Here is a 64530-nt window from a genome sequence, read left to right on the forward strand (position 1 = left end):
TTTCTGTTGTAAGAACTTTCTATTCTGCAAACTCAATAGAAGTCTTTCCAGGATCAAGCATAGAGGCCTCATCAAAAGTAACATCTCTACTGATTACAAATTTAAAAGGATCTAAACTCCATATTCAATATCCTTTTACCCCTTCAGCATATCCCATAAATAAACCTTTTCTAGCCCTAGGTTTTAGTTTTCCATCACTTACATGATAATATGCGAGACATTCAAAGATTCTTAAGTACGAGTAATCAGACGGTTTACCTGACCATACATCATTTAGAGTTTTGAAGTCAATCGCCGACGCTGGAGAACGATTAACAACATAACAAGTAGTATTTACTGCTTTCGCCCAGAACTCCTTAGGCACCTTGGCATTAGAGAGCATACATCGTGCTTTCTCAAGAAGAGTACGGTTTATTCTTTCAGCTACTCTATTCTGTTATGGTGTATGCCTAACAGTTCTATGTCTCAATACACCATGAATCTTGTAGAAATTATCAAACTCTTCAATGCAAAACTCCAAGCCATTATCTGTTCGAAGACACTTAATTTTTATGTCATATTAATTTTCAATTAATGTCTTCCAGTTTTTGAAATTCTCAAAGATATCACTTTTAGCCTTCAAGAAATATACCAAAACTTGCGTGAAAAATCATTAATGAAAGTAAGAAGATACCTCTTTCCACCCTTTGATGGAACCTGAGATGGACCCCATAAATCTGAATGAATTTAGTCAAGTACCCCTTTGGTTTTGTGCTTGTCCATGTTAAAGCTGACCCGTTTCTGCTTTCCAAGGACACAATGCTCACAAAAATCAAGTGTAGTAATCTTCTCACCTTTCAAAAGGTTTCGGTTGCTCAAAACTGCCAACCCCGTCTTGCTCATATGACCTAATCTCATATGCAATATCTTAGCCTTGTCATCATCTGATAACTGTGAGGTTGCAGCATTTGCAATACCTAGAATGGTGCTGCGCATAAGTACATAAAGACCACCCTCCAGTTTGGCCTTTAACATGACCAAATATCCCTTGGTCACCTAACAGATTCCACCTTCACCCGTATGCTTATATCCGAGCTTATCAAGAGTACCAACAGAGATCAAATTCTTTTTCGTATCAGGAACATGTTGAACATTAGACAATATTCTTATGATGCTGTCATGACACCGTATACGGGCTGAACCAATGCCTGTTATTTCACATACTGCATCGTTACTCATAAGTACAGTCCCACTCGTAGCTAGTACACCAATCTTTTCTGAAGCACATATGAAAGGTACAAGCTGAATCTAAAATCCACTTGTATGTCTGAATGTCATCTGTTGAAGCAGTTAGCACATAATCTTCTCCGTATGTCCGAGCTACCCGAACCATAAATGCACTGGCTGTTGTTTTATCAATCTTCTTATTCGGGCAATCCCTCTCAAAGTGACCATTTTGATGACAACCCCAACATTCAACATCCTTCCTACTCACCCTTTTCCTAGACTTTGACCTAGCTACTGATTTGCCTCTCCCTCTTTGGCTCGAGCGACCTCTAACCGTCAAACCCTCACCATGGTCCTCTTTCTCACCATTGTTGATATAGTTTCTTAATTCATCCGAAAACAATGCATGTCTTACCATCGGTAACGTGACCACCTCCTTACTGTACATCATTGAATTGACTACTTCTTTGTACACTGGTGATAATGAAAATAGTAGAGTGCACGCTAGTTCTTCATCTCCCACTTTAATATCAGCATGAGCAAGATCCATAGCCAATTTATTAAAAGCATTAAGATGATCCTGTAAAGTTGTACTTGTCTTCATCTTGAAGGTGTGTAAACGCTGCCTTAATAACATTCTAGTTGTTACCGATTTCTTCTGCTAGAGATCTTCAATTTTCTTACATAAACTAGCAATTGTTTTCAAGGTACTAGCTTCAAATAACAAGCTGCCTGATGAGGATAATTGAATTGCGCTAAACACATCCATCTCAATCTTCTGCTTCTTGGCCTCTTTCGTATTTTTGGGGTACGAGTCGTTTAAAGCATAGACTGATCCTTCTCTTCATAACAACTCTATGATCTTGATCTTCCAGATGTTGAAGTTATTACTTCGCCCATCAAAATTCGCTACCTCAAACTTCATAGATGCCATGGTATCCTTGTCTCCTAGATATCACGACCTGTAGGCTATGATACTACTTGTTAGCGCGGAAATGATAAAAACACCGTAATTAACGTGGTTTGGATCGATGTGATCCTAGTCCACAAAGAACGACCGACACTTTTATTAATATCAACGGAGAAAGTAAGTTACAAGATTGAATACTCTTAGGTTTTATGTTTTGTCCTAATCCTAGTTGGCATGTATTTATACTACTAGGTCTCATACTTTCCTAGAAAGGATCTAAATCCCAATCACACTCGAAAACCAACAAAGAAAAAAGTTTCCTTTTTATTTCTTTCCGCATTTGAGAAAGAATTGGCTTGAATATCTTCTCAACTTCAAAGAAACAATAAGATAGTAATAGGTGTATAGATAGTCATTCTGTAGATTCCTATAGTCAGCTATTTATTCAAGTATTGTACAGCATATACGATTTTGTCAGAAATATAAAGGGCAATTTTTGTTCATCTCAATCTTTATTTCTGTCAAAACACCATCAGAATCATCACAGTTAACATATACGAAGAGCCTCACATAAGAATAAGTTTGAAAATAAATGATCGATGCTTCATTCTATTTTGAACTTGAGTCTTGCTCTAAGGAAATTTTCATACATCAAGTTAAAGTGAGTTCTCCGTCCACTTTAGTTAGTTGCATTTATGTTAGTTTGGTTGTTTGTGGTGTCAGCTTAATTACCCACTATTCAAATACTGCTAATTTTTAGTTCTTTCATTTCATCTATCGGCATGTTTCGATAATATTCTTATGTTATGTAAGTGTTCACTGTCTTGAATCTCCATCCCTTTTATGGTCCTTTGACTCGTACATCTTTAACAAAATAATGTCTGTCTCTAGTATTATCTTTCTTTTTCTGTTTTTAATAAAGAATCTGTTAGTTTCAAGGATGAAAACCACACATTTACATTAATTAAAGGTTAAAAGTGCTTAGCTGAATAACATAAGGATCAAAATAAAAATAACCCAATAACTCAAGGACCAAAATAGCTATTTTCCCTTCTTATTTTTATTATGATCTTCTTCTTGTAAATGACTTAATTAATTACGAAAACACTAATATCAGGACATTAACTAGTCTTTTCATTGTGTCTTGTCGTGCTATTTAAATTAGTACAAGTAAATGGCTTCTGCAAACAAACTAAATTACTATTTAGTAGGAAGTTTATGAGGTTTACGCTGGTCTGTGAAAAGAGATGGAAAAGTTCAAACGAGTAATGCTGACATGGTTTAAATATGCACTTGCGTGGCGGAGTGTGGCTATATCATGCGACATGGGTGTCACAATTCTAAAGGTGGAAGTTATCATTGTCTGCCAGTTACGGTGGTCCATACGTGAAAAGAGACAGGAAAAATCTTGTTTTTATTTTACAACATCCTTTTGCACTAATGCTGGAAAAATCTTGGCATTTTTATTTTACCCGTCAACATCACATTTCGCCGCCTTTTGCTATTGTCTCCCTGCGCGGTCTTAGTGTAGCATCTTGGCATAAAACATCACATATTTTGGGTCTGCCTGCGTGGTCTTAATATAATTTCAACTTTTTTTAAATATAAAATTAATACATTAATTTTTTTAAATATAAAATTTAATACATAAATTTATATCTTATAAAAAAATTCATAAGTTGATAAATATTTTTAATAATTACCCCATCAATTATTTACCAATCTCATTAACTTCTATCGAATTTTATTTATGTCCACCAACCTTTTAATTTTGTAAAAAAAGACCCATAGTTTAATTTTATTTATTGAATTAAAATTGATGTTGTATTTTTAGAAAAGTCTTCTAGTATTAATTTTGAGCCGGTTATTATGAATTAGAGTATTAATTTTCTTATGAACTATGACTTGCTCATTTAGTAAGATTGTATAAGAATTGAAAATGTTTTGATAGTTTTCACAACTTGTGGAATTTTTATGTCTATAAGAGAAAATACTCCTTAAAATATTCAAATTGCATGTAGAATTGTGTTATCCTTAATCAATTGTGTTTAAGAAAAAGAAAAATAACTGTGGTTGAATGTGAAATCTTCTTTTGTCTTTTAGTTTCTTTTGCTAGGCTGGAACTGTAAAGACTTTTTGTGCGACTCTTTTTTTCTTTTTTTTCCAGTCCCAAGAAACGAATCACTACTGTGGAGACTTTTTGTCGAAGAAACCACTTATAAAACTTTTTGTCCAGATAACACATTCCCATAGAACCATCTTCCCAACTAGACTTCATGCTCTATAAAAAGGAATCATGCTCTCCTATATATATATCTCCACAAACTTCTCCCTTCACTCCAGATAAGCACTTCCACTGTTCCCACATTTCTTCCATAGTAGAACCTAAAGACGCTTATATTAATTCATCAGATGGATAAGATGAGCTTCCATGTTAAAATAAGCCTTGCCTTATCTGTTAGTGCACTAATGGGATGGAGGTTGTGGTGCTGGTGGTGCAAGACCTTTTGTTGTGACTCAGAGCTACCAGTTCAAGCTCCTGAGGCACCAGCAGCATCTACAAACATCCATATCGCCCATCTTTCAATTCCGCAATATCCACTACATCATGAATATACGGCTCAAGCTCATTCAACACCTGCAACAACCAACACAAACATACCGGCCCAGAACTACAATATTCAACTTCCGACTCTTTCATTCTCATCTGGGGACGTTTGATCTATGGTCTCTCTTTCAAGGTTGGTCTCTCTTTCGTGTAAGAGTCTATTTTACGTTCAAAATAACTTGTCTTTGAGTCCAGGGACGGATGTAAACAAATAAATTTTGAGTCTAACTCAACCTCAAAAGCTAACTAAAAAATGAGGATTGTCAAAGTTATGCATATTATAAAGAGACCACCCATCCAATTTGTTGGCCACTTGACAAAATGTACTTTACATAGAAAATTCAGATTTAGGCTAAAGGTTGAACTCGTAACTATTATACGCCCCTATTTGAGTCCTTAATTAATTTATTCATCATTGTTCGTAATCTAGTGTTTTCTTGGATCTGCAAAACTTTTTCCGGCAAACTTTGGTCCATTTTCCTATATGCTTATGACTGCTAGATTAATTAATATTATGATGTGTTAATTGATCTCTGCATGGAACTGTATTTGTGAAAGAAGAAGAAGGAAATTGTAGAATTGGTTTTTGAGTCCTTTTAAGGCCCGTTTGGCCATGAATAATTTTCACTTTTTTCAAATTTCACATTTTTTATGTCCAAACCTTCAGTTATAGAGCCATCAATATGGGCTAAGGCCCGTGGGCCGACCCAACTCAACCCGTGATTTGATTGGTTGGGCTTAAAATTTTGGAGCCTATTTAAGAACAAAGCTTTTTAGCCCGGTCTGAGTAAGCCCGCTGGCCTGTGGGCTTCAACGTGCGTGGGTTGGGTCGGCCTGTGGGCCAAATAAAAAATTTAATAAAAAAATGGAAAAATAGAAAGAAAATGAGATGTTAAGACAATCTCGTCACAAATAGATTCATATGTGCTGGTGTTGGATACGCCATAAGTGCCATGAAAGTTTCTTTGAGGAGTTTATTTTTACTTTAAATGGATGAAATATTGTCATTTTCTTTTGTGTTTTATTGAGATCTATTGGAACAAAGCTTGGTTAATATTTCAATTTAGCTACGTTCTATTGCTACTCATTAACTGTTTAGTTTGATTATAAAAATCTCTACTTGGTTCGAGTGATATTTCAGTTATTAACATGTTAAGTGTTAACAACGTCAAAAATTATTCGGTTTCACAGAAGTTTTGGTCCTACAGGATCGTTTCTTGTGCAATTGTACCCAAAATATTTGCATAGAATGGTAGAGATTTCATATTTGAAGCCATACAATTAAATCTTTAGTTGAAGCCAAAATTAATAAGCATTATTAGAATCATTTTATTTGTGAATTTGAGACTTGATTAGCAAGTAGTAACACCATGTAATATTGCCTTGTATATATATATATATATATATATATATATATATATATATGTTAGCTTTTTTAAAGTACAATTTAAGTTAAAGAATTATGAAAAATATATTTTTTTAAAAAGACGGGCTGGCTTGGCCAAGCCGACAACCCACATAGTGATGGGTTGGGCTTGTTGTTTTAAGCCCCATCAAAATGGTGAGCCTATCTGGCCTGACCCGTCAAAATTCCAAAGTTAGTCTTAGGATCGGGACGCGCCACGTTTTGAAAGCTCTATGATCATAATTTGCAATCCAAAACTGATCATTGGGATTTTTATTAGTGAGATCCAATTATAATCCTATTGATAAGTAGTATTTTTTCGGTGCTTAAATTAATTTTATAAGTAAAATAATTAGTATTTGTTTTGATAAAAGTATTGAAACTGATAATAAATAGGCTGACAAGCTATTCTTTCAAGAAATGACTAAAATACCATTATTTGTTTTACAATATATTAAAATTTTAAAAATATCTTTGTATCAGAAAGGATGAATAATGAAAGACATGAAATGGAGAGGTTAGGGATTTTGTTTTGCAGGTATTTTATTTTGTATAAACACCAATTGGCTTTTTCTACACGTGTACAGTGTATGCATGGTTATTGCGCATAATATTTTTACTACTTGTGTATAGACATATATCCCTTGCTGAATTTATTTTTCTTATTGGTCCTCACGTTCTTCTTCTTCTTCTTCTTCCTTTTTTTTTTTTTTTTTTTTGACACAGGGACAAGGAAACATCTATGAAGGCATCTTCTTTGGGCTTTATGTATTACTATTAAAAAACATTTGGGTTTTTTAAGTAGATGATGATTGTAGTTTTAATGCAACAGGACAGGTATTTTTCCGGTCCCTTTTGAGCGTTGATATGGTTTCACGCAACAACAATTATCTATGAATAAAACACGTATCTTATACTTATTGCTCAGTGTAATTATATATCTGATACGGTAAGTATTTTCATTATATATACCGGCACTAAAATTTCCTTTCCCTTACTACTTTTCTTGAACTAGCCAAATTGTCCGCGCTCTCTACGGTGACCAAAGTATTAGAACACAATTGCTATTTTAATTACGTGTTTACGTGTTCGACAATAAATAGTAAAATGTACAAAAACATATATTATCGCATATCTCTAAGACCTTCAATTGGTGATGCAAGTAGTGATACGTTTTGACAAACTTTATGGCACACTCTTCCATCGCAACACTTTCAATTACGCTTTGAAATAAACGTTTTCTCAAAGTTGATTGTTCTTTATCACATATTTAAACCTTATTTTTTGGAGTTTAATGTATAGTATTGTAAGCACAAAACCTTCACAATCCTATGATACATTTGTATGGAAGTAATATGCATTTATAATGCTTTTCAAAAGATAGGAGGATCCTAACAAAATTGCTTCGTTAAACTCGAGCAAATCATCAAATTTGAAATCATTTTAATCAACTTCATACTTCTTGCAACGCAATTAATAGTATTTATTGATTTATTTCCAATTGGTCATTCTTAGAATCTTTATTTAACAATTACTTCCAGTTTTGTTCATTTAGCACGTATACAGAGAACTAACATGTTGAAAAACTGAAGCAGCTTCGTGGTTATGCTAACATTCTACAACAAATAATATTTTAAAAAAAAAAAAAACAAAAAAAAAAAAAAACTAACATGTTAATAAGCATAGAAATTGTAAACCTATTAAAAGAAATAAAGAAAAAAATATGGAGGAAAAGAAAAAGAAAAAGGATAATAAGAACATAACAAGTGTTTCTTTACCTTAAACCTCTCACTGAGAGAACCGATTTGATCACAAATAAAGAAAATTAAGATTTTAAAAGAGTTAAAACCCCAAACCCCAAAATAAAAAAATTTAAGAAAAAATATAAAAATTATATGCCGATTAACAAAAAAAAAAAATACGCACTAAAGACTAAAGAATGATTAAAAATATGTTATAAATTCTTGAAATTTCTTATGATAATTAATACATATCATTGAATAAAACGCCAACAAGAGTGCATGTGTAAAGGAAAAAGCAAGGGAAAATAAAAACATACGTATTACTTATTTGGTCAAGGTTAACCATTCTCTAAGAGTATGGACCCGAAACAAAATTACAAAGAAATTTAAATCACAAAAGTTACAGCCCCTTTAGCCCACGAAAAATGAAAATTACATTCCGATTAACAACAAAAATGAAAAAAAATAAAGGCACACTATAAGAATAATCATCCTCTTAATAATGACTAAAGCTTACTTTGATGTCTTTCATAATTTTCTCATGATGTTCAAATCACAAAAATTCCAATTACAAGATTTCTTAAAACAAAATTCACAACGTCTGTGGAGAATAATCATACTTTTTCCCGTGATAGTCAAGAGGAGGGGAAAAAAAAAATAACGCTCACTTTCTCTTTCATGATGTCGCCTTCGAAGTAAATGGGGGTGTCTAGCCAAAAACACAAAAAAAAATGCTATACAATTCTGACTCAAGGTTGATTCCTTCTGTATTGACATTTTTCCTCATATTTATTTTGGCGTTTCTCCACTTATTTGCTTAATATGTTAGCATCATCGTAAGGTCTTTATTACCCAAGGAAAGGATAATAAATTATCAGGCAAATCAGTTCAATTCAGTGATAGAGAAGAATGGGGGGCAATGGGGCATACTCGTCTGAACCAAAGTCTCCTCTCCCCAGCTCGGTCCTCTCTCTCATATTTTGACTCCTCTTTCTTTTCTTTTCTTTTTCATGCCATACAAAAATAAAAGCAAATCTTTTTTTTTTCCCCTCATAATATTCTTCTCTGCATATGTCAATTTGATTTTCTTATGTATTTGAGCAGCATGGCCAAATAATAGCTGGATGAAGGCGTTTTCGTTTATGTTTTTCTTTTGTTTAGGGGGATTCATTGTAACTACAAAAAATGAATTAATTGAGTGCTTTCAAGGTTAATGACGCTCCTTTTTTTGCTTTCTTGAGCTCATTTGGTGGATTTAAAAGTACCTTTGAAGGTTAAGGGTGCATTCGTTTCTTCTTTAGATTACGTTTGCCATACATTTGTTTTTGTTGCTTCCATATCTGCAGTACTAGTTTTTTCTCAGAAATTTTTATAATAGACTTCAAGTGAAAAATGACAGACAATTTTATCCAATAATAATCTCAAAGATGAAGATTTACAATGCCAAAACCTTTGCATGTACAATACTATGAGAAATTTTATTTTGTGTCTCACATAACTAACACTATTTATGTGAGATTAACTCATTGCTTGACAAGTGGATGTTTACTTCATTTAAGTTAAAACAAATAAGGCAACATTAAATTCAACCATAATTAGTGCTTAATTAGACAGCAAAAATAAAAAGTAAAAATAGAAAACCTTAATATTCCCAAGAACATCGAACTTCTTCACTTTCGTTAAAATTCAGATCTTCCATCCTTCAAAATTGTTAATTTCAGTGGTCAAGAGAATTAATGTTTGAAACTTAACTTGCAATTGAGTTTAGAATGATTTAATCCACTATTTATAAGAAATAATCAACTCTAGACTTCGTCTTTTTGAAATTATCAAAGTCGTCATCAATTTGTTCATTTTTATATATTGCATAATGTTTATTATTCTCTCATTTATGTGAAAGTATTTAATTGGGCAAGGAGTTTAAAAGAAAAAGAAAGACTTGAAACTTGTAGTAAAAAACAAGCAATGAAAACTTTTGTGGCTATAAATCATCTCATTAAGGTAAAATGAAAAGTTTAAAAATTAGATTTTTATTAAATATGAAAAAATATTATTTTTTTAAAAATGACTAAAAAGAAAAGAATGTCACATAAATATGGACGGAAAGAGTATAAACTTTGAATTATTTCTTTCAATAACCTCTATCACATTTCAAAAAATAAATATAAAATCTAATTTCTCTTACTCATAATTTTATAATTTACAAATAATACATGATAAAAATTTTGGGGCCTAAAGCAATTGCTTTAGAGGCTCCCCCCTCGAGCCAGCGTTGGTACAGAGTAGCATATATCATTATATTTAGAGGCACAGAGATGCAGAAGATTTTAAAGGAAACTACGAGGTTGGTACTCTCTCGGAAACGAAAAATAATACGTAGAAGTATTTGGGAGAGGACGAATGAAACCAATCAGCGTTAAATTGCTAGAAATTGATAGAATTTTTCTCTTTTTGACATTTCCTGAGTTTAGTTTTCCAGGGACACTATATAGTCTGTTCCATTTATGTCGGTTGGTCAACTTTTTGACCTTTTTTCGGTAAATTCTGTCCTTTAATGAAAATGCTCCCCTCATTCATATGGAGAAACATTTGAAAAAAAAATAAAATTGTATAAGACTCTTATGTCTTCTGGAAATTTTGGTTTGGTGATTTTCTTTTACTTAGCTCTTGTTTCTATCAACGGAAAAGGGTCAGATTTGTCTACTACAAATAATTGCTATTTAACTTGTTTATCTAAAACGTTATACTTTTTCGATATATTTATCCTCAAGAATCTAACTTTGCGCCATATTTACACTCACAGTACTTTCACAAATAAATTTATATTCGACCATATTTGATATATTTATCCCTCCCTCTGTTAAATCTCCTTGCTTTCACCTTTATTTTCCTACGTAGCGCCTACGTGAAATTTTTTTCTCCCAATTTAAATTAAAAATAAACCCAAATACAGATTGAATGATAAGACTTCGTGGCTTTACAGATTAGAATGCTCAGAGGTTGAAGAGAAAATAGGAAGTACGAAGGAAACCCAGGCTTTGGATCCTTGATAAATTTAACAAGAGAGACACTACCAATATTTTGTCTGTTGGATGTTTCTATATGTACTATAGGACTAACAGAGACACTACCAATATTTTGTCTGTTGGATGTTTCTATATGTACTATAGGACTAACAAACAGAGTTCACAATCAAATTCAAAAACAAACCACGAGTAGACTTGTGCACAACTCTCTAATTCCTTTGATTGGATAATAATCTGGGAACTAAAATGCACCTTAAAATGTAAATGGGCTTCTCATTTTCCGAAAATATGATTATTTTACGGTTCTGGAGAAGAACCATCCAACATTGTCTTATAGGGGTGCTTATCGATCGATTCGGTTCGATTTTGAAGAAGTCCTGCATGCCATCACCACCAGCTCTAATTAAAATAAACGTATAGCTAGTGTGTTGAGCTGTAAATTAATTTTAATCTAAAATTGACATATAAGCTTTAAAATGAGAACTCACATAAACATGTACACAATCCTCTCGGAGGAAATCAAGTGATTGTGAAACATCAATAACATACCTGTGACCCTGTTAAGTGTGAAACAAATAAACAAGTTAGTGCCTACAACTATAAGTATAAATATAAATATAGGGATAAAGGCTTACCTCGAAATATAGGATATTATACTCACTTAAGTCACCATGCACTAGCTTGCATTTCTGATATAGAGCTGTCATTGCCATAATGATTTGGCATATAGCAAGTAGATAATTTATCAAAGTTAGGTAGAATCACATAGAACAGTGCCCATTCTAAGAGCTTTGCTAAAATGCATCTAACATCATTAAGCAGTTGTATTTGCAGTATGTATAAAGTTCCTTAATCATGTCAACATGAATACCATGTGGTCCAGAACTTATATCTAAAAAATAGAAGTCCAAATCATACAAGTACTTTTGGTTCAGTCTATCTTTTCATCTCCCTCCAGTATTTTAAAAAATGGCCCACCACGTCGAAAGAAACTACTTCAAATTCCATTGTCTAAAAAATGGACCACAACATTGTAAAATTTTCGACAAGGTGGTCAATATAATATGTTGAAGATCGCTCACGTGAAACTGATCAAGTGATCTTAGCAAGATTATGAGATGTCTGGGCCCATGTTCTATCTACTTGCATGTAGAATTATTAGTGGCTGTCGGATGTTTCTAAGGTATAAAAGTAATGGGGAGGAATATAATCTTCAATAATTGTCTAATGGCCAGAATACAAGGTGGTCAATAATTTAATAAACTGATCAAGTGATCTTAGCAAGATTATGAGATGCCTGGGCCCATGTTCTATCTACTTGCATGTAGAATTATTAGTGGCTGTCGGATGTTTCTAAGGTATAAAAGTAATGGGGAGGAATATAATCAATAACTAATGGCCAGAATACAGCATAATTTAATAAGCAGACTACAAAGATGAAGAAAAGAATTTCAATTTAATAACAATCATCTAAACACCACTTTACACCATGAGCACAAAGATGTAGGGGGGAGTAAAGGGATAGTTGAAAAGGCTGAATAATTAATGAATAAATGTGCCTACTGACACTTGGTCAACACTACCCACCAAATAGCAGTCAGCCAAAGATCTTTACCTCGATAACATCTTCGGAAGCGCAACTATTTATAGACTTAGCCTATTCAATTATTATTTCTCAATAGATCAAAGAAGTTGCCAGTCCCAAGTTTCATGTTAAAGCTAATAATCTTAATATTAAGAGAAGAAAACAAACCTCCACATAACATTCACGTAACTTGTCAAGAGATAAAGCAGCATCCTTTAGTCGAGGTGCTGCCCAGCCTCCTTTCCCTATCAAACAAAAACTTGACCACTTTAACAGAGAGTAATGAATGGAAAATGGAAGCACAAAGCAAGAAAAAGTTCAGTAACATAATATTTATTTGTTAACTCATAAGTGACTCAAGATATATATTGTCCCACTGTAAGGATACGATTTAGGGCTTCAACGTTTATGGAAAGGAAATCTTAATGACTTGGTTATTTAGTCTGACTACTTTCTATGGATTGTACACAGAATATGCAACAACACAAATAACTAACTAAAATCATGTTTTCTTGGTACTTAGTAGCATAATTGTAAGAACTCAAAAGCTCCTTATATTTTTCTTAAATCCAGAGGAAAGTTGGTCACTAGAGCAGCAGCTGCTGCTGCTCACTCTCTAAGAATGCACTTTCTTTTTTTAAACAAAATATATCCAGATAGGCAGCAAGTTCAACTACGGAATTACAGTGATATTTACTATTTTGCTAATAAAACTTTCACGTATCAGAAACAACAGGAATCTTTCCCCTGAAACTGCTTTGTGCATTATAGTTGGACACAACAACGAATTCCCAGTTGACTTTATGTCACTCATGCTATGGTTTCAGCAGCTTAACTTGATTTTCCTCACTAAATGCCATGGATTCCGTCCAGGGCCTAGACCTAATACTCAATTGGTTTGAACTTGTTGGGAGGCACTGCCAGGGCTATTTGTAGCAGGTCTACCAAAACAAAAGACCTTTGGATGGCAATTCTACAAGAGGTACTTTGTACCTTTACTTGTTGCATTCTGGGCATAAGGACACCATCCATCTGTGACTAATAACAAAGCAATCCTCCAGGAAAATGTTGACACTTCGACACTAAACCTTTTTTGTTAGGATTTTATGTTTGCGACCCATCGAATAATACATCGACAAGTTGAAGAGCATATACAGTAAGTACTTATTTTATCTTTATATACTAAGAATATACGGTACTTCTCAAAAGAAAAATGTCAAGAAACACATGTCGTGCATATTACCTATGAATTCCATAACAAGAACATGAAGCCTCAAGAGAATTGGAGCTGGACACCTGATTTCAGCTGCTCTCAGCCTGCAGTTCCAGAACGACTTTGGAATATGAATAACGAAATAACCATACGTTGCTCAGCGCAAATGATGTTTTTCTGTACAACCCCAGTTTTCACACATGAGATAAACTAGAAGGTCAACCGCAACCGGAAATGAAAACTCTCTGTATTAATGCTCTCCTGAACAAACATAAGCATGCAACTTCGAAAGTTTAACACATGTTTAGACACAAAGACAAGCATCGAGCCGAATTCGACGACAAATTGCACTCCTTTTTGCTTTTTAAGTAAATGGATGAATTGCACTCAGAAACTGTTAATGAAACTACCTTAGCAGGTAAAGATAGCTGCTTAACATCTTGGGGAGCAAGTGGCAGACATTACACTATAGAAATTCTACTTTTAAAATGTGTCCACCTTTAAAGTGCAGTTCTGATTTAGTCTTGCTCTTCCAGCACGCCAGAAAAACAGAAACAACAGAAGTTAATGGAAAGGGAGGAGAAACAAGGGCAGGAGACGAAAGATAAAGGGAAAGACAGAACCCCTGGAAGGGCCAAAGGCTACAAGATCAAAGATTTGAGATTAAGAATTGACATACCTCATTAGATTCCTCATTTCTTTCTCAGCCCATGTTTTAACCATTTTCCTAGGATTGTGCTTGCAAATCCATATCTGAAGCGATAGTCACCCTGTACATAGCGATCTCTATCTCTGAAGTTGTGAGGAACAGGTGCAGAGGTTAGCCGAGACGATTAAACATATGATGAAGTCCAGTTAAGTTGAAACACAGAAGACGCAAAACTGTAATGCAAGAAGCAAGAAATAAAACGTGAAGACATAAATATTGCAGCAAACAAATGAACTAAGAATCTGCGACATTATTGGCACTAAGTATTTAGCAATTTTGTGGATGAGTACAATATGGATCTTAAAAAGTTGCAAGATATTTATCTTTCTTATTCTACCAACCCTTTCACCTCAAATTGCTTGTACAAACAGAAAGTTTAATTAGAAAAGAAAAGGCTACAGGGCATACTTGAATACAAGGACTGAAGTTTTGTATACTTCGATTGCCAGTTCCGGACCATCAGCTTTTGTTGCATAATAAACATTGGCCTGTCAGACAGTAGGAATAGAAAAATTCAACTGCAGCATTATTAGTGAAAGAGAGAAAACAAACAAACCTCCCAAGAGAAACAGGTAGCGAAGTTATAGTTTACCTCTTTCCCGGTTGAAATACATCCATTGATATCATGAAACACACCGCGGTTTAGCATTTTAAACAAAACCATTTGTGTTCTTGGATCAATTGCCTGGAGAAAAAAAGATAGAACTTTCCAAGAATTAATATTGCGAGGTCTTTCTATAAGCATTTAGCAATTTAATGCATCGGCATGTGATATGGCAAACACAAAAAACGACCAGAGAGAACAAGTGCAGAAGAATCAAGTCACACTCAAGTTATTGGCTTTAGAAGTCTTATGAGGGGCAAAATTCAGCTTTGAGATTCAACATTCGAAGTTTCCGGAGGAAAATGAGAGGGGCAGCACCCAGAGGATGAGAAATATGTAGGTGGGTACACAGAAGGAAAGTTATTGAGTACTTCAACTGACAAACAAGAGGAACTGGCTGGATTCAGTGATGTCTTTCATAACCTACATTAAGCAACTCAACAGTTGAGACAAAATTATTTAGACAGAAAACTACAAGACTGCATGATCATAAGATGGAAAGAAGATGTTGATGGCAAAATATACTAAACCAATACAGATTTGATACATTTTGTCAAGAATGTTTGGCCCCTTAACAAGGGGAAATATAAGCTCAAAAAATATTGATAGCTCCCACAGAGAATGATAGCTCACTTTTGAATGCCAATCAGTAGGCTGATGAAACAAGAAATTGCCACCTGTGCATTTCAGATAAAACTAACGGTTGTGTAATTATCGCTTTCAAAATCAAATTGATCAGCAGAAAATAGTAAACTCTAATCAATTTTCCTTTCATAGAAAGCAACAAAAAGGAGCTTTAACCTTCAGATATTGCCAAAGAGTTGCCAGTTATCGGCCATACCTGTTCAACAGTGGCACGGTCTGCTTTCTCAGTAGTTTTAGTTTTTACCAATAGCCATATCCCGAACACTTCCACGAATTGCAGTAGTCACAGAGTTTGACATGCCACTGATCCTCCCTTCCCATTCCTGCAAAACGTCAATTCCCTCTAAAAGCTATAAGAAAATAACACAAGCCTGCTCATACTTAATGGGAATTTTTCCTTTCCCAACTGCTCGACTTGGCAATAAAAATCTAACATAATCTTTAAACAAACTCAGTCTCACTTCACAAGACACGCTTTCCTTAAGGAAACTATATTCCTTAAACTTCCACTTTTACATTGAAACTATCTTATTCGTGTCCCATCAATTAACAAATCTGAACAAAAGTCAAAAAAATTGAATTTAAATGTGGAAAAGCTAAATTCATCTTTCCTAGAGACATTAGCTTATCATGTAAGAATATTTTTTGATAAAAGGCAATTTTAGTAAGTTGTGTTTGCTTTGCTTATGTGTTAAAGTCTTCCTTGTATCTTAACCTGCGTATACATTAAAACTTATGGGGCAAAGGGGTTCAAGATTTTGCCTTAATTGAACATACCAACGGAGTTAAGCTTAAAACAACAGAGTGACATGAAGATATTCATGCTTCTTGTTTGACTAGTTTTTAGATTATATCAAAGGATGAAGATCTGACATTTGAATTCAAGAAAAATAAAAAATAAAATAAACGATAAACGTTCATACTTTTCTTGTTTAACTAAGCTATAAATTACCTCCAAAGGTGAAACTTTGATATGATTAAGCTTAACTCACTAACAATGTCACATTCGAATACTAGGAAAACAATAAAGTTCCATTCTTTTTTTGTTTAACTAAGCTTCGAAATTACCTCTACAGGTATGATTAAGCTTAACTCATATTACATAGAAAATCAAACTTTTCTTATCTAACATTAATTTCTCCAAAGGTCTGTTATAATCCCTTACAATATCACATTGGAATTCAGCAAAATAACATAAAAAGATTCAAACTTTAAAAATAGAAAGACTCAAACTATTCTTGTTTAAGTAAAGTTTAAAGAATACCTCTAAAGGTTGAGCTCTAATATGATTAGCAACTTTCTGAGTACGATTAAAGAGTGGTTGTAAAGCAGAAGAATTGGGTCTTGAATGAAGTCCACCATGAGCATTTGGTCGTCTTGTTTGGAGACTAAATGCACCATTTATAGTTTCACTATTATCTTTTGTGTCTAAATAATCTAATGCTTCGCCCAATATCTGAATCTGATGACCATAATAACTCTTCTTCTTCTTCATCTTCTTCTAACAATTCTTCATTAACTAATTCTTCAGTTTTGTGGGGGTTCCTCTAATTAGGAACCCGTTTATTAATTAGGAATTTGGGAAAACTTCCTAAATGAAAGTTGTATATTTTTTGAAATACCTTTCCAACGGTATATTATATGGGGTCGAGGAGAGACATATGTGCATAATAAGTTATGTCCATATAACTTCCGCTCACTTTTGTACAAATTCATTTTTTATTTCAATTCATTACCCTAGCAACAATCCAAAACATCAAGGAAAGTTCACCCTTCCAACTCAACTCTAACATATATTCTAATAATCTAAGTCATGTTATATGAAATTGTTATACGGCCCATATAATTTTATACGACTGTATATAACTCGTCCGTCACTTCATGACACTTCAAATTGACGTTACGGGTTTATATTATGATAAAATATGGTCATATTATACGGACCGTATAACTTTATACGGACTATATAATATGTCCATATAACTTCCGCCTCACTTTTGTACAAATTCAAGCCTTGAGTTATTTTATTTCATTATTCACAATTCCAAGCCCTAGCAACAATCCAAAACATCAAGGAAAGTCAATCCAAACCCTTCCAACTCAACTCTAACATATATTCTAATAATCTAAGTAAGTAATCATTGTTCCTAAACTAGGGTTTTCAAGAAAACCTATCTCAAGTTCAAGATATATATATTTTGAATATCTTATATATATATATAGTTAAAATCTTTAATTCAAGTTTGGAGCATTACCGTTCTATGTAGAGTTACTATCTACGTGTGCGAACATCATTGTTCTTCCCCACGCCTCATAATCCATAAATTATGATTCTCTACTAAAACTAGGATTTCTATGCCACGCTCATGATAACCCTAGGTCCACGTCCATGATTATATTATGTATGAATTGTTATAACTCCATCATTGAGTTAATATTTCTTTATGATTATTGAGAATCCGTCCGTAATCCATGAAAACCCATATCTTGTATTCCATGGGTTCTTGCATATATATGTTTTTAAATAAAAATACTTATTTCATGAATATCCTACATGTATACAAAAAGTTTTCATGCAAGTGTATTATGTAACTATCTTCATGCCATGACTCAAGATACATACATGCTAAATACAAGTTATTTCATGAAACCATGTTTACAAGTTATTTCATGAAACCATGTTTACAAGTTATTTCGTGAAATCATGATTACAAGACAAGTACAAGTTAATTCACGAAAATCATAGGCTTCTTAGCCAATTATATCATGTTCATGTTTTTTGGGAGTTGCACGAATTACCGAGAAGGCTCAGATAGCCTGAAACTACGTAGCCACCGTAGGACAAGGATCGCTCCGCCCAGTTAGGATGTTTTCCTTAATTTTACAATGAATGGATCCATCAGGCACATTACCACCTTATACCCTAGCAAGGTATGGGGGCTACATCTTTTATATTCTAGTAAGTTTTGCGAGGTACCGGACTCCACGTATTCACGTGGTGATATCATGTTGTCGGTTTATGAAATATACTCCCTACTTATCATGTTTTACTTATGTTATATATATATATATATATATATATATATATATATATATATATATATATATATATATATACCCATGCTCATGCTCATGTTCATGTCCAGGTTTTCAGTTTTAGTTCTAGTTCTTATTATGTTATCTGTCGCATGTTATTTCTTTCAGTTGCTTTATATACCAGTACATTCAATGTGCTGACGTCCCCTTTTATTGCTCGGGGGTTTGCATTTCACGATGCAGGTACGGATTTACAGGATGACGTCTCTGCTCATTATATATTTTAAGATACGCACATGCCTTTTTAGCTTATTGGTGAGCCCCATCTCATTCGGGGTTTAGGCATTGTTTTTCTTTATTTAGTTTTGCATCTAAAGGTATCTTTGGGGGCACTTGTCCCGTTTAACAAGTACGTTACGTGTTTCAGACTCATGTTAGAGGTTTCATAGACAAGACAAGTGTCATGTTAGACTTCCAGAGTTGGTTAGCCGGTTTGGCTCATTTATGATATTGTCCGCATTCATGACTTAATCAAGTACTTATGTTTAATATTATGACTTACTATGTTTTATAAAAGCTCATCATGCACTTCACGTTATATTTCCGCTCATGTATGCCTCATGATGATTCAGCAAGCTATGTGATTCGCTCGGTCACATGCAGTCAGGCACCGAGTGCCGTGTTACGCCCAGGCCATGGTTCGGGACGTGACCAAACTGATAAAATACTATACACAACTGTAATAATTAATTCTAATATATATATTAATTTTTATAAATAATTTTAAATACTTTGTTTATTTTTTCATTAGTTTTTCTGTTCTCGATTAGGCTAATATGCTTTACACCTATAAGCCCATTTCTTAAAAGAAATTCATGAATCCAAACTCATTTATTGGAAAACAACTATGATTAATGTTAGCACAAACCACTATAATTAATACTCAAACATCGATTAAAAGTATTAAAATGTGAGACAAATAATGACTAAATATATGCAATTTTCATCGAACATCAGTCCATGTTAAATAAATTAGACATTCATCAGTACTTGATTACAAATTTTCTTCATCTCAACGCAGTACTGCCCGATAAATATGTGGTGTTTGGAAAACGGTAACAGTAACACAAATTATCAAGTTGATTTCACGTGTAAGATATGGGTTAACTTTAGTTTTGATATTTGTGGGGTCTATGTCTACATGACATAAAAAAATTATTTATTTTGTCATGTCAAATTTTTTTGATGACATAGTTGGTTGAGTGATTTTACAAAAGAATATCCCTAAGTTGAGTGATTTTATTGATATAAAATAAAGTTGAATGACTTTGTTATATAATTCCTCATAGTGAGATATATATATTTACTCCCATTTTGGCAATTGAGAAATTCATCAACCGATGAAGTGTTAGCAAGTTTATAAAATAAAAATAAAAAAATCAAGAGAGAAGAAAAAAAAAAAAAAAAGAGCTCAGATGCACAATATTTCATCTCAATAGCAGATGAGTACAATCTGTGTTATGCATGTTACTTTTCACCATCATATATGCCGAATAACTCACCTTACTAACTTCTTTGGCTATATAAAACTTCAATATGAATGGAATCTGTAATTAAATATCAGTGAAATCTAAGAAGCTAAAAGAGGAAGCTGTGGAAACAAAACTGTTCTTGTGATGTGCAAGTAAATTACCTTGTTAACAATGAATAGGGAAGGTCCCAGTAGACACTGCTATTTAAACTGTGATATCTTAGTGGTTGAACTGTCCCTTGAAAATAAACTGTCTTATGATAACTTTGCACCATTTTGGCAATTGTGAAAGTCCATCAACAGATAGAGTGTCAGCAAGTTTATAAAAACACAAAATGGAAAAATTATCCAAAGAGAGAAAAGAAAAAAAGAGAACTCCGATGCACAATATTTCATCTCAATATCAGATGAGTACAATCTGAGTTATATAAGGCATCATCATTGCTCTCAGATTTGTGCACCAGCCGGGAATCGAACCCGGGTCTGTACCGTGGCAGGGTACTATTCTACCACTAGACCACTGGTGCTTCTGCTTTAAAAAGCTGTGTTTATGCCACCCAGTATTCAATCATGCAGTATGAAGTTTAAGCTGATGATCTGTGCACTTTATATTCTTTAGAAATGAATGTTTTAAGTATGATTCATTTCATTAGCCATTTTGGAGTAACGCAGTAGAGTTGCTCGATATTTGATGTCAAGAATGCTTGAGCGAGTGTAGTACTAGAATAATTTTTCTCGTAATTCCATGCAAACTAAACTGCTGTTGTGAAGTGCGAGTACTAATTTAATTCACATTGTTAACAAATAGTAAGGTTTAAGATCCAAGTGGATACTGCTATTTGAGTGCTGATATATCTGTCATAGAACTATCGCTTGGGAATAAACAGCTTTGTAATTACTTTGCACCATTTTGGCACTTGAGAAGTTTATATTATGAGTATATGACATTCAAACATTTAGAGGTTTAAATTAGACATGTATAAAAAGAACAAAAAGAAACAGAAAAGGAGAGCTCAAATACACATTTTTCATCTGAATATTAGAAGAGCGTGACGACCCATCGTTCACAAGCTGTGCAATTTATATCACTGCCCTCAATCAAAAGCACCAGCTGGGGATCGAACCCAGGTCTATACGTGGCAGGGTACTATTCTACCACTAAACCACTAGTGCTTCTTGTTGAACTGTCTAATATATTAGTTTATTACATAACTATATCTAAGAGATTTGTCGAGTTTTAAGGCAACGTTTGAATGACAATTCCTCCTTTTGTCGGTTTAAATATAGTTGTAGTAAGTAGGTACGTAGTAACATAGCACTAGACTTCGTTTTAGTTCTGGTCTTCTCTAAATACAACCAGCATTAATTGAATCTCAACATGGTATAAAGTCCAGTAAAACGAGAAAAGATGGAAGAAAATTGACTAATAGCCTGTTTGGCCAAGCTTATTTTCCTCCCAAAAGTACTTATTTTTTCAATAAGTACTTATTTAAAAAAAGTGAGGTGTTTGGCTATAGAACTTTTGGGATAAAATAAATGCTTTGCAGGCAGAAGTTTATAGCTTTTCGTAGACTTCAAAAAAAAATTTTGCCCAAAAGACTTTTTTGGAAAAGTACTTTTGAGAAAAATACACTTACAAGACTTTTAAAAGCAAAAGCCAAACACTAATTGTACTGGCAGGGTCTTCAAAAGTACTTTTTAAATTAATTGGCTAAACACAATCTAAAGCACTTTAAAAGTACTTTTTTTGAAAAGTACTTTTGGAAAAAAATACTTTTTTAAAATAAGTTGTTTTTATAAAGTCCAAAAAAGCTTATAAATCGGTGAAACAAACCGTTTTATAAACGGAAAAGGGTCAAATATACCCCTGTACTATCAGGAAAGGGTTAAATATACCCTTCGTTATACTTTGGGTCCAAAGATACTCTTTCCGTTATACTTTGGGTTCAAATACTCCCTTCTTTTATACTTTGAGTCCAAATATACCCCTTGTTCATTAAAATTGTCCAAAGTGGACGTAGGAGAGATATGGCGTGTGGCCATAATCGATGAGGTGGATACTCACATGTATCTTCACCACCCCAACCCATTTACCCCTCTCTTCTCTTTCTTCTTCCACCACTACCATCTCCTCTCCTCCAGAATCTTTGCAACTATTAGCACCACCACACCACCACTTTTTAAGGTCCTAATTAGGAGAACTCTTAAAACGTGATGAGTGTTGCCCTGTTATATGTTAACCAAACATTAAAGCCTAAATCTTGTGAACAAAAGATTGCCTTTGTCTCTGCTTCTTTCTATTTGCTTCTTTTTTCCCTTTTTATTTTTGACTTAAATCTGCAAAAGTTTATAAAAAGCTAATTCATGGGGCCATTTGATTTATTTCCATACTAATCAAAAGTTTTACTGAGAAAATCCATTTGACAGCTTGGTGCAAAGAGAAAATTCACTTGTAATGATGCAGCAAATTACCTCCTACCATCAATAAAATTCTTAAGGCAAAAAAATTATTTTGAAAAAGGACAAGTAAAAGGTAGAAGTTCTGTTAATTTTTAAATCATTGAATATGTTAGTAGATTAAACCAAAAAAGTTAAACTCAGAGATTGTGACACAGCACGTTGGTTACTTTGTCTTATTGAGAAAAATAATAATTGTTATTATCAGGCTAATCAAAAGTTTTATCTTCCTCACCACGTGTAGCAATTCATTGGTGAAACCTAAACTCCCTCTGGAAGACTCGAATTATAATACAATCATTTCATTATTAATGATTGCAAAGGTTGTGGAGGGGAAGAGATGGGTAAACGGATTGGGATGGTGAGGTGGCATGTCATGTATTGTCCCTACTTACCGAGATTATCGATCTTGCGCGTCATATCTCATATTCACCTTGGACAATTTTAATGAAGAAAGGGAATATTTGGACTCAAAGTATAAAAGAAGGGTATATTTGAACCCAAAGTATAACGGAAAGGGGATATTTGGATCCAAAGTATAACGAGGGGTATATTTAACCCTTTTCTGATAGTATAGGGGTATATTTGACCCTTTTCCGTTTTATAAATGAACAAATCAATATTCTTCTTTATTTGTCTTCACCATGTGTCCACGTTCATCTTTTTAAATGTGGAGGTCATTTCAACAATTTAACATGAAAGGAAATTTATACTTATTCATCTTCCTCAACTTAAATCCTTGCATATAACCTACCTTATAGACTAGATTCATTTCACCTGCTTCTCATGTCTTTTTCATAATAGTCTTATTATTATTTGCCTATGTATCCAGGTTCATATTCGGCTTATTATTCACTATTATTATTTTTGCCTGAAAAATCTAGAATACTGTTGGTTGACATTTTGAATATAACTAAAGGGTGAAAATCATTCACATTCCCAACTTTACTTTAAAAATTAAGCTCGCCTTCAACTTTGAACAATAGATAAAGTTACAGAAGTGACTTCTCTATTTTCGTTTACCTATATGTGATTCTTGTCGAACTGAAAGTGCTCATCCCATAGACATTCATTTTGATGCATGATGAGAAAACTTTAGTTTCAAATGGATAAATTATTTGCATATTAAATGGATTTTCAACGGAACTACTAAGTTTTGGCTAACTATTAAATTCTGTCGAACTCATAATTAGACCTCTAGCTCCCCTGGCATCAACTGCTTTGACGTCTAATGCATTCACTCTCTTTTAGTATCAATAAAGGACATATGATTGACAACCAACAAATATTTGCACATATAAGTAGAGAAAAAGAAAAGAAATAGTCGAAGTGCATATAAGCTATCCAACGCCATCATTATAAGAAGAAAAAATCTTCAACGCAAGATTTTTGTATTACTCCAACAGATGTGAAAAAAAGTCTCTAATCTCAACTAATCCAATTACTTTTCTAAAAAAATTACAGTTGTGGACTTGTGGTGCTATTTAATTCTAAATTCATTCTGATTTCTGCCTCATTTTTCACATAACAACAGAATAACTACAACAAACCGTTGACTGTTTGAATATGATTTGAATATATATTAGGAGACGTGGTTGAATTAAACTAATGTGAGAGTAAAAAGTTATGTGTATTGAAAACTCAGTGCTCAAATTCAAATTCCCCGCGAAAGCAATGGAAGTGGGCTCATAGGCAAGGCTAAACTTTTTTTTTTTTTTGCGTGGATTGCCCTTCATTTGGGGTGGTATTTAAGTTTTGCCCTTCAAATTGGTGGTCTTTAAGGTTTGCCCATTTAGACAGCGGTCGCGGGTTCGAACCCCCGCTCAGTAAAAATTTTAAAAAAAAAATTTGCAAGGCAGAAGTTGTAAAAAAAAAGCAGAATTTCTGTCTTAAGGTAGAAGTTCTGCCTTAAGGCAGAGCTTGCAAATTCCGCCCCATGTAAATTCTGCCTTAAGGCAGAAATGAGCAGAATTTGCAAATTCTGACCTCAGGCAAAATTTGCAAATTCTGTGCAGAGTTATCTTTTTTCTGAACTTATGCCTTGCGAATTTTTTTTTTTTTTTTTAATTTTCGCACAGTGGGGATTTGAACCCGTGACCAAGCGGTCCCTAGCGAAGGGCAAACTTTAAAGACCACCATTTTGAAGGCCAAAACTTAAAGACCACCCCGTAATAAGGGTATTCCTACTAATTGCCCAGCTAAAATTGAATTTGAAAAATAAAGTAAGTTTTGTTTAATTTTAATCCAGAATATAATTTTGCCTTAACCGATGTTGGAAAGAATGTGTATTTGTACACCCTCCATCTCAAATTATCTGTCGTGGTATTCTTTTACACGACCCTAAGAAAATATTAATTAAGAGAAATACCCTCATTTATGTTTGAAGATATAATTGATCTTCATTAAATATTTATTCTAGTGAGGTGTTTATAGTCTTCAATAACAATTACTAACAAGAATAAAATGAAAAAAAAATGCATCGAATTTCAAAAATGACAAATAATTTGAGACAACTATTCTTTATTCATGACGGATAATTTGAGGCCTGATGAAGTATTAAATATAAATAATAACTTGCTATAACATCTTGAACTATAACTAAAATATCTGTCAGTATTGTTTTAAGAAAATATTACTATTTCTTCAAAAAAAAAAAATATATATATATATATATATTTTACTATAATCTATTCTTAACCATAGTCGGTTGATTAGATATTTGACATTAAATAACAATCTTGATCCCACAATAATCCTGTCATATCCTCACATATTTCGACACCCACCGATCAACAGCCCTCAAACTTTACCACACCAAAAAAAAATTAAAAAAAATGAAAGTTGCATGCTTTATAAGCAACAAAATCCATTTTTAAAAAATTGGTTACATCATTCACATTACATACACATTTCTTTTTCTTAACACCAAACTCTGTTTTACAAACAAACAAAAAAAGCAATTCAAGAATCAAACACAGAAAGAAAAACATGGCTACTGCTAAGTTTCTTTCATTTGCATGCCTAAGAAATAAAACCAATTATGGAGATTTTTCACCAAAACCACATTATCCATCAATGCCAAAATACCCAAAGGGTGTTTCTATATCTTCTAATGAAGAGAAAAAGGCAATTTATTCAGTTAATGGTATGAGTTGTTCTGCATGTGCTGGATCTGTAGAAAAGGCAATAAAGAGACTAACTGGGATTAAAGAAGCTGTTGTTGATGTTTTGAATAATAGAGCTCAAGTTATTTTTTACCCTACATTTGTCAATGTGAGTTCAATTTTCCCTTGTAATTATTGTTTTAGGGATTTTTAGTTGGTGAAAGAAGGTAAAAAATTGATCTTTATGGAAGTTTTTAGTGGATTTTGGTAATGATATAGGCTTATTACCATCGAATATGTTATGTATGTCCTAAGCAACTTGTTAAATTGCAATTGCTTATTTCTGCAAGAATTTTCTCAGATTCTTTTTTGATTAATTGGTGAAAAAATGTATAATTTTTTTTTTTCGTTCTCATGTTTTGCTTCATTCTGCTGATCATAGACTTAGTAGGTAGAGTTTGAAGCTGCATTGAATATGTTACGTCTGTCCTAAGCAACTTGGTTGTTTATATAGAAATGAGTTACTCCATTGAATATGTTATGTATGTCCTAAACAAACTTGTTAAAGTCCAGTTTTTAATCCCTTTAGCTCTTCCTTTAAGTTCCACTTTTGGATGAATGTCAGTTGCATCAGATGAAGTGGAAATCAGTTATCTAGTCTATTTCACCCTGAGTTTCAGCAAATAAATCTACATCGAATTGTTCACCAAAACTGCAATTTCTTAAATGTCTGAAGATTCGTATTTCTCATTGTGAATTGTCTAAAACTTTTTGAGCTCCAAAAACTTTGCTCAACCCCTCTTATCACTTGGGAGTTGGAGCTGCTTTATGGATGCCTTTTGCAATTTAGCATGGTTGAATATGAGCTTTACTTGGGATTTTTTTCAATAGCGTCATTTGGGATTAGATTTATCTATTTTAGTTTGCTTTTGAAAGTAATGATGTTGGTCAAAAAGATTATGCTTAGTACTGTGATAAAGCTGCATTTACATAATAGGAGTATATAGTTTCCTGCATTATGTAGCAGAACCACTTCTTTAGCAATGCAGTTCATTAATATCAAGTTCCAGCTTAATACTGAAAAAACCTTGAACAGATTTACTTCTTCTTCTTGGTGAAATTAGCTACGCTTAAGCTTTTGATAACTAAAAAAAAAAAAAAAAAAAAAAAACTGGAATTAGCTAAGAACTTCATTGCTAATCCGTCTCTAAATTGCTCCCAACCAACAGAATTATTATGATAATCCATCACTAATCTGTTGCCTAAATAGGATTAGCAACAAATTTTACTGTTTAGTTACAGTATTTGTTCATCACTAATTCCCCTTTTTTTTTTTTTTTAATTAGTGATCATTGGAGAAGTGATTTGTAGCAGTTGCTAAGAATACTTGCCCAAATGTGCAGGAGGAAACAATCCGTGAGACAATAGAAGATGTTGGATTCCAGGCTAAGTTGATTACAGAGGAGACAAATGAGAAAACTTCCCAAGTGTGCCGGATACGTATAAAAGGAATGACCTGCACTTCATGCTCCACAACTGTTGAATCTTCTTTGCAATCGATCCCAGGCGTACAGAAAGCACGAGTTGCATTAGCAACCGAAGAGGCCGAAATCCAATATGATCCGCGGATAACAACTTACAATCAGCTTTTAGAAGCCATAGAATATACCGGATTTGAAGCCATATTAATTAGGACAGGAGAAGATAGGAGTAAAATATTGCTGAAAGTTGATGGAGCACACACTGATAATTCCATGAGAATCATTGAAAATTCTCTTAGAGCACTCCCAGGTGTTGAAGATGTTGATATTGATCCTGAGCTGAAGAAGTTATCCGTTTCTTATCAATCAGATACAATAGGACCTAGAAAGTTTATTCAAGTAATCGAGTCAACAGGTTCTGGACGGTTCAAGGCAACGATATTTTCGGAAGGAGATGGGAAACAATCTCATAGACACGAGGAAATCAAATACTGTCATCGATCCTTTCTCTGGAGCTTGGTTTTTACGATTCCTGTATTCTTGACTTCCATGGTCTTCATGTATATTCCTGGTCTGAAGGAAGGATTGGATATTAAAGTTGTGAACATGCTTAGTATTGGAGAGAGTTTGCGGTGGGTGCTTTCTACTCCCGTGCAATTCATCATTGGTCGACGTTTCTACTCCGGTTCTTACAAAGCACTACGTCATGGTTCTGCAAATATGGATGTTTTAATTGCTTTGGGAACAAATGCCGCCTACTTTTACTTACTCGGTGTTGAGAGCTGCTACTTCTCCAAGGTTCAAGTCTACTGATGTTTTCGAGACCAGCTTAATGCTCATTTCTTTCATTTTACTTGGGAAGTATCTTGAAGTTTTGGCCAAAGGAAAAACATCTGAGGCCATTGCTAAACTCATGAACTTGACCCCTGAGACGGCAACATTATTACAGTTCGATGACGAAGGAAATGTGGTGAAAGAGGAAGAAATTGATAGCCGATTGATACAAAAGAACGATGTAATCAAAATCCTTCCTGGTGCAAAAGTAGCCTGTGATGGTTTTGTCATTTGGGGTCAAAGTCATGTCAATGAGAGTATGATAACTGGAGAATATCGACCAGTGGCCAAAAGGAAAAGCGACATGATGATTGGAGGAACTGTGAACGAGAATGGTGTTCTCCATGTAAGAGCAACTAGGATTGGATCAGAGAGTGCTCTTTCACAGATTGTTAGGCTGGTCGAATCAGCACAAATGGCTAAAGCTCCTATTCAAAAATTTGCTGATCGCATTTCTAAATATTTTGTGCCACTAGTGAGTATTAACCGGCTTCTTATGTATGTTATCATGTTATGACTCTCTAGAGTTGGTGATCATTTTGCAATTTCAGGTTATTATTCTCTCTGTTTCCACTGGGCTCGCTTGGTTTTTAGCTGGGAAGTACGACGGCTATCCTAAATCATGGATTCCATCTTCTATGGATAGCTTTCAGCTCGCCCTTCAATTTGGTATATCTGTTATGGTCATAGCTTGCCCATGTGCCCTTGGTCTTGCTACTCCAACTGCTGTCATGGTTGGCACGGGAGTTGGTGCTTCTCGAGGTGTCCTGATTAAAGGTGGCCAGGCTTTGGAAAGTGCACAACAGGTATGCACCGAAATTTCTTAACTATGCTTCCTGCAATGCCGTATGATAAAAAACTAACTTGACAACAAATAATCATCTGTTTCTGTAGGTGAACTGCATAGTGTTTGATAAGACCGGGACTCTCACAATGGGCAAACCAGTTGTTGTAAACACAAAGCTTTTCAAATCTATGGTACTTCGAGAATTTTACGAATTGGTTGCAGCAGCAGAGGTAAATTTTAGTCTGGTTTGGAGTTCCTTTGAGTGGAATTATCCACAATTACCGGCCCCCGTTCTGTGGTGTATCATTTGCTAATGTTTCCACTACTAGTTGTCTAGTTCTATCACCCTTGTTAACTTAGTCATGTTTCCATTGCCCTGATAGAGCAGCTTATAAAACTGTTCATTGAGCTTCCATTGCCTTTGAACATTGCGAATGGTCCAGATTTGCCCTTGAACTGACAAATAGTCTAAATTTACCCTTTATGCTGTTACCATTAGCCCAAAAGGGTAAACTTGAACCATTTTGGTAACGGCGAGGGTAAAAAGAGACTTTTCTAGCGGAGGGTATATTTGCTCTAAATCGTAGGTCCAGGGGAAAATTTGGACATTTTCCCTTTTTTTAAAAAGTGAACACCGGCATTTTTCCATGCCAATACGTGAGACTGATAACTTACACTTAAATGTCAGCTAAATAGTGAGCACCCCTTGGCCAAGGCAGTTGTTGAATACGCTAAAAATTTTAGAGAGGACAAGGAGAACCCTCAGTGGCCTGAAGTCCAGGACGTTGAGTCTATAACCGGCCATGGTGTGAAGGCTACTGTCCATAACAAGATATTAATAGTTGGAAACAAGAGCTTGATGTTGGATCAAGGCATTTCCGTTCCAGTTGATGCAGACGAAATACTAGGAGAAGCAGAAGAATTGGCTCAAACTGGAATTCTTGTATCAATTGATGGTGTACTGAGTGGAGTTGTTGCTATATCAGATCCAGTGAAGCCTGGAGCTCGTGAAGTCATTTCTCTTCTTAAGTCTATGAAAGTTGAGAGTAAGCTAGTAACGGGTGACAATTGGGGAACAGCTAATGCCATTGCCAAAGAAGTTGGAATTAGTGATGTTATTGCAGAAGCAAAACCTGAAGACAAAGCCAAAAAAGTGAAGGAACTGCAGGTAAAATTTTGATGCCATGAAAAGATAAGCACATTAAGCTCTTAAGTACTGGTTAGCCCAATTTTTCCTGAGTTGAAAAATTTGTACCAGTCAGATTGATTAATATAGATTTATACTAAAATTTTCTTTTATTATGCTGATTAGTTTTCTAATACTCCATCTGCTCTATCTTTGGAAACTATTTGGCTTTAAACTTCCCATGCAACCCTTTATGACATGCTCTTATGGCCATAGAAATGTTATGTCATGTTTAAGATCATAAATTATAAGGATACTTTTGTATGTGCTAAAAAGTCTATTTGTCTTCTTTCTTAAACATCCTGTCAAGTAAAACACCGCCATATAAAATGAAACAAGAGGAGTGTTCTTTATTTTGTTATGCTGATGCTTAATTGATCTCAATTATTGATCAACAGAGTTTGGGAAAAGTTGTTGCAATGGTGGGAGATGGAATTAACGACTCGCCAGCGCTTGTAGCAGCTGATGTTGGAATGGCGATAGGGGCAGGGACAGACATAGCTATTGAGGCAGCTGATATCGTCCTAATGAAAAACAATCTTGAAGATGTCATAACTGCTATTGACCTTTCCAGGAAAACATTCGGTAGAATTCGTCTGAACTACTGTTGGGCATTTGGCTATAACCTTCTTGGCATCCCAATTGCTGCTGGAGCTCTTTTCCCGTCTACCGGATTTCGGTTGCCACCGTGGGTGGCAGGAGCTGCAATGGCTGCTTCTTCAGTGAGCGTTGTATGCAGCTCTCTTTTGCTGAAGAATTACAAGATGCCAAAAGAGCTTGATAATCTTGAGATTAGAGGCATAACTGTTGAATCATAATTTCTATAAATATATTGGATATCTTCTGTAAATATGATGAAGGGGAGCCTTGGTGTAAAAGGTAAACGTTATTGCCATGTGATCACTGATGAGCAGGTCACGAGTTCAAGCCGCGAAAATAGCTTCTTGCAGAAATGCAAGACGAGGTTGTGAGCATATAGCGGGGGCTTAATACCCCGGTACCCTTTTTATGTTGCATATTTTAATTATTTTTTTCATTAATTGTAAAACATGTAAATATGTTGAATAATCACATATGCATGGGAAAAAAAGTGGAAACAAATTGTACTGAATTTCCATGCACCAGTTGTAGGCAAGATTAAAGTGCTAGTGATTCATTTCTTACAATATGTTATTGTAAGTTAATTTAAGTAAAAATGTAGGTACAGCTAAGTGAAGTGGCCTTTCTGATAGAAGGTATAAATTTATCCTGGGATAAACTTATACCTTTATGGCATGGTACAAAAATTAGTGCTGGGATATCCCTTATACCTTCTTATCACTTCCTCTTGAGGATTATTTTATACCATCTTTTAGATGGTATAAAATAATCCCAACAGATGGGATAAATTAGTCCCGGGATTATAATCTCGGGATAATTTCGACTATCTACCAAACGACCCCTAATAGTAATGTTAAGGCCGTGCTCAAATTCGTATACTAAAATTCAAATGGATAATTACATTTAGATATAATTTCAAAAATAATATTTTGGTTTGAAATACTACAATTACCTACTTGTTCCTAGTCTTTTAAGTGATAAATTTACTATAATATTTCGTAATTACCTTCCTTGATAAATCTTTCTTCATAAAGTAGAAGAGGCTGCTATGTTGTCAAATTTTTTTTAAAATAAAATTTAATTATTTATGAAATCAATTCGATAAAAAGAAAAATAAACGAAAGATTCACAACTCTACATTTGAATGTATTTAAAGTGAACGTCTATGTAGATTAAAGCATGTAAATTTGTTAGTAATATATAAACCAGGCATATGTTTATCATTAGTTTTACTTCATTGTCCCTTTTTTTTTTTTAATCTCTATTTCTTTAGAATGCAACTCAATGTCTTTTCTTCTTCGATTCTTTTCCTAGTTGGATGTACTTCAATTATTTGTTATGAAGTACATATAATTAACATTTCAACCACAAGGTAACTAAATGTTATAATGACAAAACAAACATGGTAGAGATCTTTGAAATTACCCTATTTATTTTCTTGTCTGCTCTTAACTTTTATTACTCCCCTCCATCTCAATTTATATGAGGATATGTGACTTGGCACGCAGTTTAATAATAAAAGAAAGACTTTCGAAATTTGTTGTTCAAAATAAGCTATATAAATTTGTTTGGCTATAAAACATTTCATTAAGGGAGAATAGAACTTTAAAATTAATTTTTTACTAAATTAAAAATGTGTCATTTTTTTAGGACTGACCAAAAAGGAAATGGTAAATAAATTGGGACGGAGGAGTATGTGTATTAATTATAAAAAAGGAAGTTTGACATGTATAAAAGATTTTTTAGAAATTTAAATTGTACAAAAGTATTAAAAAAATGAACAAACAATTTTTTTGAACTTTTAGTTACACGTGTTTCTATTAGTTGGTGACATTAGGTTCATAGTACATATCCTCTCCTACAAAAAGTTAGTCAAAGAGGTCGCATTACCAAAAAGGGTGTGAAAGTGTCTTTATTCATGTGTAGTACCCTCTAGTAGAAGAAGCAATAAAGGATAAAAATAGAGGCGAATTTGGAAGAAGAAACTTTAGTCGGCAAGCCTAGTTATAATCTAATCGAGGACGACAAAACCTGTTAGATTGGCCCTTATATTAAAAAAAAAAAAAAAAATATATATATATATATATATATGTGGCTGCTTTTGAACCAGAGTGCAAATCCCATTAATTTTCCTGTTTGTGCATGATTACATAACTTTATTTTGATTTTTTTTTTTGTTGGTATATAACTTTATTTTGAATGGCTTTTATAATACGATTATATGCTTTGTTTGTTGTTTATTACGTGTATGGGTCGTTAAATTTTGATAAAAAGCAGTTCTCATAAAGCTACTTGACTATATTATTGATTATTGATTGCTTTGTGTTGCTAGTTTTATTCCTATCAACTTTTTGCTTCTATTTTTTGCTCACTTCTTATTTTTGAAATGGATTCACGGTTCTACAAGTGGGAAGAAATGTGATTCCATAATTGCATATACTTAATCTGATTGTAATTCAAACATTTCAAGACACTAGCATAGATGTTCCTCCATGAACTTGCTTTTGTATAAAAAATGTTAGACTGATTTTATTTATTATCAAATTAAACGATGATTAAAACTAAATGGAAGAGATCTTAAATTTAATAAACAAAGAATCATAAGAGGGATTTGATCTTTGCACCATATACCAAAACGACAAAGGAAACACATCCTCATTGCAACTCAACAAAAAGTTCGAATTTCTTCGCCACAACTTGTGGACATAATTTGAATAAAAAGAAAAAGAAAGTGGGGGTTTTGGTTTGGCCCCGAGGGGGGGGGGGGGGGGGGTGTTATTGTACCATTTTAATGATTGATAGTTTGATACTGTATAATTTATAAGTTTTAAAGTTGAAATTAATTAATTAGTAATTTAATGTTAAAGCATTTATAGATTTTAAGTAAATCGTAATGCTATTGTTAAAATATTTACCTACTTACATACCTACTTCGCCTACAGGTCATGTCTTGTACAATGAGATGACTATGTGTAGTGAGAATCTATATAAGGAATTTTTACTCATTACAACTTCTTTTAAGACTTAGGCCTCATTCGTTTGCACTTATTGGAGGTCTGAATTATTAGGCTATTAAGTTCATTTATTTGCATTAAGACTTAAGCACTTATTGGGTCTGAATAGGTCTTAATCATTAAGATTTTAAACCAAGTCTTAATATTATTAAGAGGTATTTTTGTATGAATTTTTTTTTTTACCCCCAAAGCCCACCCCCAACCCCACCCCCACCCACCCTCCCCCCAACCCCCCGCCCACCACCCCCACCCAACCAACCCCCGCCAATCCCACCCCACACCACCCACCCGCCCCCAACCACCCACCTCCACTCTCACACCCTACTACCTCCACCTCCCACCACCAACCCCACTCCACACCACCCCTACTATCTCCCCACCCCTCACCCCAACACCCACCACCCACCCACCCTCCACCTCCACTTATCACCCACCATGACTACAAATCATCTACACCATTACTAGTGAACATAAGTGTTTTATTTTTTATCAAATAATATTTTATTTTATTATATTTATTTTCTGATATTTAGTTATTTTTTATTTGAATTGTATATTTATTATGTTTAAATGAATACATTATGCACATTCAGATGTTGAAAAACAAACGAATCTTAAAAATGGTCGGTGTTCGGACACAGAGACAACATCTTAATCATTCAAATGTGCATTCAGATTCAGACGTCTTAATCTTAATGAAAACAAATGAGGCCTTAATTATTAATATTAGGCCTAATTCATATGTAACCCTTGAACTTGTCAACATTTTCCATTTAGGCACCTCTACTAAGGGTATGACTTATTAAACACTTAATCTATATTGAAATTGTGTCTATTAGACATAAATTGCTGATTGTCATGGAGAGTGTATTACACCTCTTCTGAGAGAGTGATTGAATCCTAATTTGCTTTTTTAGAGTGATGAAAACCTCAAATTTAAAGCAGCAAATACATAAAAATAAAAAATAAAAAAAATAAAAATAAAAAAAGATCATTACCAACCTTAACTAGCATAGAACAAAAGCACTTATCAAGCTTGCTAGATTCTCAACCAAAGAACCCTTTTCACTCTCACGTTATCTTCATTAATTAGTCAAAGACCCGACTGAATTTCCCATGAACACAGCTAGAAATCCACGGCCACCATCAAAGAAAACATAGAGTTTGGGGGAAGGACCCTCGGGGCTTCTTTTTCTTTTTTCAATTAATACTTATAACAAAAAATTTATTGAAATAATAGACATGATTGTGTAAAGTTTAAATTGTATTAAAATTTACGACGACATCGGATTGAACAACATTGAAACTAGTACTCTCTCGAGTATATCACAAGCAAGGGCACCAACTACCACCTCTGTTGATTTCAAAGAATTGGTCTTCTCCATTAATGGACTATAAAGAAGGAATCTGATTTGCTTGAAGAAGACTAATAACGGTGATGTTGCAGAAAGAGAGTTTGCTCTTTTTAATTCCAGGTGTCACTTAGTTATTTCCTTTCTTTTCAGATCGCGTTTGAGACTCACACTCTTTAATTTTGTGAGAGATTGTCACTCAAGTGTTTAATAGACACAATTTGAATATAGATCACGGGTTTAATAGGTTATGTTCTTAGTTGAGGTGTCTAAATGAAAAATATTCACAAGTTCAGGAGGCCACATATGTATTAGGCCTTAATATTAACTATACTTTTATTTAATTATATTTAGTAGTTAATTAACTTTTCTAAATTACAAATGGTAGCTAGCTATATCAAAAATACAAACCTAAACACATATATCTTTATTTTTTTCCAATCACTATCATTTCAGATTTTTCATTTCTCAAAACCCTAAAAAATCTCTCTCCTCTTCTCTCAACCACCACCACCATGGCCGCGCCGCCCCTCTCTCTCTTCTTCCTCTCCCTCAGTGCTCACGCCCCTCTCTCTCTCTCTCTCTCTCTCTCTTTTCACTCTATCCTGTGAGGCAATGGCACAGATCTGGCCATGTGTATTGTTGGTGGCGGCGGCGATGGCACTGATTTTGAGATGGCGGCGGAGAAGATGACTTGGAGGTGAAGAGATTAGGGTTTTTGATGGTGGTGTGTCTCGTTTGGGTTTTTGGTGGTGGTGGTGTCTCAGATTAGAATTTTGGTGGTGGTGGAGAGATTTGGGTTTTTGGTGGTGGTAGTGTCTCAGATCTGGCCGTGTGTATTTGTTAAAAGCCAAATACAAATACATTCAAAAATTTACATCTCACAAATACACTATTTTTAAATGTATTTATCTATGTATTTTGTTAATAGTCAAACACATTGTTTTTTAATGTATTTGAATTTTTTTGTCTTGTATCTGAATGTATTTTGTTGAAATCCATTCAAATACACGAAAATTTGAATATATTTGGCTTCATATGTAGTTGGAATGTACACAATGTATTTGAAATACATCATAAAAAGCCACTGAAATACATAAAAAAAATCAGTAAAATACATCAAAAAAAAAATCACTAAAATAAAAATAAGAAAAAGACACGAAAATACATTATAGCAAAAAAAAAAAAAAAACCACTAAAATACATCAAAAAAATATATTAATATCTAATTTAATAGTTCCATCGTTAAAGGCTAAAATCAAGGATCCTTTTTTTTTTTTTTTTTACCATGTTCTCATGTATTTGTTGGCAACAAATACACACGAAAACATACACTATTTTGCCAAAATGTAGCTATAAATGGTAATATTTAAAAGGATAGTTACAAATGGTAAGAAGCTACAATAAGGTAGTCATTTGAGTAAGTTTGCCTCTATATAATAGCTAGTATAAGTTTGCCTCTATATAATAACTAGTATTGGGAACCCCTAAACTTGGGAAAATGGGTTTTAATTCATCCCCGAGTTGCCACGGGCCCAGAGTCAAAGCGCGTGAAAATTTTTTTTAGTTTAAATTAGAAAAGAGATAATTTGATACATGGTAAACAAATATAGTTAGATGTATTTAAGATATATTTTTTTTATTAAAAAATGGACTAAATAAGAGTAGTCGATCATTTAGTTTTGTTTTTCTTCAATTTAAAACTGGTTTTTTTAACGAAAAAAATATACTCTCTCCAAAAAATTCCTAATTTTGTTAAAAATCGGGCTTTTTTTGAAGAATAAAGTGAAATGAGGTTTGAAAAATAAAATAAAACTTTTTAAATTTTGTGATCTTAAATTTGACATGTAAAATTTTGGAATTGAAAAAAAAAAAAAAATCCATTTTTTAAATATTTTAATTAAGATGCATTCTTTTTTTTTTTTTAAATCAAAAAAAAAAAAAAAAAAAAGAACACTTAAATTATCTATGGGACGACACATAGGATGATAATGCCATATTATATTTTACACATGGAACATTACCTTATTTATATAGAATGATCCTTTTATTTCTTCATCAATTTTCTTTTAAAGATCTCATATCAGAAAAAAAAAATCGATTGAATTTATTAAACTAAAAATGGTTTAAGAGTTAGAAAAAAATAAATAACTAAATTAAATTTAAAAAGTTACTTTTTAACAATTGGAAAACTAAAAATTTAAAAATAATTAATAAAAATAAATGCAAAGATGGGAATAAAGTGGAAAACTCGATAATTTTTTCTAGATTTAAAAACTAATCTAATTTTCGATTATTTTTAAAAAAAAATGTCACAATTTTAAAAAAATCAGCTTTTCCATTTTTTTTTAAAGAAGTTCTTAAAAGAATCATGAAAATCTTTTTTAGACACTTTAAAAAAAATATAAGTTTTCATTTTTTATAAAAAAAAAAAAATCCATTTTTTATAGATATTTTAATGTAAAGTTCTTTTTTTTTTTTTTTTAAAATATCTTAATATAATAATTCTTGAAAAAAAAAAAATCGCTTTTACATTTTTTTTTCATAACAATTTAATATACTCCGGTGAAAAATCTTTAAAAAAAAAGTTGATAAAAGGACTTGTGGTTACATATCCCATTTAGCCGATTATTAACAACCATGTTTTATGAACTAAGTCACGTTCCAAAAAAAAAAAAAAAACAAATATCAAAGTAAACATATCTACATTTATTCTTTTGTTTCACAATGGTTCGTAAAAATTATTCCTAACTTAGTTATAAATAAGACAAAATTTAAAATTTAAGAAATTGACACTTTATGCTAAAAACTGTTAGTATATCCTAATTCTAATTAAATCAAATATATTATTTAAGATGAATATATAGAATGATCCTTTTCTTCATTTAAACTTTTTTTAATTTCTTTCAAAAAATATATGTGAGTTTAAAACTAAAAAATGGTAAGAGTTAGAAAAGATAAATTTCCCTCTTTTTTTATATGTGAGAAAATAACATTTCCCCTCTTTTTTTTCCTTGAAGTCTAAGTGGAATATTAATTTGTAAACTTTACGACAATAATAATATTATAACTCTACTATCAGTCCCAAGAAAGTTAGGATCAACTAAATTTAAATAATTAAATCATGTCTCAATACAATAACATACCTAAAAAATTTATTTGTTCTCACTTTTATTTTTCTAAAGGATCGATTTTGATTTTTTTTCCTACTGTACAAAATTATGTTAAATATCATTCCTAAATTTATATTTTCAAAATAAAAGATAAGATCAAGAGAAATTAAATTATAATCTTAGAATTTATAAAGTGAAAATATTATTTAAAGACTTTCTCTCTCAACACCAAGTGAGGTCTCAAAGTTATTAGTTTTAGTTAGTTTTTGTCTTTGTGGATAGTTATTTCTTTTAGATGACATCATCATCATTCACAACTTTTAAGCATTTTAAAGAGTCTTAATCTTTTTTATATTTACTAAATTGAAAGTGACAACCTAAGTAATAAATGAATAAAATAGAGCTAAATATCTGACACAAAAAAAGCCATGGTACATACTTCACTTGCAAAAAGTTGAACTAAGGGGCCATGTAATTACCAAAAAGGTTTGAAAGTGTCTTGATTTATTTGGAACATACTTTGGTATATCATGCAATAAATAGCAAGTACACAGGCAAGTTTGGAAGTGCTCTTCTTTTGATTAGCAAGATGCTCAACTAAATAGTTGATATGCAACTAAGGACTACAAAAATCATTGAATTAGCCCTTATTATATATAGTAATATAAGTGAAAATTTACTTGTCATAGCTACCCCTAAGACTTAATTATGAATAATAACTACCTTATTTAATATTTTAATTTTCGCAGCTATATTATTCTAAATTACATTTCATAGCTATCCAACTATATCTCAGTTACAGTGTTTACTCATCTCCTAAATACACAGTCCATTAGACACTCATCTGCTCGCCCAGATCTGTGAGATCTCACCCCTCTCTTTATCTCTTTCACCCCTCTCTCTCTCTCTCTCTGTTACCTATCCTCACCCCCAGATCTATGAGATCTCATCCCTCTCTTTCTCTCTCTCTGATCTCACTGTACTTTGTGGTTTGAATTAAAAATGAGTCATATTCATCCATGGAAGATTCTACTTTGTTCTTCAAATTCGATTCAATTACTTCAATAACCCGGGAGTGTCAATGGCACTCGAAAAATTACAAATGTGATTTGGTGGTAGGGATTTTAGGTATGTTGGTCCTGCTTTGCTTGTTGATCAGTCAAATAATAAGCTTATGAGGGATCTCTGCTTTCGAACGATCCGGTGCCGCCTGCATTTTTGGTTACGAGAAATTTGCTGAGGTTACTAGGAGGTTTTTTCCAGTTGTTGTATTTTTTTTGGATATAGTGTATTTTTTTGTATTCGCTTGTATTTTGAAGGAGAAAATGTGTATTCATCATTTTTTTTAGAGTATTTTTTTGTATTTCACCAAAGATTTGACTGGAATCCATGGTTTTTTCTCCTTCTTCTATCTCCTTGTATCTCAGAATTTGAGTTTATTTCGTCCTTTTTTTAGTGTAAATATAAGTTTAATATATTTGGCTGATTATATTTTTTAAACGATGAAATACAACCATTGGGACATTTGTATTTCGTTGTATTTCAAAACGATGAAATATAGCCACTAGTGTATTTCCGTGTATTTAAAAAAAATTGAAATACAACTGAATCCAGCAAAACGATGTATTCTGGGAGACTTCTGTATTTTTGAAAAATTATCGTGCTGAGTTTGTTGAATTAAAAAAGTTTGGAATGGAATAATTTAGAGAGAGAGAGACGTGAGCTGTTATGGAACTTTAGCCGTTATGCGTGATACATGGTTGATTTAATTTGACTTACCATTTAAAACGAAAGAGGATAATCTGTTCCATAAATACAGCTTATTTTTACTCTGCCGGTTTTTGTATTTCCATGTATTTCAAAAACGTGAACTCTGCCGGATTTTGTATTTTCGTGAATTTCAAAAAAGCGAAATACAACCGAATTCAACAAAAACTAGCTACGGTTTGTAAATATAGAAAAAGTAGCTATAAATTATTGGAAGCTATTAAAAAGTAGCTGTTTATGTAAGTTTCTCATATAAAGCTGGGCACTAGACCCATCACGTGACATCTCTCACTGATGGGAAATAGGTTTATCTATTTTCCCAGATTTTTGGAATTTTCCTTCTATTTTCTTAAAACAAAAAGCAACACTCTTAAAAAAATTTCTCCGAAGAGTCGCAATGCAAAAAAACAATCATAGCCGTTCGAAATGGGTGTCCACTACAAATCAATATGTAACTGATTTCCTCTTTCTCCAACTTCACTACATCTGACCAAGTTATCCGCTTAAAAAGAAATCAAGTCACTATAAGTTTGCTTCATTTCTTACTCTAGTAAAAATAGCATCTGATTATGTCAATTAGAAAAACAAGTTTGCTTTCCCTAGATTTTCTTTTTCCCTTTTCTTTATTTGGCGTATTAACTCTGTAAATTTCCTTCTATGTCCATTTTCTTCTTTTGATTTCTTGATTGGTTTTTGCGGTTGCAAATTTTTCTTATACTTTTCCTTATTGTGGCATTAGTATTGATTCTTTGGATAGTTATTACTCCAAATAGAAGGTTTACACAGAATATTTATTTTATTTTAGCCATTTTGGTGTAATTTAAAAAAAAAAGTAAAATGTTGATTTTACACGATTGTTTAGTATGTGCGCTCTATTTATCTTCTTTATTCTTGTGTTCTGCCTTTGATGTTGCTTTGTTCTCTTTCTTTTTCGTCCTTTTCGTTTCATTTACTTTTTACTTACTCAAATGACCAGGGGCAGAGCTACCTTTGTTCGAGGGGTGTCAAGCGAACCTCATTGTATAGATCGGTGAATTTTTGTTTTATATATGTATACGGTGAAATTTTGCTTTTATAGGTACCAAAAAAAAACATACCAAATGTTAACACTTGGTGAAATTTTGCACATAGGTATGTATACAATGTTACACTTGACACAAGCCGTTCCTCGCCGGGGTTGCAAAATGTCCTTAAGGTTGCGGGTTTGAACCTGGGTCATGACAATCTCTATTTTTTGACACCCCTTAAAATGAATCCTGCATCCGCCACTCAAGATGACACTCATTTGTTTGCAGACTTAACCTTCAATTTGCATAAATACACTAATTTTGAGTATTATTTTTAAAATTACATTCTTTATAACATTTTTTTTTGTCTTTTAGTTGACTTAGTGTAGTTTCTTTGTTCATTTTCTATTCACAATTAAAAAATTAGTGAATTAGCATCTCTGCTTCAAAAATAATTGGCTAACTGATGATTTTATTTTTTTGTTTTAGGCATTTCTGAGTTCTGAGAAGGTTGAAAGAATTCATGGCAATTATGCTTTATTTCATTTATATACATTTTTATCTTCTGATATATGACTAATAAGCATTTAAACTCATTTATCTGAATTTCTTTTATTATTTTGTAGATCTCCTTGAATCTTTCTTAAATACATAAAGTTAAAAAGCTTCCGTGATATAATAGTATAATGAACTATACATTACTTAGAGGTACCTGCTAAATAAACAAAATTAATAAACTAACATATCAATGAACCCAAAAGTGTGTTATTTATGAGCATTTCCTTTTTCATAAAAATAAAAAGAGAGGTATAGTATCCAAATTCATTATTAGCTTATTGAATTTCCACTAATATTCATTAATGACTTTAATAATCGTGCGAAGCCCAAGCAACTTTCCCTACATTATTGCACTACTCTATCACTAGAGGATAACGCTACTCCCATTACATGCCCATACTAAATTAAACCTTTCAACTAATTAGAAAGTTTACAGGTTAGCATTAGTTTTGTGTTATCAAAAAATAATAAGAATAACGTTAAATAAGGATGGAGGGTATTTTTAGACCAAAATGTAGATGGAGGATACTTGTGACTTGTGAGCCACTATCATACGTTAAGAGTATTTTTGACCCTTTCCCGTATCTGAAATGTGAGTTCAGACATTGTTTTAGTAGTTATCACCTTATTTCTTTTCTCACATTCTTAATTTGCTCTTTATCTATGGTTAATGATATGTATTATAGTTATATATTGTTTATGCAAAACTGACGAGCTCGAAGTTAATCCCAGAGTTTATTTCTATATTGACTAAGTTTATAGAAAGAGTAATTAAAATTTTCACGAATTTTTATATTTTCCGCGCGAAGCACGGTCAATGTCACTAGTTAATTATAAACTTAAAGTTTATTTCTTAAAGGTAACTTTATTATTTTTATTGCAGAATTGTACCACTTTGTTTGCTTGGGTTACGTACAGCTTTAATTTGTAGATCTAATACTTATAGAACTAATACTTATATTAATTCTTGAAACAAAAAGGCGCTAGAACAAATTAAACTTGATGATACATTGGGTCCATTAGGTAGATAATGTGGAGTTCGACTTTCTAGCAGTACCATACCATCGACTTCGAGCCTAACCTTAATTAGGCCTTAATGTTTTGCTTATGTTATAGTTTTGTAGATCTAATATATTTATTAATTCTTAGAAAAACTAGAGGCACATATTTAATGGATTTTCAAAAGGCACTTGAACCAATTAAACTCTATGATACATTATTTGCATATTTAATGGATTTTCAACAAAAATGCTAAGTTTCGGCTAACTATTAAATTCTATCGAACTCGTAATTAGATCTCTAGCTCCTCCTGTCATCAACTACTATTGCGACTATTGCATTCATTCTCTTTTAGTATTTGTAAAGGACATATGATCGACAACCAACAAATATTTACACACATAAGTAGAGAAAAAGAAGAGGAATAGTCGAAGTGCATATAAGCTATCCAACGCCACCATTATAAGAAGAAAAAATCTTCAAAGCAAGACTTTTGTATCACTAACAGATTTGAAAAAAGTCTCTTATCCCAACTAATTCAATTACTGTATTTCTCTAATAAAATTACAGTTGTTGACTTGTGGTACTATTTAATTCTAAATTCCTTTCGATTTTTGCCAAACCGTTGACTTTTTAAATGTGGTTTGAATATACATTAGGAGACGTGGTTGAATTAAATTAATGGGAGTCTAAAAAGTTATATACGCAACTATTATGTAGAGAAATGTAGAAACATCAGTCCTCAAATTCAAATTCCCCGCGTAAGCAACGGAAATGGGCCCATTCAAGCCGATAAGCTTGGAGGCAAAGCTAAAAATTGAATTTGAAAATTAAAAATAAGAAATTTTAATTTTAATCTAGAATTTAATTTGGCCTTAAACGATGCTGGAAAGAATGTGTATTTGTATTATTAACTATAAAAAAAATAATTTCTTCCGTCTCAAATTGTTTTTCGCGATTTCTCAAAATAACAATCTCAAATTATTTGTCATTTTATAAGTTCACAACAATATTTTAATAAGAAAAAATATTTTAATCTTTTTTAAACCATAGTCGGTTGATTAAATACGCATCTTGATCACACAATAATCCTGTGAAAACCTAAGACCGACCGATCAATAGCCCTCAACTTTATTACACCAACCGAATACTATATTAAAGTTATATTAAAGTTACATGCTTTACAAGCAACAAAATTCATTTCTTAAAATTATTTACATCATTCACAGTACATACACATTTCTTTTTCTTAACATCAAACTCTATTTTACAAAAAAAGCAATTCAAGAATCAAACGCAAAGAAAAACATGGCTACTGCTAAGTTTCTTTCATTTGCATGCCTAAGAAATGAAACCAATTATGAAGATTTTTCACCAAAACCACATTATCCATCAATGCCAAAATACCCAAAGGGTGTTTTTATATCATCAAATGAAGAGAAAAAAGCAATTTATTCAGTTAATGGCATGAGTTGTTCTGCATGTGCTGGATCTGTAGAGAAGGCAATTAAAAGACTACCTGGGATTAAAGAAGCTGTTGTTGATGTTTTGAATAATAGAGCTCAAGTTATTTTTTACCCTACCTTTGTCAATGTAAGTTCAATTTTCCATTTTAATTATTGTTTTAGGGATTTTTAGTTGGTGAAATAAGGTAAAAAATTTGATCTTTATGGAAGTTTTAGTGGATTCTGCTAGTGATATAGGCTTATTATGTAGAAATTTTAAAAGGGGTTATTGAGGTTTAATATTCTTGAATAATGGAGTTCGAGTTATTTTTCACCCCATTTTTGTCAATATAAGTTCAATTTTTCCTTTTCATTATTGTTTTAGGGATCTTTTATTGGTGAAATTAGGTAAAAATCTGATCCTTATGGAAGTTTTAGTGGATTCTGCTAATGATATAGGCTTATTATGTAGATATTCTATAAGGGGTTACTGATGTTTAAGATTCTTGAATAATAGAGCTCAAGTTTAATTAGTGAAAGAACAACAACATGCCCAGTGTAATCCCACAAGTGGGGTATGGGGAGGGTAAGATGTATGCAGACCTTACCCCTACCTTCGTGGGGGTAGAGAGGTTGTTTCCGATAGACTCTCGGCTAATTGGTGAAAGAACGTAAAAGTTTTATCTTTATGCAAGTTTTAGAGGATTTTGGTAATGATATAGGCTTATCATGTAGAAATTCTATAAGGGGTCATTGAGGTTTAAGATTCTTGAATAATGGAGTTCAGTTATTTTCACCCCAGTTTTGTCAATGTGAGTCCAATTTTTCTTTCACAATTCTTTTTTTTTTAAGGGATTTTTAATGGGTGAAAGAATGTAAAAAATTGATCTTTTATGGAAGTTTTGGTGGATTCTGCTATTGATATAGGCTAATTAGGTAGAAATTCTACAAGGGGTTATCCAGGTTTAAGATTTATTAAGGTTCATACGTTGAACCTATGATTTTTAAAATTATGGGTTAATACCTACTATTTATTGCAGTTTTAGTGAACCCACCTGGTTATCTTTCTCCTTAGCTATGTCATTGTGAGTCAAAAATGTTTTTGTGTTAACTCCAATTGCTTATTTCCTCGGGTTTTTTCTTAATTTATTGGTGAAAGAACGTATAAATTTGTTTCTGTCTTTCAAGTAGGCAATTGAACATGAATTGACTGTTATTTGAAAAAAGAAATAGTATTTGAAGTTGAAAAATGGTACTATTTGAAAGTTGAAGTTGTGTTTGGACATGTATTTCAATTTAAAAAGGGTTGAAGGTTTTGAGTAGGAAAAAAATCACTTGAAAAACTGGTCTTCAAATTTGAAAAATCATTCAAAAACTGACCAAAAAATCATTCTAATGTGTAACCAAACATTGTTTTGAATTAAAGGGAAAAAAATTCATGTCCAAACGAGTCCTAAGTTTTGCTGGATTCTGCTGATCATATAGATTTATTAGGTAGAGTTTCAAGCTTTCCTTTGTATTTTATTTATGATTTTTATAGAAGTAAGCCACTGCATTGCATATGTTATGTCTGTCCTAAGCAACTTGGTTGTTTATATAGAAGTGAGTTACTCCATTGAATATGTTATGTATGTTCTAAGCAAACTTGTTAAAGTCCAGTTTTTAATCCCTTTTGCTCTTCCTTTAAGTTTTTACTTTTGGCTGAATGTTAGTTGCATCAGATGAAGTGGAAATCAGTTATCTAGTCTATTTCACCCTGAGTTTCAGCAAATAAATCTACATCGAATTGTTCACCAAAATTGCAATTTCTTAAATGTCTGAAGATTCGTATTTGTCATTGTGAATTCTCTCAAACTTTTTGAGCTCCAAAAACTTGGATCAACCCCTCTATCACTTGGGAGTTGGTGCTGCTTAATGGATGCCTTTTGCAATTTAGCATGGTTGAATATGAGCTTTACTTGGGATTTTTTTTCAATAGCATCATTTGGGGTTAGATTTATCTATTTCAGTTCCCTTTTGAAACTAATGATGTTGGTCAAAAAGATTATGCTTAGTACTGTGATAAAGCTGCATTTACATATAGGAGAATATGTAAAAATTATGCATTTGCATTATGCAGCAGAAACTCTAGAAGTAAAAATTAATTTGGTTTCCCAGACTTCTTTAGCAATGCAGTTCATTAATATCAAGTTCCAGCTGAATACTGAAAAAACCTTGAACAGATTTACTTCTTCTTGATGAAATTAGCTACGCTTAAGCTTTTGATCACTTTAAAAAAAAAAAAACTGCAATTAGCTAAGAACTTCGTCGCTAATCCGTCGCTAAATTGCTCCCAACCAACAGAATTATTATGATAATCCATCGCTAATCCGTTGCCTAAATAGGATTAGCAATGAATTACTGGCAGTATTTGTTCATCACTAATTCCTGTTTTTTTAAGTAGTGATCATTGTTGAAGTGGTTTGTAGCAGTTGCTAAGAATACTTGCCCAAATGTGCAGGAGGAAACAATCCGTGAGACAATAGAAGATGTTGGATTCCAGGCTAAGTTGATTACAGAGGAGACAAATGAGAAAACTTCCCAAGTGTGCCGGATACGTATAAAAGGAATGACCTGCACTTCATGCTCCACAACTGTTGAATCTGCTTTGCAATCGATCCCAGGCGTACAGAAAGCACGAGTTGCATTAGCAACCGAAGAGGCCGAAATCCAATATGATCCGCGGATAACAACTTACAATCAGCTTTTAGAAGCCATAGAATATACCGGATTTGAAGCCATATTAATTAGCACCGGAGAAGGTAGGAGCAAAATATTGCTGAAAGTTGATGGAGCACACACTGATAATTCCATGAGAATCATCGAAAATTCTCTTAGAGCACTCCCAGGTGTTGAAGATGTTGATATTGATCCTGAGTTGAAGAAGTTATCCGTTTCTTATCAATCAGATACAATAGGACCTAGAAAGTTTATTCAAGTAATCGAGTCAACAGGTTCTGGACGGTTCAAGGCAACGTTATTTTCGGAAGGAGATGGGAAACAATCTCATAGACACGAGGAAATCGAATACTGTCGTCGATCCTTTCTCTGGAGCTTGGTTTTTACGATTCCTGTATTCTTGACTTCCATGGTCTTCATGTATATTCCTGGTCTGAAGGATGGATTGGATATTAAAGTTGTGAACATGCTTAGTATTGGAGAGATTTTGCGGTGGGTGCTTTCTACTCCCGTGCAATTCATCATTGGTCGACGTTTCTACTCCGGTTCTTACAAAGCACTACGTCATGGTTCTGCAAATATGGATGTTTTAATTGCTTTGGGAACAAATGCCGCCTACTTTTACTCGGTCTACTCGGTGTTGAGAGCAGCTACTTCTCCAAGGTTCAAGTCTACTGATTTTTTCGAGACCAGCTCAATGCTCATTTCTTTCATTTTACTCGGGAAGTATCTTGAAGTTTTGGCCAAAGGAAAAACATCTGAGGCCATTGCTAAACTCATGAACTTGACCCCTGAGACAGCAACATTATTACAGTTTGATGACGAAGGAAATGTGGTGAAAGAGGAAGAAATTGATAGCCGATTGATACAAAAGAACGATGTGATCAAAATCCTTCCTGGTGCAAAAGTAGCCTGTGATGGTTTTGTCATTTGGGGTCAAAGTCATGTCAATGAGAGTATGATAACTGGAGAATCTCGACCAGTGGCCAAAAGGAAAAGCGACCTGGTGATTGGAGGAACTGTGAACGAGAACGGTGTTCTGCATGTAAGAGCAACTAGGATTGGATCAGAGAGTGCTCTTTCACAGATTGTTAGGCTGGTTGAATCAGCACAAATGGCTAAAGCTCCTATTCAAAAATTTGCTGATCGCATTTCTAAATATTTTGTGCCACTAGTGAGTATTAACCAGCTTCTTGTGTATTTTATCATGTTATGGCTCTCTAGAGTTGTTGATCATTTTGCAATTTCAGGTTATTATTCTCTCTGTTTCCACTTGGATCGCTTGGTTTTTAGCTGGGAAGTACGACGGCTATCCTAAATCATGGATTCCATCTTCTATGGATAGCTTTCAGCTCGCCCTTCAATTTGGTATATCTGTTATGGTCATAGCTTGCCCTTGTGCCCTTGGTCTTGCTACTCCAACTGCTGTCATGGTTGGCACGGGAGTCGGTGCTTCTCGAGGTGTCCTGATTAAAGGTGGCCAGGCTTTGGAAAGTGCACAAAAGGTATGCACTGAAATTTCTTAACTATGCTTCCTGCAATGCCGTATCATAAAAAAAATATAATAAAAAACTAACTTGACAACAAATACTCATCTGTTTCTGTAGGTGAAATGCATAGTGTTTGATAAGACCGGGACTCTCACAATGGGCAAACCAGTTGTTGTAAACACAAAGCTTTTCAAATCTATGGTACTTCGAGAATTTTACGAATTGGTTGCAGCAGCTGAGGTAAATTTTAGTCTGGTTTGGAGTTCCTTGGGTGGAATTATCCACAATTACCGGCCCCCATTTTGTGGTGTATTCTTTGCTAATGTTTGCACTACTAGTTGTCTAGTTCTATCACCCTTGTTAACTTAGTCATGTTTCCATTGCCCTGATAGAGTAACTTATAAAACTGTTCATTGAGCTTCCATTTGCCTTTGAACATTGCGAATGGTCCATATTTGCCCTTGAACTGACAAATGGTCTAAAATTTACCCTTTATGCTGTTACCATTAGCCCAAAAGGGCAAACTTGAACCATTTTGGTAACGGCGAGGGTAAAAAGAGACTTTTTTTAACGGAGGGTAAATTTGCTCTAAATCGTATAGTCCAAGGGAAAATTTAGACATTTTCCTTTTTTTTAAAAAGTGAACACCGGCATTTTTCCATGCCAATACATGAGACTGATAACTCACACTTAAATTTCAGCTAAATAGTGAGCACCCCTTGGCCAAGGCAATTGTCGAATACGCTAAAAAGTTCAGAGAGGACGAGGAGAACCCTCAGTGGCCTGAAGTCCAGGACTTTGAGTCTATAACCGGCCATGGTGTGAAGGCTACTGTCCATAACAAGAAATTAATAGTTGGAAACAAGAGCTTGATGTTAGATCAAGGCATTTCCGTTCCAGTTGATGCAGACGAAATACTAGCAGAAGCAGAAGAATTGGCTCAAACTGGAATTCTTGTATCAATTGATGGTGTACTGAGTGGAGTTGTTGCTATATCAGATCCGGTGAAGCCTGGAGCTCGTGAAGTCATTTCTCTTCTTAAGTCTATGAAAGTTGAGAGTAAGCTAGTATCGGGTGACAATTGGGGAACAGCTAATGCCATTGCCAAAGAAGTTGGAATTAGTGATGTTATTGCAGAAGCAAAACCTGAAGACAAAGCCAAAAAAGTGAAGGAACTGCAGGTAAAATTTTGATGCCATGAAAATATAAGCACATTAAGCTCTTAAGAACTGGTTAGCCCAATTTTTCCTGAGTTGAAAAATTTGTACCAGTCAGATTGATTAATATAGATTTCTACTAAAATTTTCTTTTATTATGCTGATTAGTTTTCTAATGCTCCATCTGCTCTATTTTATACAACACTCTTTTCTTTTCTATTCTGTTGCAGAAGCATGATCCCAGCCTTTCTATATTTGGAAACTATTTGACTTTAAACTTCCCATATAACCCTTAATGACATGCTCTTATGGCCATAGAAATGTTATGTCATGTTTAAGATCATAAGTTCTAAGGATACTTTTGTACGTACTAAAAAGTCTGTTTGTCTTTCTTTCTTAAACATCGTGTCTAGTAAAACACCGCCATATAAAATGAAACAAGAGGAGTGTTCTTTATTTTGTTATGCCGGTGCTTAATTCATCTTAATTATTGATCAACAGAGTTTGGGAAAAGTTGTTGCAATGGTGGGAGATGGAATTAACGACTCGCCAGCACTTGTAGCAGCGGATGTTGGAATGGCGATAGGGGCAGGGACAGACATAGCTATTGAGGCAGCTGATATTGTCCTAATGAAAAGCAATCTTGAAGATGTCATAACTGCTATTGACCTTTCCAGGAAAACATTCGGTAGAATTCGCCTCAACTACTTTTGGGCATTTGGCTATAACCTTCTTGGCATTCCAATTGCTGCCGGAGCTCTTTTCCCGTCTACTGGATTTCGGTTGCCACCGTGGGTTGCAGGGGTAGCAATGGCTGCTTCGTCAGTAAGTGTTGTATGCAGCTCTCTTTTGCTGAAGAATTACAAGAGGCCAAAAAAGCTTGATAATCTTGAGATTGAAGGCATAACTGTTGAATCATAATTCCTGTAAATATATTGCACATTTTCTGTAAATATGGTGAAGGGGAGCCTTGGGGTAAAGGTAAACGTTATCGTTGTGATCACTCATCAGTAGTTCGCGGTAGTTCAAGCCGTGGAAACGGCTTAATGCACCGGTCTGCCCTTTTATGTTGCATATTTTAACTTTCTCATTAATGAAACCTGTAACTATGTCGAATAATAACATATGCATGAGGAAAAAAAGGAAAGATATTAGACTGAATTTCCTTGGACCAGTCATGTAGGAAAGATATATTCAAGTACTAGTGATCGATCAGTTCTTAGACTATGTTATTGCAAGTTAATAAAAGTAAAAATTGTAGGTATAGCTAGTGAAGTGGCCTTTCTATCTCCATGTATATATACCAACTAGTTAACTTGTCCGCGCTTTGCGCGGTCTTAAAAGATATATTCAAGGCGATCTTCTTATAAATTAGTCCATATTATGACCAATACTTATTAACTTAAAAGTATTATCCCATATTAACTTAAAAGTATTATCCCCTCTGATCTAGTTTATAATGTACCATTTTCTTATTATTTCATGCAAAGAAAAATCATATGTTTTTATATTTGAAAAAAAAAAAATAACTTCAATATTTCATCTGCGTAAGCTTTCAATTCGCCATTTACCATCGAATGAAATGTGAATAATTTGTCTTCCCCTCTCTCTCTATCTCTATCTTAAAGAAGGGATTCTTCGTTTTGCGGTGTTTAAAATAATTTTTTCTTCTCCATATTATTATATCTATAAAGTCAATAATTATATATGAGGAACTACTAAACTTAAACCTTTTTTGATTGTTCCTTGACATGATCCATTTAACAAAAGATCATACATGTTAGGCACGTAGTCTTTTTTAAAAGTCTTCATCTCTTTCTTAAATTATTTGCAAGTTAAACTATGAAAAATAACAAAAACATGCCAATAGTAATACAAAGGAGACAACAACTAACTATTTTCTAATCAGATAGAAAATGAACCTACAAACTCGTAATAATAAAATTGAAAAGCATAGATATCAATATTTCAATAAACAACTTGATACAAAATCATGTAGCCATTTATGTATTAGTCTAGATATCGAAGAATATGTAGAGTAATATCTGATGAACACAAATAAGAGGAAAGTAAATTTTCATGTCAAGATATTCTTTTTTTTAAAGAGCCATTTCTGAATTGTTTTGAGCTTTTACCTCAAACTCTTAGATAAAGGGAATGCATCCCATAATCTCTCTCGCGTGCGCTCAAATTAAGTAATATGACTACAACTACAAGTATGAAATCTGTAGAAAAAAAGGAAGAAAAGGAATTAACAAAACAATAATACTCCCTAATTAAAATGAAAAGAAAACAGCAACACTACAAGAAGTTAGGCAGCAGGGAGATGTGTTTCTCCTTTTATATATTTTCAGTAAAGGCATAAGCATTACTATACATTAATTATTCTATTTAATTGGAGATTAAATGGTTGTTAATACATAAACAGTTACAATGAGCAAAAACGATACTCCGTAGTAAAATCCATATAGAAGATGAAAAGTATAGCCATTATTACGTATTAATTGTTCTGTTTAATGAAAAATGATTATGGAGGGAAGAGGCTTTTTTAATATTTAATAAGTTAAACTAACAGGATGGAGGAGGAAAAAAATACAAAAAAAGGAGAAAAAAGGTAAATAGGATCATCGCCCGTAAAGATGTCTACATCACTTTTCTTTTCTTTTTTTTATATTATATATAGATATGTGGTTGCTTTTGAACCAGAAGTGCTAATCCCATTAATTTTTTTGCTTGTGCATGATTACATAACTTTATTTTGATTGTTTTTTGGTACATAACTTTATTTTCAAAGGCTTTACATGATGTATGCTTTTGTGTTTGTTGAATTACGTGTATAGGTCTTAAATACTTTTGATAAAAAGCAGTTCTCATACGCTACTTGACTACATTATTGATTGTTGAATGTTGATATGTATATGTTGAGCAAAATGGATTGAAGCTTTGTGTTGCTAACTTTTTCTTTTTTCCTGTCAACAACTTTTTGCCCCCATTTTTGTTCACTTCTTAGTTTTGGAAATGGATTCACAATTCTAAAAGTGGGAAGAAATGTGATCCCATAATTGCATATACTTAATCTGATTGTAATTCAAACATTTCAAGACACTAGCATGTATGTTGCTTCATGAACTTGCTTCTGTAGAAAATGGTTAGACTGATTTTATTTATTAATAAATTAAACGACGATTAAAACTAAATGGAAGAGATACTAATCTTAATAAACAAAGTACCATAAAAGGAATTTGTTCTTTGCATGATGTACCAAAACGAAAAAGAAACACATCCTCGTTGCACATCAACAAAATATTTGAATAAAAAGAAAAAGAAAGCTGTTGTGTTTGTGGAGGGGGGCGGGGAGGGCGGGGGGGGGGTGGTGTTTGTTATTGCACCCTTTAAATGATTGATAGTTTGATACGGTATAATAATCTACAATTTTGAAATTACTTAATTAGTAATTTAATAATGTTAAAGCATTTATGGATTTTAAATAAATCGTAATGCTTTTGTTGTAGTTACCCATTTAAATACGTAAACCGTCTCCTAACTCGACCAAAAAGTCATGTCTCGTACAATGATATGATTCTGTAGTGTAATTGAAATTTATGTCTTAAAGGTAACTTTATTATTTTTATTGCAGAATTGTCCACTTTGTTTGCTTATGTTACGTACAGCTTTAATTTGTAGAACTAATATTTATATTAATTCTTGAAATGAAACGGCGCTTGAACAAATTACACTTTATGATACATTAGGATTAGGTGCCCCTAAATAGTAGAGATTATCATCGATATATATAATTATGTGGAGTTTGGCATTGTAACACAGTACCCTACTTAGAAAATCAGCCAATATATATTGACTTCGCGCCTAACCCTAATTAGGCCTTAATGTTTTGCCTATGTTATAGTTTACTAGATCTAAAATATTTATTAATTCTTGGAAAAACTAGAGGCACTTGAACAAATTAAACATTATGATACCTTACGCACGTGCCAAATTTGTTTGGCAGATCAAACAAATTCACACATAAATACGATCTCGTCTCTCATTTGTAGCTAATATAATGGTGGAGGTCGGGAGTGTCATGAACTCATGAATCCGGTACTTCTGATGCGGAGTATAAACTTATATGTAAAAGTTCACTAAAATTGTAACAAGTAGTAAGTTTGAATTCATAGTTTTAAACATATATACTATGAGTTTAATATTTAAAACCTTAATTTAAACTCATAGAAGATTAAAAAAACATAATGGTTCACTTGGTTAATAGCTTAAGTATTTACCAAAGAGGAACGAAGATCAATTTCCACTTAATGCATTTTTTTCTTTTTTAGTAGTGCACCCATGTTCTCTGAAAATCCTAAATCCGTCTTTAGTTACTTATATTCGAATGCCTTTGTTTGGTTTGGTTGATGTTCCGTGCTATTTATTGGTGTTGGCAACTTCCAAATTGTTCCTTTTTTAAAAGTACTTTCAAATTTGAATCAGAATCAGCTTAAATTCAGTTCAAATCCTTAAAGAGATAATAGTCAAAATACTCCCAACGTTTGACGAAATCCAACTACACACCGAACCTTTGGTTTAGTCCTATTACCCCTCGACAATTTTTTTCAATATTAAAATGCCCCTTTTCGATGTGCGCGACCCAATATGACAACCTCAAATTATTTCACAGTCATTACACGCCTTTACCCACGTCTTACATCTTTAATTTCCCCTCATTTTTTATTAATTTCCCCCCTTCTCCATCCATTTACTCTTCTTCAAAAAAAAAAAAAAAAAATCTCTCAATTTTCCACACTCCATTTCGGTATGAGGATCCAAAAACCCATACCCAATTCTTCTTCATCTTCATCAACATCATCATCATCATCATCTTCATTAGGAGTTGAAAAAAAAAAACACCAACTTCCTCAAATTTGATCCAAAAAACCCAAATGTGAAAGAAAGCTTCCTAATACCAAGTAGAACAAAGTTCATCCATTAATTTGATCAAACAATTAAGAATTTAAAGAAACCCACTTGGTGTTCTTCATAGTTTTCTCCAAATTCCTAACAATGGAGTTTAATTTTCTCCCCAAATCAACTCAAAGAATTAGTGCTTAGCTTAAACAACTCCAACCAAGCAACAAGTAGTAACTCCAAACAAGCAACTTTCAATCAGTTTTCTTTAACAGGATTAGATTTTCAACCTTTTTTTTTTTTTTTCCAGATTTTCGATTTTTTTTTTTGATTTTTTTTTTTGGAATTTGATTTGGGAAAAAAATTCAAATGTGAAAGGCCAAGCTTCCTAACACCAAGTAGAACAAATTTCATCCATTAATTTGATCAAACAATCAAGAATACATAAAGTTCGGGTTCGAACCCCGCTCAAGCATAAAATAAAAAAATAATTTCGCAAGGCGGATCGGGGAGAGTATGCCGGATCCAGATACAATCTTTAAGGAAAAGCTAAAGTTATGCCGGGATCCGCATAACTAAAAGTCTATAATAAGGCGAATTTTTCCTAAGACATAGTTTAGTTATGCCTTATGGGGCGAAATTTTAGTTAAGGCATAACAAAATTATGCCCCATAAGGCAAGAACTTTTCCTTAATGCATAGACTTTGCCTTATAAGGCAAAGTTTAAAGTTATGCCTTAAGAAAAACTTTCGCATTATGGGCATACTTTTAGTTATGTCTTTGGGGCATACTTTTTAGTTAAGGCATAACTAAAAATTTACCTTGAAAAGTAAATATATATATATATATATATATATATATATGTACGCCCGCGTACTTTTACTTAAACACAACTAAAAGTCCGCCCCTCGGCGTACTTTTACTTAAACACAACTAAAAGTCCGCACCTTCCCGGCGGACTTTTACTTAAACACAACTAAAAGTGTTGCCCCCTCCGGCGGACTTTTTAGTTGAACACAACTAAAGTCCGCCTGTGAGGGGCGACTTTCCTTGAAGCATATATATATATTTTTTTTAACTTTTCAAGGGAAACTTTTAGTAATGCCTTAGCTAAAAGTGTGTCCCATAAAACATAACTAAAAGTATGCCCATAAGGCGTAAGTTTTCCTTACGTATAACAAAAGTTTGCCTTATAAGGCAAAATTTAATGGGCAAACTTTTATCTTGCGGACCCGGCATAACTTTGTGAAGGAATTACCAAAGTTATGCTGGACCCGGCATACTTATGCCAAGTCTGCCCATAAGGCATAAGTATGCTGGGTCTGGCATAACTTTGGTAATTCCTTCTCACAAGTGTATGCGTTGGGGGCATAGCGAAATTTAACTCTCGCCTTGCGAATTTTTTTTCAAATTTTTGACTGCGCGGGTTCGAACCTGGAACCTATGGGTTTTAGCCAAAGGGCAAAATTTAAAGATTTCAAATATGAGGGGCAAAATTTAAAGACCTGCCCAAACGAAGGGCAATTCCGCGAATTGCCCTTTAAAGAGCCCACTTGGTGTTCTTCATAGCTTTCTCAAATTACATAACAATGGAGTTTAGTTTTCTCCCTAAATCAAAGAATTAGTGCTTAAACACCCAACTGAGCAACAAGTAGCAACTCCAAACAAGCAACTTTCAATCGATTTTCTTTAACAAGATTAGATTTTCAACCTTTTTTTTTTTTTTTTCCGCATTTTCGTTTTTTTTTTCTTCAGATTTTTTTTTTTTTTTTTTTGTGAATTTGATTTGGGAAAACGGTGAGGATTATAAGAATAATCACTATCCTAGCTCTAAATTTATAAATGGGTATTATTTTGACCAAAAAAATGGAGATGGGTGTTAAATAGGGTGAAGAAGAAGATGAAGTAGCCTAAAAATGGAGAGGAATTTAAATTTATCTATGTGGCATCTATGTGGCGGTCCAGTTGGCATTTTAAAATACATCGACGCTTTTTTAAAGGCTATAACGCGCCACCGACGCGTGTAGTCACGCTCTTGTCCACATCGGCAAAAAGGCATTTTAATATCGAAAAAAAATTATCCGGGTGGGGTAATAGGTCCAACGCAAAGGTTAGGTGTGTAGTTGGCATTTTGGTCAAACGTTGGGGGGTATTTTGACTATTATCTCAATCCTTAAAAGCATAGGCCCGAACAAACTTTCTTACAGTCAATCAAGGGCGAAGAGAGAGTATTAGTTAAAGCCATTTTGTGAGTAAATATATTAATATTTTTCTAAATCTTATTTAATTCTTTTAATGTAGGTTTTACTCCCTCTATTTCATAATAAGTGGTTTTTTAGGCTTATGCACACCCTTAAGAAATTGCCCACTCCTAAAAAATTAGAAGTGTTTTTACTAACTTACCTCTAATCAAGTTTTACTACTTTCTAGAAAAAGAATATTTAGTTAATGAATCTTGACCATTTAAATAAGGGTAATTTTGGAAGAATCTGCCTAAAGTCTTATTGAAATTCTAAAATACTACTTGTTTTGAAAAAAAAATAAAAAAGCCTAAAAAATCACTTATTATGAAACGGAGGGAGTAACAATTAAGTTAGTGACTATTTATATTTTTTTTCTTAGTGACTTTTTTTTTTACCTTTTTCTATGGGCTCTCACTTTTTTGCTTCCTTGGATCACTCGAACCCACAATCTTTGGATTGGAGGCGGAGGGTATTTACCACCTGGGCAACCCTCTCTTGTCTAATGATGCTGAATTTTAGTTTAGCTATGTACTTTTCTTAGTAATGCACGTGTGACGCAGGGGATGCACGTTTTTTTTTTTTTTTTTTTATAAAAAAAAAACGGTCTCAGGAGGTGTCCTCACTGACTATTTTATTAATATCTCACAATTAAATAGTCTAACAAATAAATAAGCTAAAACAAAAAGACTAGAAACAAAAGCAAAACAGGAAAGCACAACAATTAAATCGACGATCTCCTTTCTTCATCTATGGAGCTTTGCCGACTAAGATCAATTTAGCATTTGTCCTCTGTCTTCACCAATCGAAGGTATTGTTGTTTTTTCCTTCTTTCCTCATCCTTCCTTCGTTGAATTGATTTCTTTTGTTCTTCAAATCTGAGAAGTTGATGGTAAAGATCTAGCTGGGATTCACACTTTTCCTTCCTAAATTGAAGATTCAGGAGATTTATTCGTTGATTACTCAGAGGTATGTAGTGTCTCTCATCTCTTGCTTTTCCGTGTTGGATGCTTTCCATACTCAATCGGTACTTTGTTGTGTTGGGTAGATGATACCTCCCATGCTTTGGGTTTATTTTGAAATCGATTCAATATGTTCCCAAAGACATGTTTTTTCCTCCATTTCTTTCCTTTCCATCTCTAATTTGATGTTTTTTGCTCTTCGGATCCGAGATGGTGCCGGTGAAGGTGCCGCCGCAATTTGCTCTGTCAACCCAAATTGAAGATGTATACACCTTAATTGTTGATTTCCCGCAGTGATGACTCTTTTCTTCTTCGTTATCGCTTTCCTTTGGAGCCCGTGGCTTAATGTGGTGGGTAGATGGGTCACTTGTATTGAAAGTATACTAAGATCGAGAGGTTCTTGAGCAATGGAATGAGCACCTACATGTGCTAATACCACACGCTTCTCAATCGCCCATCGACTCAGTATACTCCCAAATACATGTGTTTTCCATTCTAATCGATTAAAAGGTTTGTCCTTGAAGCACTTGTGATTTTGCTGAAGCTGTTGTTGTTTGGGTATGGTTTTGTTGCCCTTGTAATTGTAGAACTTGTGAATGCATTTGACTTCTTATTGTTTGCCTGTGGATTTGTTGTTGTTTTCCCGATTATCTGCATGCTGTTGTGACTTCAGTGTTAGTCCCTATTGATGTTCCTTCTTTAGCTGCTCTGTATAATTAACACTGCAAAATTAAACAAACAGTTAGTAAAAACCTCTTCTATGTTCTCCTCCCATAGGATTTGAACATGAGGAATCTTTTCCCCTTTCCTTCCTGTTATCAACTCCTTTTGCATGGTCTGATTCTCAGATAAGGCTCCATTAATTTGTCACTATTCAGAATTCTTCTGCCTTGACTATCTAGTTCCTGAAAGTTGTTAGCTACAATTGATCCTATATTTAGCGCCTGATTGGCAAGATGGTCAGCCAATTTATTCTCTTTCCTGTAGATATGAGATATTGCCACTGTTCTTTCACTCATGATTCTCCAAATCTCTTCCATAGTGGTAACTATCTCCAGCCATGGCACTTCCCAAGTCCTTTGTACAATATTTTTAAGCAATAGAGAGTCCGTTTCAATTAAGTTGATAATCTCATTCTCCCGAGTTGTCTCTATGTACTTTAAAGCATATAGAATTGCCAATGCTTCTCGCTTGGGTGTTAGTGTTGAGGGATCCTCCGCCTTTGTCATTGCATGAATAATATCTCCACATCTATCTCTCACCAAATCACCAACCCCCAAGAACTTCTACCCGTAGGTTTCTCCTTGGATGCCTCGTCCGTATTCACCTTGATCCATCCATTATCAGGAGGTTTCCAAATCACTTTGGATACTCTAACAAAGATGGTTATAGTAATGTAAAGCCTCCACTACAACACTCCACTTATAAGGGATATACTTACAATTCCTTCTCCTTACCTTTATGAACAGAATCAGGGAATGCATTACCTGATATATCAACTTTATGGTGGATATCTTCCCTCCATGTCTCAATGTATTTCTCTTTTTCCAGAGTTCCCATAAAATGATAGATGGGACATCTTGAAATATATATCTTACTTAATGATGTGCAGACATCTCCCACTACATATTAATCACTTGAATGAGTTGTAAATTCTCAATGTTAATTCCTACTGGTCTACAAAAGTGGTTCCAAACATACTGAGCAGTTGCGGAATGTAGGAAAACATAAGAAATATCTTCCACTTTAGGGCTGTCACAACAATAGCACCTGGAAGGGAATTGAATTCCCCATTTCTTCAAAGTGTCATTTAGGGGCAGCTTTGCTTTCCACGGTCTCCAAATAAAAAAAATGAGATCTTAATTGGCATACCTTTAATCCACATTAATTTATAAACATTGTTGATCTCCTTCCTTTGTCTCACCAGTTGAAATGCACAACCAACAGTGAATTTACCTCTTGCATCCATCGTCCAGAATGGTTTGTCTACTTCCTCAGTTTTTATAGGTGGGCATATCTTTTCTAAGATATGTTCTACTATATCTTGTGGCAATATTCTTCTCAAAACTTGTTCATTCTCGCCCTCCTTCAGATGTCTTCTTAACTAAAACAATAGTCTGATCACAATCAAAGTCTGGAGGGGTGGCATGATATAGAGTTCCCAAACCTGTCCAATTATCTAACCAAAAATAGGAATTCCCTTGCTTTATTAGCCACCAGATTTCCTGCTCCATCTCATCTCTGCATTTAATCATCTTCTTCCAAGTATATGTTCCTGTCTTTGCTTGTTCTAGTATTGTATGTTTCTTCTTCAAGTATTTGTTGCTCATTTATGTTCTCCATCATGATTGTTTAGTCCTCATGTTCCACCATAGTTTTGAGAATAATGCCTTTGAAATATCCTGCAGACGTTTGAACCCCATACCTCCTAATTCCTTAGGATGGCATAGCACTATCCAAGTGACCCAATGTCTGCTGGACTTGCCAACTGAGTTACTCCAAAAGAATTTTGCAAACATTCATGTAATCTAGCTAGTACCCAACTGAGGGGTCACAAGCTGATAACAAATGAATGGGCATACTTTGGAGCACATGCTTAATCAGAGTTGTCCTTCCTCCAAAAGATAGTAGTTTTCCAGTCCAAGAACTTAATCTATTCTGAACTTTATCCTTTAAATCTTTATAGAATAAATGTTGCCTCCTACTATAGTAAATTGGAACTCCCAGATAAGTAAATGGAAAATCTTTTCTTGGGATATTAGTAACACCAATTACCTGATCCACTATTCCCTGATCTATCAGATGATGCATATATACGACACTCTTACTTCTATTAATCTTCTGACCACTCCCCTTCTCATAACCTGTTAGAGTGTCCATCACCAGTTGAAGAGAATATTCATCTGCAAATACAAATATAATAGTATCATCTGCATAGGCTAATTGATTCACATATGGGCTCCATTTTGGCATTCCATACTCCTTGAAGTTGTCTTTTAATGTAATGCATTCAAAGCTCTTCATAGACATTCAGCATGAAAATAAACAAAGATTGGTGATAACGGATCACCCTGCTTCACTCTCCTTGTGGATTTGAAGAACCCATGTGGCTGTCCATTAACTAGTATAAAATACCAGTTATTGGAGATAATTCTGAATACCATATCTATCAACATCTCTCCAAATCCCATCTTCCTTAACACCTTAGTCAAGAATACCCAGGAAACTCTATCATAAGCTTTTGCCATGTCAAGTTTGATAACGACATCAGCAGGCTTTCCCCTGATTCTGATATCATGAACTATTTCTTAAACTAATAAGATGTTCTCGACTATGCTTCTACCCTTTACAAAGCTTGATTGCTGAGGAGAAATAATAGTTGGCAGTAACTTCACTAGTCTTTCATGAATAATTCGAGAAAACACCTTACTAGTGAAGTTACTCAAGCTAGTAGGCCTCTATCAGAAAATGTAGTAATTTCTTTCTTCTTTGGGATCAACACCAAATTTGTACAAGTAATGTACCTAGGTAGCTCATGACCACAGAAAAAACATTGAACCATCTTTGTCATATCTTCAACAATTATCTCCCAGCAAGCTTGATAGAATTTCCCTGTAAATCCATCTGGTCCCCCCAACTATACGCATTCAAGCCAAAACACAACTCTTTTAACCTCTTCTTCATCCGGCATGTCATGAAGCTTATTTCTCTGTTCTTCCGATATCATTTGAGGAATATATTGCAACATTTCAAAGTCAGTAGGAATATTTTCCTCCGTAAACTGTTCAGAATAAAACCTGATAGCCTCCTGTGCTATGTCTTCCTCTCTATCTAGCCAAACTCCGTTATAATCCTGTATCTTTTTTAGTTGTAGCCTTCTTCTCTTTCCACTGATAGGAGCATGGAAAAAATTGGTATTTCTGTCTCCATCTGCGAACCATTGCATACCAGCTTTTTGTTTCCAAAATTTCTCCTCAATAGCATAGAACTTTATCAGATATGTTTGTACTCTCTGCAGTATCTCTTTGTTAGTGCTAGTAGGGTGTTGTTCAAATTCCTGTTCATGTATCTGCATTATCTCCTCCAAAGTAGCTATCTGTCTGAAAATGTCCCCATATGTGTCCCTGCTCCACTTAGATAAGGCCTTACCCACCTTCTATAATTTATTATAGAAATTAAAGAATGGATCAGGACAGTGCCATTCTTGCCAATTCTCCTTCACCACATTCAGGAAAGTGTCATGCTCTACACAGAAATTCAAAATTCTAAATGCCTTTCTGATTGAGTTGGTATCTGATCTGGAGGCTGTAGATAAAGGAGAATGATCTGAACCTTGCTTAATTAGATGTTCCACTTCTATTTAGGTTGTAAGGCTTGATTTCCTAAACATATATCTAATCTCTTAAAAATACAAGCTTTATCAGACATCTTCCATACAAGTATATACATATTTCCGTAAACCCCAAGTCGTGTCAAGTATCAATACAATGAATGAAATCTTAAACCGTACTAGCATCTCTGGCTATGGCATCTGTAATAACATTAAAGTCACCTCGCACAAGCCATGGTAAGGTCATTCTAGCTGCTATCTCATATAGATCGTCCCACAATGCAATTCTTGTAGCTCTATCAGTGCTGGCATAAACAATTGTCACACATAGCTCCTGCCCATCATCAATGTTAGTGAGTTTTAATGAAAGTAACTGCTCAGTGTCCATTTGTACTTCCATTTGCATGTTGTTTCCCACAAAGAACCATATTTTTCCATTTATGTTATGAACAACAGAATCCATGTTAAGCCAAAGTCTATACATGTCAATATGTCTATAAAGCTGAAAAGGCTTCATTAAGGCTATAAAATTGAAATGTTTTTGTCTATTTAACAAAACTACTCTCTCAAAGGCCTGTTGAGTGTTAACAGACCTTATATTGCAAATGAGTGAGCAATTCATTGAGAAATAGTCTTGGCTAATACTTTCCTTGTTAGTACACCTCCAGTAGGCTTAGGAGGTACACTTTTATCCCTTATTTTATTCTGTCTTCCTTCCTTTTTAGCCTTGGCAATTTGTCCGAGAGCGCATCTCCTTTGTATGGTTCTTCCAGCTGCTATGTATGAAGATTCTAGTTCATTATCATCTCCAATGTCTACTTCTCTTGCCAGCTTGCTCATATTGTTGATCTTTCTTGTTCGCGTGCCAATTGCATGATTTTTTGCAACTAGCTGACTATTAATCTCTCCATTATGCTTCTCTGATTCTCCTGCCATATCTTTGTTGTTTTCTCTTTTTTCCTGACCTTGGGACTGATTTTCCTTGCTACTAGCAGTATCATTTTGTCTTTCAATGTTATTTGCTACTACTGATGTACCTGTTTCAACTGATTCTACAAGTTCTCCAGTTTGATATATCTGAGCCTTTGTTTCTGTTCCATCAAAGAGGCTTTTGGGAGTTTGTTTTCGGGACGGAGTCTGGTTCACCGGCTCCGTTATCTCCTTTTCCGACTTCTCGTTGATTTCCCTCCACCAGAACACTTTCAACCTGTTGTTGTTCCTTATTCTCTGCCTAACTTTCACCTTGGATCATCACTTTGTTCTGCTTGTTTATGACTTCTTGTTCAATGATTTCCAGATTATCATTAGATATCCCAGCATTTTGGATAGTTTCTACCTTTGTGTGTTTGCTATCCTTGATCTTGTTAGCTGTTGCTTTGCTGATTTGTTTCTTCCGCTGTCATTTCTCTAGCTGGTGTATTGTCTTTCTCCTGATTCTTCCCAAATGATGCTTCTACCCAAAGTTTGGATGTCTCACATTGCTTTCCATTGTTATCTTTGTTGGGTTCTGCTGGCTTTGCACTGAGGTCTCCTTATTCCTCCTCTGTTAGATCCACAAGTGAATCATATTTATTTGAAGTTGATGTGGAGTTAGTATTATCCTTTCCTTTGCTAGTAATACATGTATTCCTCTGTTCACCTTTCTTTCCTTGCTCCTGTTGTGTGACCTCATTATTAGGTCCCTTGTTTTTCCTGTCTTGCACCACGTTTCAATTTTGGTATATCAATTTTCCATTTTTATACACCCCATCTGATGTTGGCTGCTGCTCTACTGGTTTGTTACTCGCCTCATTTGCTTTCCCTTTCTCTGTAGTTACTTCCTTCTTCTCTACTTTCTTTGGCTTTGTGCTCTGGGTGTAAAACCCAGCATCCTTGCATATCATGTCCTTGAAGCTTACAATGGGTACAATATTTTGGCAAATAGTCATATTGAATTATTTGCCACTTAGATCTCATCGCACCTGTATCCTCATCCAAACAATTAGTTTGAATCCTTTTAGGTAATTCCTTAAGTAGATCGACCTCCACTTTAACTCAGTACAATTGGGTCTTGTTTGATTATTTGTGGCTTTATCGATCACTAAAGGTTTTCCTACTACACTGGCCATTGAGAACAAAGATTCCTTGTCAAATAGATTTGTTGGTACCCTGGAAATGATATCCACGCAATGGCTATAGTTATTTCCTCCTCTGGGTTGAACCATGGATCCCATTTCAGAAATCTTAGAGGAAAATACCTATTCCTTACATGTAATTCCCAAGCTTTTGATAGTAACGCTACATAATCCTCCAATAATGATAGCCTAATCAAGATGTGTCTTTCCTCCAAAAACCCAATAGTTCATTTACCTTTGACCTCTAGTTGAATTGGTATTGCCATCCTTAATTCTTGTAGATGGGGTCGCCCATATGAGAATTTTGCAACAATAGCAAACTGTAAATTTTGCCTCACCGCTAGTTCTTCAAACTCCTTCTTTGTCCATGTGATTGTTGGTTCTCCATGCAGGAACGTAATATTTTTAAGATTAATAGGTTCTGATATCTGTTGTGCTATGGCATTCTGCAAAGCAATGGCATAATTGGCTGTTGTAGGGTTGTTGTTAGTGGTAATTGGATTGGTGTTGTTTGTGTTGGGCAAGCCAACCCAGTAGGGGGTTGGCCGCCGGCCGGCAGTGCCATAGCCGGCGTGAAAATAGGCTATTTTCAAAGTGTTTCGGTAGGGTGTAGGGTTATGCTAGAGAGCGCTATATTTTTTTTTAATAATATATACTTTGGTTGGGGGGAAGCACGTGCAAAACCCAAAAAAT

General features: G+C 33.9%; 2 protein-coding genes, 1 non-coding gene and 1 pseudogene across 3 annotated transcripts; 2 read left to right on the forward strand and 2 right to left on the reverse strand.

Annotated features, from left to right (window-relative positions):
- Positions 1–11329: 11329 nt before the first annotated feature.
- Positions 11330–22348, reverse strand: LOC132031861 (uncharacterized; annotated as a pseudogene).
- Positions 20677–20747, reverse strand: TRNAG-GCC (transfer RNA glycine (anticodon GCC)). The gene has a single exon. It is a non-coding gene; the product is annotated as a tRNA-Gly (tRNA).
- Positions 22349–25113: 2765 nt separating the features above from the next.
- On the forward strand, positions 25114–31206 carry LOC132030508 (probable copper-transporting ATPase HMA5). The gene is given in 7 exon segments (XM_059420160.1): positions 25114–25950; positions 27185–28026; positions 28028–28571; positions 28648–28902; positions 28991–29113; positions 29572–30051; positions 30468–31206. Coding segments are annotated over 7 exon segments (2949 nt in total). The 5' UTR covers positions 25114–25665; the 3' UTR covers positions 30888–31206.
- A 12434-nt stretch (positions 31207–43640) lies between these two features.
- Positions 43641–50553, forward strand: LOC132030509 (probable copper-transporting ATPase HMA5). Its single transcript, XM_059420161.1, has 6 exons — positions 43641–44072; positions 46425–47816; positions 47893–48147; positions 48250–48372; positions 48834–49313; positions 49791–50553. The coding sequence occupies exons 1-6, from the start codon at positions 43656–43658 to the stop codon at positions 50208–50210; spliced, it is 3087 nt and encodes a 1028-aa protein (XP_059276144.1). The 5' UTR covers positions 43641–43655; the 3' UTR covers positions 50211–50553.
- Positions 50554–64530: the final 13977 nt, after the last annotated feature.

This window comes from Lycium ferocissimum, chromosome 9 (genome assembly GCF_029784015.1).
Source record: "Lycium ferocissimum isolate CSIRO_LF1 chromosome 9, AGI_CSIRO_Lferr_CH_V1, whole genome shotgun sequence".
Taxonomy (NCBI): domain Eukaryota; kingdom Viridiplantae; phylum Streptophyta; class Magnoliopsida; order Solanales; family Solanaceae; genus Lycium; species Lycium ferocissimum.

Bases quoted from the DNA above. Each gene is read 5' to 3' on its own strand.
- LOC132030509 (XM_059420161.1), top strand. From the start codon at position 43,656: ATGCTTTACAAGCAACAAAATTCATTTCTTAAAATTATTTACATCATT. The intron at 44,073-46,424 runs GTAAGTTCAATT...CCAAATGTGCAG, and splicing joins TTTACCCTACCTTTGTCAAT to GAGGAAACAATCCGTGAGAC. The intron at 47,817-47,892 runs GTGAGTATTAAC...TTGCAATTTCAG, and splicing joins CTAAATATTTTGTGCCACTA to GTTATTATTCTCTCTGTTTC.